Below are 63,029 nucleotides of genomic sequence, written 5' to 3' on the forward strand. Positions count from 1 at the left end.
TGCCTGGCTGTGTCCCTGCCTCCCAGAGCTGGAGACGTGTGCTGAGGGAACCATGTCCCCGTGAATGGCTGTCCCGTGTGAGCCGGGCTGAGTTCGTCTGCCTGCTGCTCCTGTTGTCAGGGTTGCTGATGTGTCCTGGGTGCCTGCGCTACCCCAGTCCCTGCCCCACGACCAGGGTGGGGGCAGTCAGTTCTGCCCTATAGCCATGGGCCATGGTTCTGGCAAGTGGGTCCTCCTGGGCTGGATTTGGCCCCTCCCCTCTGAAGGGGCAGGGCCTTGCTGTTTCTTGGCCCCCGTCTCACCGCACTCCCACTCCCGGGTTCCTGTGCCTTCTCCAGGAGCGGGAGTCCCTCAATGCCTGCATCGTGGATGCCATCAACCAGGCCTCGGACTGTTGGGGCATCCGGTGCCTGCGCTACGAGATCAAGGACATCCACGTGCCTCCCCGGGTGAAGGAGTCCATGCAGATGCAGGTCAGCCGATAGCCTGGCCACACCCTGTGCTCTCCGCGTGCAGGCGGGGCTGGGTGGGGGCCGATCTCGGGTTTCAGCCCCAGTCCCTGTGGGCTCCCCTCCTCCAGAGCTGGGTTAGCTGCACAGGCCAGGCCAGTACCTATGGTGAGCACAGAACGGGGATCTGCAGCTCAGAAGTCCCATCCCCCCACTCTCCAGCAGGCCGAGCAGGGCCCCGTCCCCAGGGATCTCAGCTGAGCTCATGGGGCGAGAAGGGGAGAAGTGCTGGCGTCTGCGGCTGAGGAGAATGAGCGCGGTCACTCTGCGCACGCAGCGGCTGAGTACCACGGTGCTCCTTTGGCTGCTGCCTTCAGGACCTGCCAGCGCCCCCTTCAGGCAAAGGGCTGGTGCCAGGCTGAGAGACTCTCCTGATGCTCAGGCTCGAAGGGGGCAGCACGAGGGCCTCCCACTGAGAGCGCCTGGTTTGCAGTCGCAGGGTGCGGACGGAGAGATTCGGCAGGAGCTCCGGCCGGCTGGGCTGGGGCGTCAGAGGGGAGCTGGGTAGCCAGGCCCAGAGCGAGCCGCGTAGGGCTGGTGGGCTCCAGGAGGAGGAGGAGGAAGTCAGGGCTTTCTTGTGGAGCTGGTGTAAGCCGCTTCCTGTGGGTGAGAGCTGCAGCTGCTTCTCAGGGACGGCCCCATGGAGAGGGCAGTGCCCTCACGGGGCTCGCTTGGTGCCCAGCAGGAATGTCTTAACCCCTTGTGAGCAGCATGGCCCTGCCTGGAGGAGATGAAAGGTGCCCCCTGCTCTTGCCCCTCCCTTTGTCCCCTAGAGGAGGGGCAATCTGTGGGGTGGCTGCAGCATCCGCCCCGGTGCTTTGGTTCCAGGTGGAGGCAGAGAGACGGAAACGGGCGACAGTGCTGGAGTCAGAGGGGACCAGGGAATCTGAGATCAACGTAGCAGAGGGGCGGAAGCAGGCCCAGATCCTGGCCTCCGAGGCCGAGAAGGCCGAACAGATCAACAAAGCTGCTGGTAACGCGTTGGGGCTCTGGGGCGGGGCTAGGCTCCAGGGCTGTCCGTGCTGCAGAGAGCTGGTCCCTGGGGCGGGAGGGGCTGGGGGGGGGGGGAAGGTCAGGCCCACTCACTCGAGTGACAGCAGTAGGCTTTCCTCCTGCCAGCCCTGCGCTGAGCGGGACCTGTGGGGTATTTAACTGAGACCTGGGTTTGGTGTGGACTAGTACTGTGGGGCTGCAGTCTGAGCTGCTGTGGGCTGGCTGTGGGGGGGAGGCACACTGGGGGGGAAGCTTGCCTTCCTGCTGCCTTCAGTCTCCCAGGCTTGGGGCAGAGCACGAAGCTCTCCTGGTACAGAGAAGTCTCAGCCACGTGACAGCGATCCCTGGAGCCCACTTCCCTTTCCCCGCTGCTTCTCTCTGCTCCTCCCCTGACTCCTGCTCTCCTACCTTTCCGTCCCAGGGGAGGCCAATGCCATGCTGGCCAAGGCCAAGGCCAAGGCAGAAGCTATTCGGCTCCTGGCTGACGCTTTGACGCAGCAGGTGAGTGCCGGTTGCTGGGGAGGCCGAGGCTGTGCCAGGCCCTTGCTCTCTGTTGGTGTTGAGGCTGGGTGTTGGGGGACTCTCCTCCGCGGCGGCCTTTCCTCCTGATCCCGCAGCCTAGCTGGCAAGAGGCTTTCCCAGCATGCATTGGGCTGAGTGCGTTACCCACGAGGGAGTTACATAGCTCACCCCAAGCCCCTGCCCGTGGAGCCCCCACTCTGGAGCCTCTGTCCGTGTCATGGTCGCAGACCAGTGGCCATGGGGAGGATGGTGCGTGGGGTCTGCAGGGGAGACCTGCTGCCGGAGGGGTCACCCCAGGGGTTGGCAGCAGTGCCCAGAGGCTCCCGGGCCGCGCGATGCTGGGCACAGCACTGCCACACCCCTGCCCCGCAGACGACTGCAGCTTCCGGCTCCCCTTCAGCATACTGGGGACCCTTCCTGCTCCCTTTCCCCTCCCTGAGGAGATCCCACCTTCTGAGCCCTCACCTCCCAGGAGACCTTCCAGCTCCTGCCGCTGCTGCGGTGTGCCCTTGCCCAGCTGGGGGGGAGAGGGGGTGCCCGGCAGGGAGCGGGGGAGTTGGTTACAGCCCGTTGGGATTCCCCCTGGGGATTAGCTGGCTTCCCGTTTTCAGACCCATCCCCAGAACTTCCTAACCCTAATCCAGAGCCCCACCGCTTCCCAGACATGGCCACTGAGCCTCCCCTCGCTCCGTGGGGTACAGGGGGCCAGCGTCTGGGGCGCAGTGTGCGCAGTGTGACCTCTCCACCCCTCTCCAGAACGGCAACGCAGCTGCCTCCCTCGCTGTGGCGGAGCAGTATGTGAGCGCCTTCTCCAAGCTGGCCAAGGACTCCAACACCATCCTGCTGCCCTCCAACACTGGGGACGTCACCAGCATGGTCACGCAGGTTGGTACAGGGCAGCGCTGCCTGACAGCCTGCTGGGCCCGTGGGTCGCAGCAGAGAACCCAGCGGCTGCAGAGCCCAAGGGGGGAAGGAGAGAAATTGCCCCAGGGGCAGGGGTGGGAATTTGTCCTTGTGAATTTACTGACACGAAGACTCCTGGGGGGAGAATTTGTCATGGGACCTGGCAGAGCTGTGGTCCCTGCCAAGGCAGCTTGTGGCCGCACACAGGGAAGGGAAGCCAGCTGCCTGCTCTGGGGCTGGCCAGGCCGGAGACGCTGCCTTGTCCTGTGCTGTAAGCACAGCAGGCAGGAGCCCCTTCCATGGAGACCTGGGCAAGGCGAGGTCTGAGCTCCCTGCCAGGTTCCACACGGTCTCCTTGGGGCGGGAGTTAGCGTCGCCCTTGTCTGTCACCGGGCCAGGCCAAGGGGAGTCAGCGCACCTTGGCACAGGGAGCCAGGGGGCACTGGGAAGGGGGGTGGCAGCCCTCCAGCGCTGCCTTTCCTAGTGTTGAGAAGTAGCCCAGCGAACCCTGGGGAGTGAGCAGGGGCTGGTGGTGACACTCGACATAGGCCGTTCTCGCCTGGCCTGGCCTGCGACGCCCGCGCTGTCCCTGCCTTGGCACCTGCTGTGGCAGAGCTCTGAGCAGGGCAGCCCCTACTGAGAGCCCTGTTCCGTCCCCCGGCTGCACCCTGCAGTGCCAGAGTCCTGTTTTATTCATAGCACCTGCTGGGTCTCCCTTCCTTCCCCTTTCCCCAGGCCCTGGGCATCTACGGCGCCCTGACCAAACCACAAGCTGCCAAGAGCCCGGAAGTGACCCCACCAGCCCTCGAGGTCCCCAAGTGCCCCCTCACAGAGCTGCCTGAGGCGGATCAGCTGAATTCCAGCTAGCAGAGGAGCCCGGAAGACCTGGATCACTGTGAACAAACTGCTGTGGCAGCACCTGCCATGGAGCGTGGCACCCCCGCTCCTGCCATGGGGGGAACCTTGCAGGACGCCTGCCGGGGGGGGTCACGCCCTGCAACTCTCCCCGATCAGACTCTCTCCGCCCTCTTTTTGGTTCTTATTTTTATTTGGATTTAATCATGTAATAAAGGAGGTGGCACCGGAGCCGCAGCTTGTGTCCTCGGCCTTGTGTGCAGGAGGGGGTGGCAGCTCCTCTGCACCTGGGAGGGTCGGTGACGTAGGACTGGGCAGATGGGATGAGACCCGGGGCCCATCCAGCCCCGTCTCCTGTCTCTGCCAGTGCCTGGCACCAGCTGCTGCTGTGGAAGGTGCGAGAGCCCCTCTCAGGGGCAGGTCTGGGATAACCTGTCTTCAGGGAGTCTCCTCCCAGTAGTTAGGATGGTTTGAGGCCAGAAATAGATTTTATATCCCACCCCCAAACACTCTTAATGCTTTCCTAACTCTGGCTGTTGGCACTCATAGAACTGTCCCAGCCCTCTTTGAATCTTAAGTTCTTGGCCTGAGTGACGTCATGCAGCAGTGAGTTCCACACGCTAATTACACGCTGGGTAGAAAATGTGTCCTTTCATGATTTCAGAGTTTGCTGCTGCAGTGACCTGGCTGGCTAGGCCAGGCTGTGAGGAGAGGCAGGGGCAAACCAAGACAAAAGGGATAATTTCAGATTGTTAGAACTTTATAAGGGAAACTCAAAAATTGTAGCAGAAGCATAAAATAGAATATTATCAAGAACTTGCTACTTACATGAATAAACTCCAAGTTACCAACACTTAACCTTGGCAAGCTTGTACACCCAGCTCTTCCTTACTCTGTGCCGTTATTACCAGCTACATTGTTATTACCCGGAACAAAAGAAATTACTCGGCAGGCTTTTTCTCTCCTTGGCTGTAAGTCCAGCTCCACTCTTGTTGTCCTGCCCTTTGCTTCTCTTCGGCTTGTAGCTCTCCTTAGACCCAGTGTTCCTGTGGCTGTACCTCTTTGCTCTCAGTTCATCCACACGTGGGTTTCTTCACCTAGGGCCTCGCTTGTCCATTAGGCACCTTTGAACTGTATTCTATCACAAGCTGCTCAAACAGTCATTCTCTATTCACACTATGTCCTGTGCGATTGTGTGCCTCGTTTACTATTTTCGGGATCTGTTTTCATCTAATGCAGCTTCTCAATCAATTCCCTTTTTCACTAGCTATATTTCCTTTCAGTATTTCCCTGGATACTCCACTACCTCTGTAGATTTGATTTCCCTCTACTTCCTTTCTCTCATTCTTTCTGTTCACATATCCAGGTCTATCTTTTCCTACTTCTCCTGACCTGAAACCTTTCCAATTTTCCTTCTTTCCTCCTCCTCGCTTCCCAGGCTCCTGCTTGTATTCTCCTGTTCTTTTATTTGAGCACTTCACCTCCTGCCCCAGCTCTGGTTCATCCACTAGCTAGGCATCTTGATCCTTCTCCAGCAGCTTTTTCCAGCTGCTTCCCCTTCCACCATCTGCGTCCTTCCCCGGCTCCAGCTGGTCCCTTTCCAGGACCGCATTCCCTGCAGTTACATCACAGCTGCAGGCCCTCATGGCCCCGCAGTAACTCAGAACTGCAGCAGGGGCTAGTGGGGTCAGGGTCACTCCGCTGTCTTTCATTTTCTTGGACTGACCCATGGGCTTGTGTTCAGGCTCCCGGCTGGATGGTGTGTGAGGGGTACGGAGGCGTTTGTAGGCTTGGCAGAATTTGATATTTTTGTATAATTTCAGTGGATAACATCTGTGTTTATTTTTATCACTTTACATTTTCACAGTTGTTGGAAATTATGGGGGGATGTCAGATAATAGGCAGATCAGACAATTATTTAGTGACAGATGTTGAGATTCCAAAAGTTTTATAGCCATTAAAACACAAATTATCAAATTTGTCACAGGTCAAAATATGCAATGTAAATAACTTTCAATCAACCTCTAATACATCCTCAAGCAGCATTTCTTGTTGCCTATCTGTACGTTTCGGTTATGATCAGTGGAAGTAGGGTATGTGAAGTCGACATTTACCGACAACAATCAAATTCTTACAAGCCTAGTTCTTAGAGATAGAACAAGTGGGATAGAACTGCCCCCACTCCCCCGTTCTGTAGAAAATCCAAGCCACCTGATTGTAGCCAGGGGACCAGCAGTGGTCAAACAGGAGGAAACGAGTGGTGGGGAGCAAATGCTGTTTAAATGCAAATCTCGCTGGTGACTCAGAAATCTGAAAAGAACTTCTTCACCAGCCTGTGTGATTGCTGAACGCAACCGAATCTGGATTCCCTTTGCTGTGAAAATGCCCCAGTCTCACATGCACCTGCTGCTTCTTCAGAGAACAAAGTTGGGTCTCAGATCTAACTTCTTTGCAGCCCGCTGTCCTGGCTGGAGCATCCCGCCTCTAGGGCGTGGGACCAGTCAGGCTCCTCTGAATTAGAGATCCTGTTTGCAGCCCCGTCCAGGCTAGTTGGACACTGGGCTCATGAGCTTGCAGGGCATCAGGTGAAACACATGCTCTCCCTGGCAAGCGTGAATTGCCGCATGGTTGCCTTTCCCTGTTGGGATGGGTCAACGAGTTCTGCGCAGGGGCTGAGGCCCTGCATGGCCGTGACTCTCTGGCGGCTTTCCGAAGCGTTGCCCTTTTCTCAGCAGCAGTTGTGTAATGTGCCGTGGCAGGCTGGTGTCTGCCCTCCGTCGCACTGGAGGCGGCCCACTGGAGTCCGTGAGGAGGAGTAAGGGCAGCAGGCTGGGGGTTCATTCCTTCGACGCGGAAGATGCTCCAATGCAGGCTGCTACGTGGAGTCTGCGCAGAGGGGGGCAGGCACAGAGCCCTCCTGGACAGGGAGACCTGGACTCTGGGGGGAATCTCCTCCTGCACTCTGTTTCTCCTGCCTTTCCACCTTCTCCCAAGCTACCCCCTTCATGGGTACCCAGCCCCCCCCGCAGTCCAATGGTGCCTAGCCCCCTGTCCTGCCGCGCGGTGTGCGGAGGATCTGCACTTTCTGCCAATGCAGTGTCTGCCCTGGGTGCAGGGGGGTGCTGGCTGCCCGGCTGAGGGGCTGCTCCTAAAGGTGGGGGATAAAGGCACATGGGGATGGGGTGGGAGGCCAGATGGGGACTAGGCAGGGCTGGGGATACCAGATTGGGGGGAGGCTGGGACCAGGGGTGGGGGGGCAGGAGGGTCTGGCAGGGGTGGGGAGGAGGCTGGCTGGGGGGGCCAGGGGGGAGAGGGAGGCTGGCTGGGGGGGGAGGCAGGTGGCCCGGCAGGGGGGAGGGGAAGCTGGCCCCGAGGGGGAGGGGCGCTGGGGGGGGGGCAGCACGGGCAGGGGGAGGGGCGCTGGGGGGGCGGGGCCAGCAGTGGGATCCCGGGGGCGGGGCCCAGGCCCGGCGGCTCCTCCCGCCGCTGGGGGGCGCTGGCGAGGCCCGGTCTCCGCCCCCCCGACGCCGCGTGCAGCCGGCTCGGCGCTTCCGGGTCCGCCCGCAGGTACCGGGACCCCGGCCCGCGCCTCTGGGGCTGCTCCGGGGGGGCGGGGGGCACCATGCCGGCTCTGACCTTCTCCCACCCTTGCGGGGGGGTTGAGCCAGGTCGGGTGGGGGAGCAGGGCCGGGGCGGTGGAGGGGGGGTACAAGGAGGATGGGGGGAGCAGTGATGGAGGGGTCAGCTGTGGGGGGGAACACGAGAGATGGGGGCGGGGAGCAGGGACCGGGGGGGTACAAGGAGGATGGGGGGAGCAGTGACGGAGGGGTGAGATGGAGCAAGGAGCAGTGATGGGGGGGAGCCGGGGGGGGGGGGGGGAGCAGGGCCGGGGCGGTGGAGGGGGGGTACAAGGAGGATGGGGGGAGGGGTGAGCTGTGGGGGGGAACACGAGAGATGGGGGCGGGGAGCAGGGACGGGGGGGTACAAGGAGGATGGGGGGAGCAGTGATGGGGGGGTGAGCCAGGCTGGGGGGGGAGCAGTGACGGAGGGGCGAGCTGGGGGGAACACGAGAGATGGGGCAAGGAGCAGTGATGGGGGGGAGCCGGGGGGGGGAGCAGGGCCGGGGCGGTGGAGGGGGGGTACAAGGAGAATGGGGGGAGCAGTGACGGAGGGGTGAGCTGCGGGGGGGAACACGAGAGATGGGGCAAGGAGCAGTGATGAGGGGGAGCAGGGCCGGGGCGGTGGAGGGGGGGGGTACAAGGAGAATGGGGGGGAGCAGGGCCGGGGCGGTGGAGGGGGGGTACAAGGAGAATGGGGGGGAGCAGGGCCGGGGCGGTGGAGGGGGGTACAAGGAGGATGGGGGGAGCAGTGACGGAGGGGTGAGCTGCGGGGGGAACACGAGAGATGGGGGCGGGGAGCAGGGCCGGGGGGAGGCAAGCCAGGCCGGGGGGCACAGGAAGAGGGCGGGGAGCAGGGCCGGGGGGCACGGGGAGCACCATGCCGGCTCTGACCTTCTCCCACCCTTGCAGGATGCAGAGGTGGCCGGTGCTGCTCTTCCTGGCCTGGGCCTGTTTCCTCTTCTTCTCCGGCATCGGTCTCTTCACCAGCGGCTTCCTGCTCATGAGGATCGAGCTCACCAACCGCAGCTCCTGCTCGGACCCGCTGGCCGCCCCGGCCTGGGCCGGGCAGGGGGTCGCGCCCGGCGCCTGCTGGATGCCCCAGCGTGTCCCCAAGGCCGTGCTGCTCATCATAGATGCCCTGACCTTCGAGTTCGCCCGCTTCGATCCAGCTAAGGCGCAGCCCCGGCCCTACGAGAACAAGCTGGGCTTCCTGCACCAGCTGGCCGGCTCCCAGCCCCGCCACGCCCGGCTCTACCGCTTCCGAGCCGACCCGCCCACCACCACCATGCAGCGCATCAAGGGCATCACCACTGGCTCCCTGCCCACCTTCATCGACGTGGGCAGCAACTTCGCCTCCTATGCCATCGAGGAGGACAATCTGCTCGGCCAGCTGGTGCAGAACGGTGCGTGGGCCCGGCTCACCCGGGGGTTTGCTGGCCACCTGTGGTGGGAGGGGAGGGGCCAGCTGGAGGAGGGAGCTGTGTCGGTCTGACCCACTGGTGGTAGTGTGTAAACCCGAGTCCCTGCCCACTCCGCAGAGCGCGTGAGGCTCGGACAGCTCCAGCGAGGGACCCTTGGTGCTGGAGCTGGAGCGCTTCGACGCTCCTGGTCCGAGCGCTGCATGGACTGGGAGCAGAGAGAGGTTGGGAGCTGCTCTCGGGGGGATGCAGGTTTGGAGCCAGGGCAGTCAGCCTGATTCCGAGACAGGTGGAGCTTTGCATCTGGACAAGGCTGTTGGGAGAGCATCCCAGCCAGCTGGAGTGTCGTGGGCGGCAGCTCCGTCTGTGGCTCCATCTCAGGACACATCAGGTGTGTTGTTAGAACCAGCCAGGCTGACAGCTTCTCCGAGAGGCAGCAAAGAACAGGATCCAGACCTTCTGTCCCTTCTCTTGCCTGCATGGGGAATGGACCTTTAGCAGGGCTAGAAGAAAACTGTCACTCAAAGTACAGAATGTACTGTTAAGTGCTAGAAAAAGTGCTACAGTCTTAAATGGAAAAGGTTTTTATTGAGGATTTCCACATACAATGTGGATCCTTCACAACCCCAATTAATTATATATAAGAGCATCATTTGTATCTTAAGGAGACCCCTCTTTCATTATCTTCAGTTAAGGTTCGTCTCTCAGCCATGTCAGCAGATCATGTACCTGTAGTGGGAAAATCAATTTTTACTAATGATACAATTAAGAAGTTTTTAAAAGGCCTTAATAATTTGTATCCTCCAATAAGAACTCCTTTGCCCTTCTGGGATCTGAATGTAGTGCTAGCACAAATGGTGAGATGTCCTTTTGAACTTCCGGGAAGCTGTTGTTTTTTATCTATCTGTAAAAACAGTGTTTTTGATAGCAGTCACTTCTGCCAGACACAGAAGTGATTGCGTGCGTTGATGGCCGAGACACCAGTCATTGTGTTTCTTAAGATGCGTGCGAAGGACCATTATCCTTAAGTGTTCACCAGAATAGTCTCCGGTTTTCACATGAATGAATCGATCATGTTACCAGTTCTGTCCCCCAAGCCCCATACTTGTGATGGAGAAGCTAATGCCAGACGTTAGCTGCGAGGAGAGTATTAGCGTTTTATTCAGACAGGACTAGAATTTCAGCAGTCTTCAAGGCTGTTTAGAGCTTATGGACCAAAAACCAAGGGAAAAGCTGTTTCTGTGCCGTCTCTCTGTAGCTGGCTCGGGTATTTGTGGAGCTTGTACACGGAGGGGATTATCCATTCCTCACGGCATCAGAACTCATCCGCTAGATCAAAGGGAGCGTGCCTGGCTGCCTGTAGACCTGTTCCTCTGGGGCAGATTTGCAGAGCAGCACCCTAGCGTTCTGCTCACACTTCCACTAAAGTTCTGTAGATTTGGAACATTTGGCAGGCAGTCCTGCACTCCTTGTAGGACTAGGCCCCACTCTCCTGGGGCAGGCTACTGCTTATGGGTCTAGCCCGGGAGTGGGAATGGGCAGAGGACACTGGAAGGAAGAAATGAAGGTTACACCCTTTTACCGAGGTTCTTCGAGATGGACTCTGCATGTTCACACTCCTGTCCTGCCCCACCGTTCCCCGCTCCCTTGGGCTTACGTGGGATGGAACGGAGGCAGGAGTTAAACTCTTGCCCTAGATGGTCCGGTGAGCGTCCCGTGTGCGTGACTAGGCCGAGTCCATCTCGAAGAACCTCGGTGACAGGGGCGTAACCGTCATTGTTCAGTTGTGTGAAACGGGAAGGCTGTCCCTGGTGCAGCCGCTACAGAGAAGACGGCTCTTACACCCGTATTGGGGAGACAGTGTGAGGATGCGGCGACGCCGCTGCTGCATGTGTGGGGAGGGGGAGGTCCGTGAGATGATCATGCTCTTGAAGGCATGGTGCTGCAGCTGGAGAATCACTGCTGTAGCATCTAACGCAAGAGCCTGGCCATCAGGACGTGTTGGGTCGGTTTGACGCACTGCCATATCTGGCCCACTCACTCTGTGACCAGTAAGGGAGGCAGTAAGGGCCACCGGGCTTGGTGGATTTCTGATGGGAATGGGGCTGAGATCTCCCTAACTCACTTCATACGGGCCTCTGAACAGCCAGCAGGGGATGCTAACTTTTGTTCACTGAGCCTGGGGGGTGGGGGAGTGGGGCTGGCGCTTGGTATCCCATTGCAGATCTGGCCAGACTCCTCAAGCAGCGTGGGTAAGGCTGGGACCCTGTGCTAACTCCCGTCCTGCTTTCCCAGGGAGGAGAGTGGTCTTCATGGGGGATGACACCTGGGATGGGCTCTTTCCCCAGAAGTTCTTCCGCTCGTATTTCTTCCCGTCATTTAACGTGAAGGATCTTCACACGGTGGACGATGGGATCCTGCAGCATCTCTACCCGACTGGTGAGCTACCATTGCCTGGGGGCTGGGACCCCGTCCTCTCTGCAGCTGCATTGCGCTGGGAGCCCAGCCGAGGTTGGGGGGTAGAACTGAAGGGTCTCTGCTGCCCAGCTGAGTGCCCTAGGGTGGAGCCCAGCCGAGGACTGTTCTGCGTCCCAGCCGGGTCAGGAACTCCGGGTCTGCACCTGATCACAGCTGCAGCCCACGTAGCCTGCAATGCTCTGCCTGGCTTCAGCAGCCCAGCTAGGCAGCTTTTCAGTCCCCAGACTCTCTAAATGCCCCTCCTCCAATCCAGAGGGAGTTAAGCATGCTGGGCCTTGCAGTCCACAGCCTAGAACGGCCTGGTCTGCCCTGGGAATGCCACACGGGAGTGCGGGGACAGCGCAGGCAGTGAACGTTGTACCGGGCATTTAACCTTGAAGGGACCTTATGAAGCTGGTGCCTGCCTGGCTGTCATTGAAACGCTCAGACAGGCACATGATGTTCAGGAATGGTCTGGGCACGCTGGGAGATGGGGCTTGCTCGAGACCTGGGTTTTGTGTGTGTTTAGCTGGACTTTGTCCAAGGCCCAGGACTGGGGGAAAGGTGCCTTTTACAGTCTATTTATAGACCTAAAGAAATGATTGTGGAGATGGGCTGTCATTGAGAAAACCAGAAATCTGCCCTGCAGGTAGGGGGAAGCCACCTTGTGGGAGAGTTTTTGTCCCTTAAATTAAAATGCATCTCTTCCTATCTGTAGATGAGAGACAGAACAGTCTGCAGTGAAGTATGTGTACAGGAGGAGACAGCCTAGGGGCTGCTCTTACTGCAGTAACCTCCCCAGTGTCTAGGCCCTTTGTGAACACAGAGGAGAATGGAATCCCTGCCCTGTAGAGCTAGCAATATAAAAGAAGCAGCAGGCAGAATGACACGCATTCAAGATAAAACATCAGTGTACCTATGGCTGAGGGCTGTAAGTTTGGCGAGCTGAGTTCTTCTTGGAAGTGCCTTCATCGTGGTGTGCCTCGGTTTCCCCAGCTGTACAATGGGGTGATAGTACCTACCTCAGTGGGGCTGTGAGGCTCATCTGCACCACACAAGGATTTTGAGGGTGGGGCTCTGCCAAGTGAGCAGTCCAGGTTTGTGTCTTCATACTGCATCCTTGCTTCTTCATCTTAATGAGGGTGTGGGGGGATGGAATATGACAGAGCTCTGTAAAATGACTGGTGTAGAGAAAGTGAATAGGGAAGTGTTATTTACCCCTTCACATAACACAAGAACTAGAAGGTCACCCAATGAAATTAACAGGTTTAGCAGGTTTAAAACAAATATAAGGAATTCCTTCTTCACACAGCATACAGTCAACCTGTGGAACTCATTGCCAGGGGATGTTGTGAAGGGCAAAAGTATAGCTAGGTTAAAAAAAGACCTCGATCAGTTCCTGGAGGATAGGTCCATTAATGGCTATTAGCCAAGATGGTCAGGGATGCGACCCCATGTCCTAGGTGTCCCTAAACCTCTGACTGCCAGTTGCTGGGAGTGGATGACAAGGAATGGATCACTCAAAATTGCCCTGTTCTGTTCATTCCCTCTGAAGCACCTGGCACCAGCCACTGTCAGCAGACAGGATCCAGGACTAACTGGCCCATTGGTCTGCCCCAGCAGGGCCGCTATGTTCTTATACCTGTGGGGGTTCCCAGCGTAGTGGAAAGGGGCGAGCCAGGCTGAAGGAAGGGTGGCCCCAGGCTGGAGTCGCTGGCTGTCTGGCTAGCAGAAGGGGACAGCTTGTGGTCTAATGTGCCCTCTCCCTTGTTCTGCAGTGGATGGTGGTGAGTGGGACCTGCTGATTGCTCATTTCCTGGGTGTGGATCATTGTGGGCACAAGCATGGACCAGACCATCCAGAAATGGCCAAGAAACTCACCCAGATGAACGAGATGCTCAGGTGACCAGTGACTTGGGATGGGGGGTTGCCAGCTCCCTCGCCTCAGCACCTGCTTTTCTAGGGGGTGTGAGGCCCCTGAACCCAGAGCTTCTCCTCGGTAGCCTCCCGGAGATCCACCACAGCAGCACGACGAGCCCCCGGACAGCCTTTGCAGGCGTGCTGGGCAGCAGGGGGCGCGTGTGGCTTTGAGAACACAGCAGGGAAATGAGCCTGCCCCGCCGTGGGGCCCTGAAGCTGTCCCCCACCAGGAGAGAGGGTCACCGTCGGCCACATGCTGTGACGCTGGCAGGGATTGAACCGGGTCGTGGAGAGCAGGGGCTGCCCCCAGACTTTGCCCAGAGAGGCTGTGCTGGAGCCTTGCAGAAAATATTCTAGCCCGTTGGGGCCCAGCTGAGCCTCTCTAGAATGGAGACAGTGACCCCTGGTGGTTGTGAGGCTGGGTACAGTCTGAGAAGCACTTCCGGAGCCTTGGATAGAGGACGCTAAGATGGCGCAAAGCTTGGGGTCGCGGGACAGCTGGAAGGGCTGGGGGCGAGTCACGAGCTCTGCCTGTGTGTGGTGTTAGAGCTGGAGCTGGAGCTGGCCGTGCTGTGCATACAGCCCCATGGCAGGCGAAAGGCTTTCTCAAAGCGTCCAGCCCCCTTCCAGGCATGTTGAATGAGCCAGAGGTTTGTGCCGGAGCCTGGGCCCCCCAGAGGATCAGCTTTAAGCCTGTTTCTGTGCGGAATGGCCTTCCAGGACCGAATTGTCGCTGCTGTTCACGTCGGATCTAGGCAGGAGTCTGCTCTCTCTGGGCTCTGATTAATATTTGCATTTCTAAGGAGCCCATCAGCATAGCATCTGGGCTGCCACCCTCTGTGGGGAAGCAGCCAGCTCCTAGCACAGGAACAGGCTCGTCGTGGTTTCGCAGTGGTGCCTGGTGCTGCTTTGTTGTGCTCAGAGCCTGCCCCGGGGCTGCATCCAGGCATGGGTCAATGCGGTGGGAGGTGACTGATGAGCCTTGTCTCATGGGCAGGTCGCTGGTGGATCACCTGGGGAACGACACCCTGCTGCTGGTGGCAGGGGACCATGGAATGACCGAGACTGGGGACCACGGAGGAGACAGCGAGAAGGAGGTGAACGCGGCGCTCTTCGTGTACAGTAAAACGCCTCTCTTTGGAGCTCACCTTCCCGAGGTAACGGTGAGGGATGCCAGCGGAGCCCTGGCTGGGGGCCTGAGTCCTGCTGGGCACGTACCTGGGATGGGGCCTGCAGGGGGAGTGAGCCCGGGGTCCCAGGAGCAGGGAGACGTCTGGCCAGCAGCAAGGAAATATGACCCAAACGCCTGTCTGCCCAGCCCAGGGCTTGAGTGGATTCCGGGGGCGGCTGCTCCTCTGTCTGTGCCCCCAGAGAGGGGCTCTCCCCTCCGGGAGAAAGTGAGGTGGGTGAGACTTTCTCTTCCCATCTGCCCGGGGGTTCAGGGGCCTGCCGAGATTGTCTTCCCCACGTGGATCCCTTCCTAGGTTCTTCGTCCCCTCTCTGCACCACCCAGCTGAGTGCAGAGAAGCCGAGCAGGGTCAAATTAACCACCAGCCATGCTAGGCCTGGGCCCTGCAGAAACAGCTAAGTCCTTCCCCGCAGCAGGGATCCTCCCACCTTGGCAGGGCGCTGGGGGATGTGGCCACTGAGGTTTCTAGCTTCTCCACCCCCCCTCGGAGCAGGGGGCCCAGGGGCTGCCCTCTGGCTCCCAAGCAGGACCACCGTCACTGCCTCCCAGCCCTGCGCTGGGGGTATGTGTGGCAGGCCCGGGGGGATGTGGATGCAGATGGGGCCTCAGAGGTGCAGGGTGGCAGGTGCCAAGTGCATCTGTGCCCTCCGGCCCCCAGGTTGGCCTAACCCTGCCCAGAAGATCAGTGCGTGCTCATCCCCTCTAGTCTATTGACCGGATGGGCTCCCTTTCCTTGTCCTCCTCCAGGAGCCGGAAACCATCCCGCAGGTGAACCTGGTGCCCACGCTGGCCCTGCTGCTGGGCGTGCCCATTCCCTACGGTAACATCGGGGAGGTGATGGCTGAGCTGTTCTCGGGGGACGGCGCCGCCACTTCGGCAGCACTCAGTCAGCTCTCGGCGTATCGCATCAATGCCAGACAGGTGGGGGCAACCGGCGCTTACCAGACCCATTCCACAGAGAGGCCCAGGATCACAGAGGCAGTGCCAGGACTGGTCCCCAGGAGGCCTAGCTCCCGGTCCTCTTGTCACCCTCTAGCCACACCTCTCGCTCTCCTCGAGAAGGTGGCCTTTTATAATCCTCCTCAGCCAGCTGGAGGGAATCCTGCCAGAGCTGATCTTCCTTGTTTGGGGTCAGACATTGTTTGCTAATGCAGGAGTGTTGCTGGGCCTGACTCAGCCACCCCATCCTCCTGGTCTCACTGCCAGCCCTACATGCCCCCCTCCTGCTCACAGTCACATACAACCGCCTGTTACCCTCGGGGAAGCATTGCTGTACTTTCAGCCTGTCCTACTGCAGTGTGATGGGGCGAGACAGTGTCAGCAGCCAGACTCTGGGATCTGCTGGCAGCATTACGTGGAACGACACAGATTAGGGAAGACTTCAGCGAGCCTAGATCCTAACAGAGCTGCCCGAGAAGATCACTGGTGTTAATTGTTAATGGGGCCGTCGATTAATCGCAGGTTTAATTGGACTGTTAAACAATAGAATACCAATTGACACACATTACATATTTTGGATGTTTTTCTACATTTTCAAATATACTGATTTCAATGACAACACAGAATACAAAGTGTACAGTGCTCACTTTATATTATTATTTTTGATTACAAATATTTGCACTGTAAAAAGAACTAGTGTTTTTCAGTTCACCTCATTACTAGTACTATAGTGCAGTCTCTTGAACATGAAAGTGCAACTTACAAATGTAGATTTTGTTTTGTTTTGTTACATAACTGCACTCAAAAACAAAACAATTTAAAACTTTAGAGCCTACAAGTCCACTCAGTCCTACTTCTTGTTCAGCCAATTACTAAGACAAACAAGTTTGTTTACATTTACGGGAGACAATGCTGCCTGCTTCTTGTTTACAATGTCACCAGAAAGTGAGAACAGGCATTTTCATGGCACGTTTGTAGCCGGCATTGCAAGTTATTTACATGCCAGATATGCTAAACATTTGTATGCCCCTTCATGCTTCGGCCACCATTCCAGAGGACATGCTTCCATGCTGATGCTCGTTTAAAAAAAAATGTGTTAATTAAATTTGTGACTGAACTCCTTAGGAGAGAATTGTATGTTCCCTGCTCTGTTTTACCCGCATTCTGCCATATATTTCATGTCATGGCAGTCTCGGATGACGACCCAGCCACATGTTCGATTTAAGACCACTTTCCCTGCAGATTTGACAAAACGCAAAGAAGGTACCAATGTGAGATTTCTAAAGATAGCTACAGCACTTGACCCAAGGTTTAAGAATCTGAAGTGCCTTAAAAAATCTGAGAGGGACGAGGTGTGGAGCATGCTTTCAGAAGTCTTAAAAGAGCAACACTCTGATGCGGAAACTACAGAACCTGAACCACCAGAAAAGAAAATCAACCTCCTGCTGGTGGCATCTGACTCAGATGATGAAAGTGAATGTGCATCGGTCCACACTGCTCTTGATTGTTATCAAGCAGAACCCGTCATCAGCATGGACGCATGTCCCCTGGAATAGGGGTTGAAGCATGAAGGGACATATGAATCTTTACTGCATCTGGTACGTAAATATATTGCGATGCCGGCTACAACAGTGCCATGCGAACGCCTGTTCTCACTTTCAGATGACATTGTGGACAAGAAGCGGGCAACGTTATTTCCCATAAATGTAAATAAACTTGTTTGTCTGAGTGATTAGCTGAAGAAGAAGTAGCACTGAGTGGACTTGTAGGCTCTAAAGTTTTACATTGTTTTGGTTTTGAATGCAGTTATTTTTTGTACATAATTCTACATTTGTAAGTTCAACTTTCATGATAAATTGTTTGACAGCCCTAATTGTTAATAAAGCTTGGAATAATGGGGGACTTCCAGAAGACTGGAAGAGCGCTCCTGTTGTGCCAGTATCCAAAAAAGGCAAAAGAGGTGACTCAGGGAACAAATAGCCAGTTAGCCTGACACCAATCCTGTGCCAGTAATGGAATAGCTGATACAGGATTCAACTGATAGATTTGCAGCAGTGATTTTCAACCTTTTTTCATTTGCAGACCTCTAAAAAATTACAAATGGAGGTGCGGACCCCTTTGGAAATCATAGACATAGTCTGTGGACCCCCAGGGGTCGGCGAACCCCTGGTTGAAAACCACTGATTTAAAGGATCAGAATATAGGAAACATTAGTCAGCATGGTTTTATGGAAAACCAGTCATGTCAAACAAACCTGATTTCATTGTTTGATGAGATTACAAGTTTGGTTGATAAAGGTAACTGCGTGGGTGTAATAGACTGAGACACTTGTAAGGGTTTTGACTTTAAACCCATATGATCTGATTTTTTTAAAAACGCTAGCATGATACAATATCAATAAAGCCCACGTTAAATGGAGTAAGAACCAGCTAACTGACATCTCAAAAACTAGTTGTCAGTGGGGAATTATCCTTGAAGGGCGGGTGTTTCTAGTGGGGTTTCGCAGGGATCAGTTCTAGGTCCAGTGTTTTTCAACGTCTTCGTCAATGATCAGGAAGTGAATATAAAATCCCTGCTGATTAAAACGTGTGGGTGACACAGATGGCCAGAGAGGAAAGTAATGAGGACAGGGCAAACTGGAGAACTGCATGTGCTCGGTCCATTCAAACAAAATGCCTTTTCATACAGCCGAATGCAACATTGTACATTGAAATGAAGAGTGAGAAGTGAGTTCATTACAGTGTGTCAGTACCTGCATGGGGGAGAATCCCAGGTACTAAATGGCTCTTAAATCTAGCAGGGCAAGGCAGAGCGAGAACTAGTGGCTGGAAGGCGAAGCCAGACAAATTCAGGTTCAAAATGAGGCACATTAGAGGCTGATTAGAGGCCTGCCTGGAAGATGCTTTAGTCAAACACAAGTCACTGGGCTCAGTGCTGGGGTAATGGTGAAATTCTCTGGCCTGGGTTACACGGGAGGTCAGATGAGATGATCCAATGGTCCCTTCTCTCCACAGTCTCCCTGAATCTCCGACTGTGGCTTATGCAGCCCGTGTGTGTGCTGGCCGCAGCCGGCGCTGGCCTGGGCAGAAGAGGGCAGGGCTGCTGCGGGTGGCTTTCCATTGGCAGGTGTTTGGGGACGCTCTGCACCAGCCCCTGTCTGAGGGAGGGGGGAGGCAGCAGTGAGCGTTTCCATTGTAACCCTGGCCCTTCTCTGCAGGTGGACCGTTTCCTGCACTCCTACTCGCTGGCTGCCCAGGACCTGCCGGCCGAGCGGCTCTGGCACCTGCGGGAGCTTTTCTCTGCCGCGATGGAGGAGCACGACCGGCTGCTGGCCCAAGTGCGGGAGGGGCTTCCTGCATCGCCCGAGCTGGAGGCCAGGCTGGGGCGACTGGTTGGCCGCTTCCAGCGTTACCTGCGGGAGGCCCGGGCCGTGTGCATGGAGTCCTGGGCCCGCTTCCACCCCCTGCGCATGGTGGCTGGCTGTGCGCTCATCGCCGCCTCCTGCCTGCTCTGCTGTGTCGCCTCGGAGCTGGCGGCAGCCCTGGACTTCTCCTACCAAAGCCGCCTCCTGTACCCGCTTCTCTGGGGCCTGGCGGTGGCGGCTGTGCTGGGGATGGGCCACCTGCTCACCAGGGAGGGTCTGGACCTCATTCTAGTGTTGTCGTGGTCGGCTGCCGCCTCCCAGCTGGCCTTCTTCTGGCACTCGTGGGGTCGCCGGTCCCGTCGAGCCCATTTGGCTGGTGTCCAGCCGCTGGTGGCCACCGCGGGCCTGTGGCAGAGATTGCGAGCATGGCAGGGGCTGGTCCTCCCCATGGGCATCCTCTTCATCCGGTGCTGCGCCATGTTCTCGGACAGCTTCGTGGTGGCCGAGGCCCGGGTGGCCCCATTCCTGCTCGCGTCCCTGGCCATCCTGCTGGTGGGGAAGCTGCACTGGCACGGCCGGCTGACCGCTCCGGAAGCCCCCAAGCAACCCCCGGGGTCTGCCTTTTACCAGAAGGAGAGCTGGCAGCTTCTGTGCCTCCTGGCTGTGCTCCTGGCCTGCCTGCGCCTCTCGGGCCTTTTCCACCAGTGCCGCGAGGAGATCCCGCACTGCCAGCCCTCGTCCTTCCTGGCCCCCCTCGCCAGCCTGCAGAGCACTCAGGCCAAAAACCTCTTCTACCTCCTGTGCGTGGCCTCGCTGGCCGGGCTGGTCTACGCCGTGCGGCGCTGGCTGCGGCACTACGGGAACCTGAACAGCACCAGCCCCCTGGTGCTCTTCGTGCGCTGGGCCTTCCCGTTGGCGGCCGTCTGGATCGCTTGCTACTGGGCCGTCACCTCGGGGGCGGAGGACACGCTGGGCAAGCTGCAGGAGCTGGTGCAGGTGGCGCTGGTGGGCTTCCCACGGGCCGTCTACGGCCTGGCATCCCTGGGGCTCCTGCTGGCGCTGTGGACGCCCGTGACGGTGTTCGTGAAGGACAGCCGGGAGTCAGTGGGGCCCATTGTGACCCCTTATCAGGGGGCCCCCAGCTCCCAAGCCGACCTCCAGCACGTCATCCCACAGATCTACAGGAGGATGCAGGAGTCTCTGAAGAGCCAGCTAGACAGGGGTCACCGGAGGGCCACGGTGGCAGCCTACGGGCTGGGGAGCGTGTACTCAGCCACCCTGGTCATAGTTCTCACGCTGCTGGGCTTCCTCCTGCTGATCCTGCACAGCGAGAGGATGAGCCTTGCCTTCCTGCTCCTCTTCCTGGAGGCCTTTGTGCTGCTGCGGATCCACGCCTGTGTCGTGAGCCTCGCCGGGGACGCCGGTGAGCTGGGGGCGGCCAGGGGGGGTTCTCTCTTGCTTGGGGGGTCCCAGACTCTCCTACACGCTGGTCCCAGGCCCCGCTGCCCATCTTGGAGCCTGGGATGCACCGAGCCCTGTCTCGTGGCTGCAAGAGTCGCCGCAGGCCCAGACAGCGCGGGGGCTGGGCTCCAAGGGACCCCGCTCTGTGGGGCTGGTTACTGGGTGCCTGTGTTGTCAGTGGCTCTGGCTGACCGCAGGGTGTGAGCAAGGGGAGAGGGAGAGAAGGCCTGAGGCTGGGGGATAGGGCCCCTTGTGGGGTGGTGGGGTCCCTGCTGTTAGGGGGGAGGGTTGCTCACGCTCCATACCTGGGCTAACTTCCCAGCGGGAGGGAGTTGAAGGGCCGCACAGTTCCCCGCACCCTTCTGGCGAGAAGACCCCCCCAGCCTGGTGCTTTGCCCAGGAGGGCACCTACCATCCTTAACCCGGGTGAAGAAGGCCCAGGTGCCCAGTGCCGGAGCCTGGTTCATCCCTCCCCTTCTCAGGGGCGAGGGCAGGGAAAGGAGCCAGGCAGCAGGGAAAGGGCTAACGCTGGCCTTGTCTGAGCTGTGGGTCAGACCATCTCCAGAGGCCTGCCCGTGATGCTGGTCTCTCTGTCCCTCTCAGAGCCCTTCGTGGTCCCCTGGTATGCGGTCACCGCCTGGGTTTTTGCTGCCACCCAGTTCTTCTATTCCACGGGCCACCAGCCCATCTTCCCAGCCATCCACTGGAACGCAGCCTTCGTGGGCTTCCAGGAGGGCCACAGCACCCACCTGCTGCCCGCTGTCCTGGTGGGGGCCAACACGTTCGCCTCCCACATCCTCTTTGCAGGTAAGTGAATTTCCTCTGGAGCCCGGCTGCTTTCACAGGCCGCCCGGCTCGCCACTGAGGGAGCAGCCAGCTCCCTGTGGTTCTCCAGCAGGTGGTCTGCAGACCCGCTAGTGAGCCACAGCCATACTGCTCTCATGTGACTGATGAGCAGAATGAAGCGGTCATCCGAGGGGTTAACAGTCACTGCTGGGCCCTGTGCAGGAGAGCAATCCCCAGCCCACCCCGTAGCTGTGTGTGTGTCCCCCACGGGCGCCGGGACGCCTGGTAACTTCTGTGCCTTTGTCCTTGAGGTAGTTGGCTGCCCTCTGCTCCTGCTCTGGCCCTTCGTCTGTGAGGCGCCCAACTCCCAGAGGAGGAAGCTGAAGAAGGAACTGCGGGAGGAGCTGCAGGAGCAGGAGGAGGAGCCCATGATGGAGATGAGGCTGCGGGAGTCTCCGGAGAGGTTCTCAGCGGCTCTGCTGCAGCTGGGGCTCAAATACCTCTTTGTGCTTGGCGTGCAGGTAGGGGCGGGGCCCAGCGTTGACATGTGACCGTGTGGACACCGAAGGGTTAATACCGAGGCCCGCAGTGTGGGGTGGGAATGGGACTGTTCCCTGAGCTCGGGGAGCACCGGCCCCTGACAAGGAGACCTCAGCCAGGGCAAAGAGTGACAGTGGGTGGAGGCGGAGTGGCAGTTCACTGCGGTGCCGCTGGCTCCTGGCGTGCGACCTGCCGGACAAACCCGCCTGCCCTTCTCAGCCACGCGCCTCGGCTCCTGCTGATCGAAGCGTGATTCTGTTCTGACGTCGTGGGGCTGCTGCCGCGCCTGGCCCGTGCCGGGGAATCCCTGGAAGACGGACGCGCCTCGCTTGGCAGCCAGCCTGGAAATCTGGCTGTGGACGTGCTCGGCTTCCAAGTAAAAAACAGGGTTTTTCTCCCTGCCGGCGCCACAGTCGCAGCGTGGGCTCTTTCCCTCTCCCGCGTGGCCTGTAGCGAAAGGTTCTGCGGGGCAGGGTTTGCCCTTGATACCACCTGTGCAGCCCGAGTGCCACTGATTGGAACGGAGTCAGTGCTGATGACACTGACGCACAGGAGGGAAGGGACTCCAGCTCCCGCTCCCAGGGCTGGGCTACTCTGCAGGGCTCACTGGAGGGAAAAGCAGTAAAGACATTTCTGTCCCTACAGGCAGCGGCTCAGACTCGGGTGCACATGGGGCAGATTCGCTGAGTGAGGGGGGCTGTACTGACAGGCGCTTTGAGGGGCTGTTACGTTAATAGACATCGGGACGCTGAGTCCAGGTTGCCCTCAGTCCTCTCCTACCCGGTGCTGAAAAGGTCTTGGGACTCCTGCCGATCTCCGCAAGTGGGAGCACTGCAATGACTGGGCCCAGTGGCATGAGTTCAGGGTGGATTGTCAGCCAGACCCCCTGGCTTAGCTTGGGCCCATCCAGTCTCACCCTTTCGGGGTAATGAGTCGGAGATGGGGCAAGTTCCCCGGGTCAGCCCGAGGATTTCCTTGTGGCTGCTGGGTTCCTTGGAGCTAATGAGCACAAATGGGGTTTCCCTCTAGTCCCCTCGCACCAACTCCCATGGTTTATTGGCCTTCTGCCAGGGGTAAGTGTTGGCTGCATCTTCACTGGAACGTGACGCTGGTCTCTGCTGCACCTCTGCCCCTTCGGGCTGTGAGTCCGGGGGTGCCCCCGTAACAGCTCTGCCAGGCGGGGGGGGATTCGGGAGCAGGGTGGTGGTAGCTGCTGCTGCTTCTAGCCGTACACCCAACTACATGGGGTTGGCTCTTCGAGACCGTCTCCATTCCAGCGCCTTGAAGCTGTGTCTCGCTAACTCCTTTTCTGTGATACCCCAAAGGATGTTTTGGGTCTTGCAGCCTTTCTCTTACCCTCCACTCCCAACTTTAACACCTTGTTTCCTGTATATTCTTCTGATCTGCTTTTCCCGTGTCCAAACCGTCTGCGCCTGGGCTCCCTCAGCTTTTCTGACCTTGGTCCCACCTTCCCACTTCCCCAAACGAGTTCGTTCCGAGCGCCGGCCATTCTTGTGGCCCCAAGCAGCCATCGTAACGTTCTCATTTCCACTGTCGTCAAGATCTGCTGCTGTCTCTGCCTCAGTGCCCAGCATGCGGGGCTGTACAGAAGTGAATTGTACGTAATTACCGTCTGGTAGCTCTTACTTGTCAGGCTGACCGCGTTCTCCTATCACAGATCACTCCGCTCCATTTACTCCACGTCCTTCCTGTTCTGCTTATAACTTCATTGTTTCCTGGACTGTCAAACTAGCTACTTGACCTTCATCATCTGCTAAAAGCAGGCACCAGGGTGCCACTCTGCATGTTGTGTGTAAGTGCCTTGAGCATCAGTGTGAACGAGAAGGGGCTTAGTGCCGAGCCGTGGTGTGCTCTGACTTGCTAGACACGGCTCAGGTTCTCCGCCTGGCCTTCTGGCAGTGGTAACAGCGCGCTTGCCTACGTCCCGGACGAGGATGACACAGTGTCGGTCTTCGTTCTCCACCCCCATGTGACTTCTCTCAAGCCTTCCCAAGATCCATGAACACTATGTGCAGGGTTTTCCTCTTTCCTCTGTGCCTTTGCGCAAGCGCTCTTAATGCAAAGATCGCACAAACCCAAACTCACTGTCACTGATGGTAGCTTCTTAAAAACATGTTTTCTAAGTGCCAGCCCTGCAAATTCCCCCTGGATTGGAGGGGTCCAGCTGGGCTCTCTCCATCTCTTGCATCATCCCCAGCCATAAAGGTTTTGCAGGCAGGTTCCAGTGGAGTTGCCCAGGGATAATGGAGCACCCAGTTTGGCCCTGCATACGCCTGGGACCTAGCTAACAGTTCTGTTGGTGTGTGAGCTGGAGCGACTCCAGCTCCCTGTTCTGTAGCTTGGCTGGCCCTGCAGAGCTGGTGGGAGCAGGTGTGACTGACCACACCCCCCACCCCACCCCCGGCGAAGGGGCTGTATGCTGGGAAGGGGCTGCCTGTACCTTGTCCCTTTGCCCTGTGAAGACAGGGGCACATCTGATGTCAGTTGAGTGCAGCCTGTGGTGTCCTGGCAAGTTGTAGATCTCCCGCTGTGAGACTCCTTCCCTGCTTGGTTATAGTTCTTCTCTTTGTGTGTGGCTTATAATCCTAGCCACTCCCCACAGCCCGGGGGCCTGGTGTCTGTCCCCAGGGGAGACTGGTCTGGCTCTCCCATCTCCCTCATTGAAATCCATGCGTTGGGGAGACACTACATGTCCCCAGTGGCTGCAGCCCCTTCGGAGGTATGTGCACAGAGTGTGTGCCCCATAAGGCGGGAGAGGAGGGAAGGGAGTCCCTTTTGGGGTGTTAATTAACTTGCTTTCCCATGATGCTCGCTGCACCTGGCCCAGTGACCTGCCTGGCTTAATACCCTTTGCCATGGACTGGGTGAGGCTTCTAAGGGTGATGTGTGACTCTGCCTTCTCCCTGTTCTTCCCCACAGCTCCTGGCCTGCGTCTGGGCAGCCATGATCCTCAGGAGGCATCTCATGGTCTGGAAGGTGTTTGCCCCAAAGTAAGTCCCAGGAGCTCCCCTCTGTCCTGGGGTCTGCCTCTTGTTCCTGGCAGCTTGACTCCTAGTCATAGATTCCAAGGCCAGAAGGGTCCACTGTGATCGTGTGGCCTAGAAGGGGGTGCTGCAGGTCAGGATTTGGGGGCATGGAAGAGCTGTGGAGTTGGCGACGCTCATACAGCGAGATAAAGGGCGATTAATCACTGGAGCAGATCGGCAGGGCAGTGGGGCTCCTCCCTCGCTTGGAGCCTGTAAGTCCAGGCTGACTGTTGTTCTGAAAGACACAAGCTGTTGGGCTGGAGTCAGGACCCAGTGGGATACCCTGGCCCGTGTGGGCAGGAGGCCCGAGATCTGGCTTTGGGATCTGTGACCCCTCAGCCCCTCACTGTCAGGAGAGTCAGATTCAAAATAGAAACCAGAGCGGTCTACGCCGGGGACATGGGGCAGGGGAGGTGACGGTTGCGGGGAGGACCCTGGTCCCTGGCAGGGACGTTGGCTGCAATGCATGCAGTCTGTCTGTCCTGCCTGCAGGTTCCTCTTTGAGGCTCTGGGCTTCATGGTGAGCAGCATCTGCCTCCTGCTGGGGATTTTCCTGGTGATGCGTGTGGACTGCGCGGTCAGCGCCTGGTTCGAGCAGCTCCAGCCCAGATAGCATCTGAGCAGCCGAGATGCAGGGAACCCGAGGCGGAGCATCGTCCCCTGAGGTGACGGCTGGGGCCCTGCTTCGCAAGGCCAGGCGGGACCTGGGAGCCGCCACCATGGACAGTAACTGGGGATTATCCCCGTCTCCCTGCTGGGCGCGACAGAGCGGGGCCGGCTGGTCTCTGGCCTCACTCACTGTGTCACTGAACTCTGGGCTCAACTTCATTGCCTCCCGCCAGGTGGGTTTGGAGCCCAAGCCAGGCACGTTCGGCCGCAGCGAAGGATCTGTTGGGGGAGGGGACGAAAGCACAAAGCCTCAAGTGCCCTCCTGTAGCTGGATCTTACTGGCATTTCCCTGACATCTCTCCTCGCTGGGCAGAACGCACCGCTGGCCACTGCAGGGCTGTGTGCTGCCTTGGTGTTTGCTACCTCGCCTGGGGCAGAGACGGGGCCTCGTCGACTGAGGAGCTCCTGGGGTGTGTGGGCACCAGAGGAGTGACCTCCCTGTTCTCTGCCCGTGCAGCAGCCTCCTCCCGGTCCCTGGCTCCCAAAGAGGGGAGTCTGGGCAGCGCACGTCCCTGGGATCGGGCAGCAGCAGCTTCTCAGAGATTGCTCCACCCGTGCTGAAGGAGGAATTGTCTGCTGCTGTGTGATGGGGACGCCCCCTGCCTCACTGATTCTGGTCTTCCTCAGGGTTGTGCATGTGAGTGCCGCACCCCGCTGAAGTGTGTGTGTGACTCTGTGAGAGTGTGTGTGTGTGAGAGAGAGAGAGCGACTGGCCAGAGAAGCCTGCAGGGCATGGTGCTTTCAGATGGTACCTGGGGCTGGGTTAGCAACAGTCTGTACAAAGTCTGTTTGAAACTGCTGGGGAGGGAGACAGCAAGGAGGGAGGGAGCTGTACCAAGGAATAAAATCCTCTCTGAGCCAGGGCTTCAGCCTTTTCTGGTATCCAAACAGAGGCCTCAGCTGTAGCAGTCAGGGCCCCCCCGTCTCCTGTTCTGGTGCATGCCCTTGAATCTGCTGTGGAGCTGTGGCTGCTCCCAACCGCAAGCTTGTGATGACGAGTGACCCAAGCAGTGTGGCTGGTTAGTGAGCACAGCTGAATGGCAGCCAGGTAGTGAAAGGGCCTAGTATCAAGGCTCCTTGTTAAAGGAGGAAGGGAGAGCCAAGAACTGCAGGCCGAGCCACTGGCGTGGGCTCATTGGTGGCTGGAGACCAGGGTTCGAAAGCTTTTGGGAGCAGATAACGCCCCGGCAGGATTGATAGCTTAGTGCCTGCAGAAATGCCGGGGCACCACCTGGAGTTGAGGTTGGGCCACATCTCACAAGCTCGGCAGGGTGGGGCCTGGCTGCGTGGCTGGAAGATCTGTAAGAAAACCCTAAGTGCTGCAGGTGGTGGTGATTCAGAGCACGGTGCTTTTTGCAGTACGGACCTGGGTGCTCCAGCCCGGGGTGTTGTGCTGCTCTGGGTGACCTCTCAAAGGAGCTGTCCCAACCTCATTCCTACTATTTATGATCATGAGATTGTATCCCTTCTTCGCAGGGGTTAACCATGGGGCCTGGCTAAATTCCAGTGACGGTCCCATTCTGCCTCCCTAAAGTCCCTCTGTAGTTAGGGTCTTCTTCCCTTCCTGCCCTAAGCCATTGTGGTATTACTTGGTGCTATTAAACCCTGCTGTCTCCCCGGGGTGGGTGAAGCGATCTGTGCTGGGTACGGCAGCTCTCGAGGGCAAAAGGAGTTAAGAGGTGTTTGCCGGGGTCATTGACTTGATTGCTTTTTGAGCCCCGTCTCTTTCTGGCTTTGAATCAGAGCTGTACGTGTCTGACTTCAATTCACTGTGCTATGGCTAGGGTAGTTCTGGGCCCTGCCTCTGGGTCCTTTTGTGGCCCCCAAAGTTATCCTGCCTGGCTGAACTGCTACTGTTAGCCCCAAAGCGCCCAGCTGGTCTGAAGGGGGCATGTCTTGTGGGTGGGTTTGGCTAGTCGCTGTAATTCTGTGGGCCCCGTGTTTGCCCTCCCTGGGATAGTAGCTGAGCGGGTTGGTTAGACGGGGTCACCTGCTATATAATGGTTCTCTGCTGTAGCTGCTAGTGCAGACCCTGTTGAGTCCTGCTGGCCAGGTCGCAGGGCTTGCCCATGGGCACGGGACCGGAATGGGTGCAGGTGGCATTCGAACTCCAGGCAACTCGCATTGCTGAAGCCAGGGAGTGACCCCCACCGTATCACCTGTGTTTACCTGAGGCCCAGCCGTGCAGCCTAGTCCGTAGCCGCTGGTCTGAACGGCCTTGCAGTACAACTCTCTGTGGTCTTTAAAGCTGTATTACTGTCCCACAACATCCCTGTCGCGACCCAGGAGTCTGGGCTTTGCTTTCCCCTTCTCCCAAATGTCAGCCGAGCTCCCTTTCTTCAGGAGCTTTCACTGCACTGCTCAGCACTTCGGTGCATGTCACTGGAGATCTCTGTGCGCTTAGCAGCTAACGGCCTCCAGCCTTCCCTCTCCGCCCAGTCAGCTCTGGATTAGCCCCGTTTTATAGATGAGGCCCCTGAGGCGCTTGTGGCTGTGGTGTGCCCATGGTCACGTAAGCAGGAAAACAGCCCAGGAGTCCTGGCTCCATGAAAAGCACAAAACTCTGCCCCCCCCCCCCCTTTAACTCATGCTGTGTCCCCTGCCAGCTCAGGGTGGGGCTGAAACTGATTTTGAATTTTTTATCTTTAAAATGTTTAAGTCCCATTGTTCTTGTAGCTACAGGGTGGCCTAGTGAATTTGGGCACAGGCGTGGGAGCTGGGACTCCTGATTTCTGATCCCAGATCTGCCACAGACTGAGAGACCTTGGGCAAATCACTCTGCTTCAGTCTCCCAATCAATGAAATAGAAATAATCTAATTCCATCGAGACCCTGCCCTGGGCTGTCAGGGTGCACGTCTTCACCGGAGTAAGGCTCATGGAATAGTTATATCACGGGAGTGCCAAGGAGCCCTGGGTAGGATTCGGGACCTGTTGTCCTGGTCGCTGTACCGAGGGAGACCAGGCTGCTGCCCCGAGGAACTGAGTCCAAGCAGACAGATGACCCAGCGGGGGCTATCGACACGCTTGCCATTTTGTATGTGTCTAGTTCTGTAGTCGTTTTTTCCAGCTGCCCCTGAACCTAGCCGCTTAGCTGCCATTCCGGTTAATGTACCAGAGACACCGGAGAGCCCCGGGGTTACACTGCGGGGCAATGAGTTAATATTTGTCCAGTGCTTGGAGACCTTGGAAGCGTGCCGTGCTGGTTGTTCTAGTGGATGGAAACGGGCGGTGCTTGTTAATTGAACACTCTGACCTGCAGCACTGAGGCTCCTGCTCGCTGGGCCCAGCCAGGGTGTGCGGGTTCTAGGGGAGTTAGGGGTGTATTCGGTCTCTGAATTCAAGGGGTGCTATTGAGGAAGAAAATCCTGCCATCTGTTTCCTCTCTCAGCCTGTCAGCACAGCATCTAGGCACTGTTACAATGTCAGCATCCCAGTGAGCCCTGGCCAGAGCCTGGCACACATTCTCCCCACTCCCTTCCATCCCAGCGGGGGTGCACTCCATTCAGAGGGGAGATTTGCATTGTTCCCGAAGCAGGGCCAGCCTGGAGCTCCCCTTGATGCCCCTCAACGGGGATTTCAGTAGGTTGGGACATGGGGCAGGAGGGTCATCCATCATCTGCTCCTCAAACTTGTCCCTCCGCACTGTCTACTGGGGCACTGTGCAGAGACACTATCCATGGGATGCAGGCCTAGCCTCTCATGGGCCCTGTAGATCAGGGCCAGTACCTAGAAATGGATCTGGCGATGCCTGTCTGTCTGTGCAGGTAAAACTCCATTCCGGCCGTGCACACCCCACCCAAGGGTTGAACAAGTGCAGTGTGTGCAGAGCTTTGGCATGGGAGAGCCATAGACACATTTGTGTGATTAGGTCTAATTTCTAAAGCCTGGGTGGGAAGAGGTGGGAGCTGGTCACAGACTGCGTTCTCAAGGCCTTGGTCCTGTCTGGTTTATTCCACAGCTTCACATATGTCAGCACCGGTCTACAATTAAGCCTGTTTCCTTTTGCTCCCATTCATCCTATTTTGGTTTATCCTCCCTTGAAATGTTTTAAACCATTTGCCTCCCTTAGGGGTGCCAACACCCTCTCAGTGGGTCGCTGGGCATTGCATCCCCATTGCCCCCTGGGGAGGTTGTGTGGTCCAGCAGACAGCACACAGGGCTGGGATTCAGGAGACCTGGCTCTGCCATTGACTGGCCATGTGGCTTTGGGCAAGTTGCTTCACCTTGCTGTGCCTCAGGGACCCCGTCTGGAAAATGGGGGAAACAGCCATTTATGTAAAGCACCTTGAGCGCTCGGGAGCAAAGTGCTCTAAAGATGCTGGGCACTACCGGGCATCTCTGTGGAGCTGATTGTCGCTTTTCTTTCCGCTGGAGCAACTCAGCCGACGAGGTGGAAGTGGCTCTGGAGTCTCTGCCAGTGAGTAGAGATTTATAACAGAGACAGGAGGGGGCAACTTGGCAGCAGTCGCTCATCTGAAAACATCACCTCTGAACCACTCCAGTCATGAGACAGAGCTGGCGAGTGCTCCGAACAGAGGAGTGGGAAGACTGTGTTCTCTTTTCACGTCTGCAACTGACCTGCTGTGATCTTGGGCAAATTGTTTCACTTCTTGTGTCGGTTTGCCTAAAATTGGGATAATACTGACCTACCTTAGCAGGGGTATTGCGAGGCTGAGTGGTCTGTAAAATGCAGTGAGATCCTCATTGAAGGAGCTAGAAACTAATTAACGGTTTTGTTTAATTATATAATTACTAGGTGGTGGGGAAGATTTGCTTTGTGAGTTTGGATGTTGCTTCTCCTAACTAAATCCAAGTAGGGTAACTCGTGAGTGGTCTCTGAGCCCAGCTCCAGTCCCATATCTAGGCTATTATCTGTTAACCTCCCTTTAGGGAAAATGGAAGGTGAAAGATTGAACTCGAGAATGTTAGCAGGTGGCCCCTGCCGTTGGTCTGGTTCTGTGCTGCGGCAAAACTGATCCTTGCAAATAAAGTGTGAGATCCAAAATGGAGGTGAGCCTGGGCCACTTTGTACTTGGGTGGGGCGGGGAAGGGAGGCAGCAAGCTGGCAGCGGACGGGGTGTAACCCATGCAGAAGATATAATAGGCATCACAGAAACCTGGTGGACTGAGAGCAATCAATGGGACACAATCATTCCGGGGTACAAAATATATCGGAAGGACAGAACAGGCCGTGCAGGGGGAGGAGTGGCACTATATGTTAAAGAAAGTGTAGATTCAAATGAAGTAAAAATCTTAAGCGAATCCACAGGTTCCATAGAGTCTCTATGGATAGAAATTTCATGCTCTAGTAAAAATATAACATTAGGGATCTATTATCGACCACCTGACCAGGATGGTGATAGTGATGATGAAATGCTAAGGGAAATTAGAGAGGCTATCAAAATTAAGAACTCAATAATAGTGGGGGATTTCAATTATCCCCATATTGACTGGGAACATTTCACTTCAGGACGAAATGCAGAGATAAAATTTCTCGATACTTTAAATGACTGCTTCATGGAGCAGCTGGTACGGGAACCCACAAGGGGAGAGGCGACTCTAGATTTAATCCTGAGTGGAGTGCAGGAGCTGGTCCAAGAGGTAACTATAGCGGGACCGCTTGGAAATAGTGACCATAATACAATAGCATTCAACATCCCTGTGGTGGGAAGAACACCTCAACTGCCCAACACTGTGGCCTTTAATTTCAAAAGGGGGAACTATACAAAAATGAGGGGGTTAGTTAGACAAAAGTTAAAAGGTACAGTGACTAAAGTGAAATCCCTGCAAGTTGCGTGGGCCCTTTTTAAAGACACCATAATAGAGGCTCAACTTCAATGTATACCCCAAATTAAGAAAAACAGTAAAAGAACTAAAAAAGAGCCACCGTGGCTTAACAACCATGTAAAAGAAGCAGCGAGAGATAAAAAGACTTCCTTTAAAAAGTGGAAGTCAAATCCTAGTGAGGCAAATAGAAAGGAGCACAAACACTGCCAACTTAAGTGCAAGAGTGTAATAAGAAAAGCCAAAGAGGAGTTTGAAGAACGGCTAGCCAAAAACTCCAAAGGTAATAACAAAATGTTTTTTAAGTACATCAGAAGCAGGAAGCCTGCTAAACAACCAGTGGGGCCCCTTGACGATGAAAATACAAAAGGAGCGCTTAAAGATGATAAAGTCATTGCGGAGAAACTAAATGGATTCTTTGCTTCAGTCTTCACGGCTGAGGATGTTAGGGAGATTCCCAAACCTGAGCTGGCTTTTGTAGGTGACAAATCTGAGGAACTGTCACAGATTGAAGTATCACTAGAGGAGGTTTTGGAATTAATTGATAAACTCAACATTAACAAGTCACCGGGACCAGATGGCATTCACCCAAGAGTTCTGAAAGAACTCAAATGTGAAGTTGCGGAACTATTAACTAAGGTTTGTAACCTGTCCTTTAAATCGGCTTCGGTACCCAATGACTGGATGTTAGCTAATGTAACGCCAATATTTAAAAAGGACTCTAGGGGTGATCCCGGCAATTACAGACCGGTAAGTCTAACGTCGGTACCGGGCAAATTAGTTGAAACAATAGTAAAGAACAAAATTGTCAGACACATAGAAAAACATAAACTCTTGAGCAATAGTCAACATGGTTTCTGTAAAGGGAAATTGTGTCTTACTAATCTATTAGAGTTCTTTGAAGGGGTCAACAAACATGTGGACAAGGGGGATCCGGTGGACATAGTGTACTTAGATTTCCAGAAAGCCTTTGACAAGGTCCCTCACCAAAGGCTCTTACGTAAATTAAGCTGTCATGGGATAAAAGGGAAGGTCCTTTCATGGATTGAGAACTGGTTAAAGGACAGGGAACAAAGGGTAGGAATTAATGGTAAATTCTCAGAATGGAGAGGGGTAACTAGTGGTGTTCCCCAAGGGTCAGTCCTAGGACCAATCCTATTCAATTTATTCATAAATGATCTGGAGAAAGGGGTAAACAGTGAGGTGGCAAAATTTGCAGATGATACTAAACTACTCAAGATAGTTAAGACCAAAGCAGATTGTGAAGAACTTCAAAAAGATCTCACAAAACTAAGTGATTGGGCAGCAAAATGGCAAATGAAATTTAATGTGGATAAATGTAAAGTAATGCACATTGGAAAAAATAACCCCAACTATACATACAACATGATGGGGGCTAATTTAGCTACAACGAGTCAGGAAAAAGATCTTGGCGTCATCGTGGATAGTTCTCTAAAGATGTCCACGCAGTGTGCAGAGGCGGTCAAAAAAGCAAACAGGATGTTAGGAATCATTAAAAAGGGGATAGAGAATAAGACTGAGAATATATTATTGCCCTTATATAAATCCATGGTACGCCCACATCTCGAATACTGTGTACAGATGTGGTCTCCTCACCTCAAAAAAGATATTCTAGCACTAGAAAAGGTTCAGAAAAGAGCAACTAAAATGATTAAGGGTTTAGAGAGGGTCCCATATGAGGAAAGATTAAAGAGGCTAGGACTCTTCAGTTTGGAAAAGAGAAGACTAAGGGGGGACATGATAGAGGTATATAAAATCATGAGTGATGTTGAGAAAGTGGATAAGGAAAAGTTATTTACTTATTCCCATAATACAAGAACTAGGGGTCACCAAATGAAATTAATAGGCAGCAGGTTTAAAACAAATAAAAGGAAGTTCTTCTTCACGCAGCGCACAGTCAACTTGTGGAACTCCTTACCTGAGGAGGTTGTGAAGGCTAGGACTATAACAATGTTTAAAAGGGGACTGGATAAATTCATGGTGGCTAAGTCCATAAATGGCTATTAGCCAGGATGGGTAAGAATGGTGTCCCTAGCCTCTGTTTGTCAGAGGATGGAGATGGATGGCAGGAGAGAGATCACTTGATCATTGCCTGTTAGGTTCACTCCCTCTGGGGCACCTGGCATTGGCCACTGTCGGTAGACAGATACTGGGCTAGATGGACCTTTGGTCTGACCCAGTACGGCCGTTCTTATGTTCTTAAGAGGTGAAGAAGGGCAAGCCGGGGGGTGTGGGGCTGTACTGCATTGGAGTGGGGGGCAGGGGGCAGGCCCGTGGGTACGGAGTGGGGCAGGGCCATCGCCGTGTGCCAGCCCTAGCACCCATGGGCCTCCTGCACCCCCCTCATGGCAGCTTCACCCGGGCCCGAGCCCCACGCCGGGGCAGCCGGGGCCCTCCCCGAGCCAGGGCAGGTGGCAGGAGCAGGTACCTAGCACCCAAGGGAGGTGTCTCTAGGTGCAGCTTCAGGAGCCCTGGCCTCCATCCCCCCACGTGTTTGCTGGGGGATGCACCTGTCTCGGCCCCAGCCAAGTGCAGAGCAGCGACCCCCCCCCCCCCCCCGCGCAAGGGGCGGTGGGAAGGGGGCTCTCGGCGCTGCTCCCCCCCCGGCCGCGGGGGCAGAGCCCAGGGCAGCCTTAGCGCTGCTCGAGCAGCAGCCAGGGGAGAGATTGGGCTCTCCTCGGCCACCGTACCCCAAGCCCGCGCTCTGACCACGCCCAGCGAAGGCGGACTCCGCCTCCGCCCGTTACAGCTTGCGCCTCGCGCTCCCCACGCCTGAGACGCAAGAGCCACGTCAAATCTTCCGCTTCGCCGCTGCCTTAGCAACCGGCACTTCCGGCTCCCTCCGCCAATCCCCGCTTCCGGCCCCGAACGCGGGGGCCAATCCGCGGCGAGGGGGCGTGGCCGAGGGGGAGATGGCGCAGAGGCTCCATCCCCGCGGCCGGGCGCGCTCCGGCGAGCGGAGCCGGCCCCGCGGCTCGAAGCGGGCCCGGCGCGAGGCCCCCGCGGGGGCCGGCTGCCTGCGCGCGTGGACGGAGGAGAACGATGGGCTGGCCGGGGGCTGGCGGGTAGGCGCGGCCGCGGGGCCTGGCCGGGGCGCGGGGCGGGGGCCGGGACTGGCCGGAGCGAGACCCCCCGGCCCGGCCGGCCGGCAGCGGGGCTCGCCCGGCGGGAGACCCTGACCGCGGCTTCCTTCCTTGCAGGCCAGCCGCTCCTCGGGCCCGGGCCGCGCGGCGCAGCAGGCGGCGCGGCGCTGCCGACTCGCCTTCGACTCGCTGCTCCGGAAGATCCAAGGTAGGAGGGGGCCCGCCCCGGCCCTGGCCCCGGTCTCCTGCCCGCGGGCTCCGCACCGGCCCCGGCGCTGGGGGCTGCGCAGCGGGGGGCGTCCCTGTCCCGCAGCCGGGCCGGCACCGGCCCTTCCCGAGAGACACCTGCCCTGGGGTCCGGTCCCCGCGCTCCCAGCCCGTCCCCGGGCCAGGGGAGCTGGAAGGCGGGGACGGGCTGGTGGCTCCTCAGTCGCTGGGGACGGGACGGGGGCGGCAGTCCGCTGCCCACTTGGCGCCAGGGAGAGGCCCGGGGGGGCGCAGCAGCTGCCTGAGGAGGCAGATTTCCTGCGGGGAGTGTGTGTTGGGAAAGGGGGGAGCCAGGGGGAGATTTGGTAGCTGCTGTCAACTACCTGAAGGGGGTTTCAAAGAGGATGGAGCTCGGCTGTTCTCAGTGGTACCAGATGACAGAACAAGGAGCAATGGTCTCAAGTTGCAGTGGGGGAGGTCTAGGTTGGATATTAGGAAACACTATTTCACTAGGAGGGTGGTGAAGCACTGGAATGGGTTCCCTAGGGAGGTGGTGGAGTCTCCTTCCTTGGAGGTTTTTAAGGCCCGGCTTGACAAAGCCCTGGCTGGGATGATTTAGTTGGGAATTGGTCCTGCTTTGAGCAGGGGGTTGGACTAGATACCTCCTGAGGTCCCTTCCAGCCCTGATAGTCTATGAAAGAGCAAGTGGTCCTGGCAGAGAGCAGAGCAGGTCACTCTTGGGAATAAGTCCCACTGCTGTCCCGGGGTCGATGTCCCCCGACAGCGCCACTAGAGAGAGGGTGTGGAAACCACGACCCACACCCGGGAGGCCAAGCGACCATTGATGCTCTGCTAGAATGGCTGAAAGGACTCTAATCTTTGTGCTGGAGGACCAAAACCTAACCAGTTGGAAGAAAACGGAGGCACAGGCAGACAGCCTGACGCTGCCAGATGCTGGTGGTAACCTACGCTCTTATACCTGCCTGATGCAGTTCCCGTCTATGTGATTCTAGGGCTGAGGCAGTGTATTGAGAACCAGAGCAGGAAGTATCAATTGTTGGCGCAGGGCAGCCTGATGAAATCTTCCATAGGGATTGCTGTTTGATACACCCTTCATGCCTCCAGCTAGCCTCTTGTTGCATTGGTCTCTAACTGCAGGGCTGCCAGCTGCTCTCCCCAGCCTCTCGCTGGAGCTTACTGTCCTCTACAACTCCCTGCTTTTTGCTGTTAGTGAGTCGGACGGCCTCGTCGAGGGAGAAGCAGAAAGAATCAACCATGGGCTCATTAGGGGTAAGGAAAATGTCCCATGTGTCTGAGAGGCAAGGTCACTAGCATGGCTGGAGCAAGGCCAGGGAGGGGTGATGGAGTAAGGAGGGTGATTTCTCTGCGCTCTCATGTGAATGGCATTGGCAGCTGTCGGAGGCTAGGGGTGAGTGAAGGTGGCAGCTGCAGTGTTCTGGAGACTTGGGGCTTCAAGGGGGAACAGAAAAGCTTACAAGAAACGAAGAGCCCGAGAGAGTAGCACAGGTCACAGTGAAAACAGAAGTGTTACTAATTGACTTACAGTGATTTGGGAGTGGGGGAACCTAAGAGAAATGGGCTGAAATTCGGGGAGGGAGACTCCGATAGCGTTCAGGTAGGTTCCCTCTTGGCAGACGTGACTGTTTAGCAGGAGTCGGCAAAGCTAATGTGGCGGCTTTGGCTCTGGGCCTGGGATACAACCGAATGTTGATAATGTGAGTGCCCATCATTCCCCAGTGCCTGTGTGGGAGAGCCCTTGTTCCTCTCTCTCCTTTTGGGGTTCTCTTCCTTTCCACCGTAGCAGGTAGAAAGCTCTTCTGTGCCTCTCCTAGAGCTAATGGAGCTTGCACTGCTCCAGGCCATGTCTAGTCCCTTCCCAAGGCAGGGCCTCTCTTTTCCTAAGGCTCTGTCACGCTGCTGGAACGGGATCAGTCGCTGAGCAGACTGACCCGTGGTCCTGTGGCTGTTTTCCTCTTCTAGTGCTGGAGGCTTGTGGGGTGTCTGGGCAGGATCTCAGCACAGAGGAGCTCTGGCAGAAAGTGCTGCAGGATGTGACCACGGCAGAGCTGTGCGCACCTCTGCATCGACTAGGTGCTCTGCAGGGAGCGGTATGGCTGGCAGCAAACTGCCTGGGGAGCGTCACTGGTCTCTTCCGGCTCCTGAGTGACACCAAGGTAACGCCACATGGCCTCTCCCCGGCGGATCAGGGCTGGGGCAGGGACCTAGCCGCTGGCTGGTGTACGGAAGATTTGCTGTACTACACTGTGCCATGGGTCCCTCTCGTCTCCTATCCCGAGTCACTTAGTGGCCAGTACCTGATGCTTTAGAGGAAAGCTTAAATCCCAGCCCCCGTATAGCACCTGAGCACTAATGTGATGCTGCCCATACTGGAGGGGAAGGATTCCATTCTGCCCCTTGCAGGTATCACTTTGCAGCCTGGAGCATGAATCTGGTTACCCAGGTCGTTCCTATGAGCTGGCCAGATGTGGATTCCACCCTGTCGGGGACAGTCTCAGACCTGCATGTTGAGATCAGAACCCGCGCACAACTAGTTCATGTGCTGGGGGCTGTTTTCGGACCAAGAGGATCTGAGTTTGATTTCCTGCTGTTACCGTGAGTTCTGAACTGCTGTAGCATACGCTAGAGCAGGGGTCGGCAACCTTTCAGAAGTGGTGTGCCGAGTCTTCATTTATTCACTCTACTTTAAGGTTTCGCGTGTCAGTCATACATTTTAATATTTTTAGAAGGTCTCTTTCTATAAATCTATAATGTATATCTAAACTATTGTTGTATGTAAAGTAAATAAGGTTTTTAAAATGTTTAAGAAGCTTCATTTAAAATTAAATTAAAATGCAGAGCCCCCCGGACCGGTGGCCAGGACCCGGGCAGTGTGAGTGCCACTGAAAATCAGCTCACGTGCCGCCTTCGGCATGTGTGCCATAGGTTGCCTACCCCTGCACTAGAGCAATATCTATGCAGGCCTAAATAAATGCCCATAGGTCTGTGAGAGGGGGCCGAGTTGGTATAAATATTTGTCATAAAACCATCCAGCATAAAGTGCTGTGTCAACAAAAGACCCGAGCCCATCAATGCACTCCCCATTCAGCATGAATAATTCTCTCACTGGTACTAGAACTTTCTCCTAATGCCCAAAGTGCAGTGAATGCTCTCAAACAGTGCCCTCCTGCTGTGGGCTCTTAACGCCCGACGCAGTGAGATCCCTGGCCGGGTCGCCAAGCAAACTGGAAGGGAAGTTCGTAAGCAGACCTGCAGCTTCGGTAGCGAGTGAGTTGCTGACTGTGATTGCGAGGTAACTGTCTCCTGCTGACTGGACAGGCGGCGAGGGCTTTTCTTCCAGCAGAGAGGCTGTGTCAATAGGGGTGAGCTGGGGAGTCTGGGTATCTCGCGCACACAGGGCTCGTGGAACAAAGGATCTCTCGTGTTCTGAATGGATTGCACGTGGATGCTGGGGTGCTAGGGGCAGCCCTGGAAAGCGCACTGAACTCATCCGGGGCAGGGAGGCAGGATACCAGACTAATGGTCTGATCTAGTGCAGCAGGAGGTGGGAAGAAGCTTGCTGCTGCCAGAGCGAGTGTGCGAATCGCTGCAGGAACGAGGCCAGAGGGAGGCTGCGGTGGGGCGTGGTCTGGGCACATGGAGCTCACAGTCAAAAGGCTCAAGAGGCACAATACAGCCCCCCAGACCTACTCTTTCTCTGGGTCCTGGGATTGGTGCCTCCAGTGCTGAGTAACCCGCTGATGTTCTCTCCCCGTGCCTTTCGCAGGGCCCGCTGCCTTCTGCCCACGGGGGTGAGAATGAGCTCCTTGCGCTTCTCAAGGCATGGAGTGTGCCTGTTGAGGGGGACACGTCGCCCCTCGTGGTGCAGAGCACCAAGGACTTGAAAGAGATACTGTGGACCTCAGCTGCCTTCCTGCAAGGTATGGTTAGAGGTGCCTTCTCCACCCCCAGGCGGGGTGCTGCTGCTCCTCCCCTTTCAGTGCCAGCCACCTTCCTGGCCCTAATGCCATCCGAGTCTGCCAGCACTGTGCTGTCACCAGCTGGAATTCCCTCAGCCATTCCCTTCCCTGGAGCAACCAGCCTTGCTCCTGAAGGAAACCTGTTTCCTGCTCTTCATGTTCTTATGTGAGTTAGAGTTGCAGAATACAGACGCTCCCCGACTTACGAGTCAGGGATGTTTACCCGACAATTACGCCAATAAGAACAACAAAAAACCACTTACGGAACTTTTTCCGTAAGTCGGGTTTGCATAACCCGGGGAGCGTCTATAAACGCCAATATCTTAGATGTGCATGTAAATTCCCTACTTCAGTTCCTGGCTCAGTCCTGCCCTGCAGCGTCACAGGGCCCCCAGTCTCTCCCTGTAACCCGTTCCCCGGTTCAGCCCTGCCCTGCAATGTCACGGGGCCCCCCGTCTTTCTCGGTGACTCACTCCTTCACTCAGCCATGCCCTGCAGCGTCACGGGGCTCCTCGTCTCCCCCAGTGGCCTGCTCCCTGGCCCAGCTCTGCCCTGCAGCGTCACAGGGCCTCCCCATATGCCTGCCCCTGTGCCCCATTCTTCATCTGTGCCGGGGATGAGAAAGGGCCCCCATCAGGCAGAAGGCTAGCAGGGGGCTCATGGTGAGTTCAAAATGGGTTACAGTGCACCTGGGAGCCAGCTTTGCAACTTCTTGGTTAAGTTTCACTGCAGTGTGATTGGAGCCATGGCCGGCCCTGGTCAGGCCTCTTGCTTGGTCCCTGTCCTGACCCTCCTTGGAGCTCCCCAGGAGGTGAGTATCGCACTGCTCACCCTGGGGCAGCCAATTGATGGCAATGCCTCTGTGTGTTAAACAGGTAGGGCGAACTACATGTCCCAGCATGCCATGCTCCACTCTAAGCAGCCAGCTTATTTAATGCTGGGGCCTGTCCTCTCCACTGGCTGCACTTCTGTATGCAGACAGAGGGCAAGCCTCCCCCCGCATAACCCTGGTGTAGAGGGGGATGCAGATGGCTTTCCCTTTGTGTATTCCAAGTCCTAGCAGAGCAGACATAACCGTACTGGGCCCAAGGGCGGAGTTCCAGAGTCGGGAGGGAGGTTTGAGATGGCTAGCAAGGGAGGTAGTCAGTGATGCTGTCTCACATGGCGCTGTATAAAACATGCCAGACTCCCGGCAGAGTCCGTTCCCTGTGGAGCTCCCGGCCAGAGGCCCAGAAGACCCAGCACTGCCCAGGGGTTAGCGTTATAGCTGGAAAATTGCCAGGTGGCTGTGCCCTCGGGAAGAGAGGGAGGGTGTGGGCCAAATGTTAATTGGGAGGCAGTTTCAGGCAGGTGGGGTAGTGCCCAGGCAGGAGGGATGCCTAGCGTGTGAGGGGTTGAATGCGTAAATAGATCACAATAAATGACTGTCCCAAGGCGGGTTCCCGGCCAGTGGCCCAGACGCAGGTGGAGCCTTTGAGTTAGTGACTGAGAAAGGGGCAGGTCTGGAGACCAGAATCGGAATGATCCCACCGAGCTGCAGGCTTCAGCTCTCGCCCCAGCACAGTCCCGGCTGACCCTGCCTGCCTGCTCCCCGACGGCATCTCGGCTAAGGCTCTGCAGGGGAATATGAATCCTCCTGGGATTGGTACGCCCCTGCCCAGCCTGGCTGGCTCTTGGCAATCCTCGTTGCAATGTCAGTGATGTTCCCGTAGCACGTGCATGGTGCTGCGCAGTGTGCTGCAGGGGTCAGGGGAGGTCGCAGTCCCATGGCAATGGCAGGGTATGGCGCAGACGGCTATAACATGGTGTGAGACATGCACTGAGTGGGGAGGGTCGTTGAAGCAGGAATACTGCGTGGGACCAGATGGGAGGGGGTGCAGGGAGTGCTGGTCACGGTGCCGTTCCAGGCCCGTGGGATAGCGTGAAAGGCAGAGCCTACAGGGGGCGAAGGAGGTGGAGCAGAGTGAACGTTTTGTGTGTGTGTGTTTCAGGTTTGCAGGGCTTGGAGGCTGGGAATCTCCCCACAGCTCTCTCCCTGCTCCAGGCAGCTGCATCCGGGTTCTGCTCCAAGAGGGTCCTGGCCCAGATCTACACCTGCATCGGCTGCTGCACTCAGCAAATGGTAACAAGCTGGGGCCTGTCTCCCTCTAGCAGGGGACAGGGAGGGTACAAGAGCCAGTGCCTCCATCGCCCCAAGGAGAGCCTGCGTGTGGGCTGGCAGAGGCATGGGAGGAGACTGGGTGAACGTCTGTTCTGTATACGCGTGCTGCACTGGACAGGGGGAGCAGGGTCTCTTGGGCCCCCAGCCTCCTTGGGAAGTTGCTGCCTTAGTTTCCCACAACAAGACTGGCTGCACTAGCCAGTGTCTGCTGCCTCCCGAATACCCCCTGCCCCATGGCAGGGGTGTGAGTGCCATGGTGGGGTCGAGCAAGCCCAGCTCGATGGGAGGGGAGCACTGGTGCCCTGCAAGGGCCCAGCACAGAGTGAGTCATCCCAGTGAAAGAGGGGGGGTTGGGAAGAGGGGCTGTGAGGGATGAGGAGCTGTGAGTGACCTGGTCGTTGGGCTGGAGTTACTGGAGAACTGTGGGCTAGAACTGCCGGGATGTATTGATCTAATTTTATAGTGGGCTGTTGGAAAAACAAGCAAGGAAGCAACATAATGGATCTTGATAAGCAACTTCCAAACAAACAATAGGGGAGGCGATTAGAGGACAGTGGCCTACTTCCAGGCCCCAGGGACACAGCTGTTCTGCCAGTGCTGGGCACAGAGAGATCAAGGGAACACGAAACAGATAAAAGGGGGGAGGTGTTAGTTGCGAGGCCTGAGACCTGAGAAGAATGCTTAGAGGTGCATTTACCCTGGTAACATATGATTGGTAGGAGCCCATGTGCAAACTGCCCCTTGGGGATTGTGCTGACCCCCCCCCCCCCACCCCCGGTACTGTCTGTATGGGGGATCTGCTCGGGGGCACTGACCCAGACACCAGTGGGGATAAATCTGCCTTGGTGCCCGGGAGAAGGACTGGGGCACTTCTCCAGCAGGGCTTTTCCGGCTCTCAAGTCCGAGTCCGTTCCCTGGTCTCTGATCCCACTGCCCCGGAGGGAAATCCAATAGCGGTTCCTGTGGAGGACGGATCCTGTACTGACACGGCAGGAAGCGGGACCTGGGGCTTGCTGGGCTGAGGAGCTGGTTTCCTTCGGATCCCCAGAGTGACTGACAGGAGACGGACTGACAAGCAGAACGGCTCAAAGTGACCGAGTCTTGGGTGCTTGCCTGGCCATCATCACTGCAGAATCGGGTCCCTGCCCCGTGGGTCTCTCACTTCGAAGGACAAACCTGTTCTGGTTCTTCCTGCCCTGGGAGAGTTGCCCGGGGCAGACTGCTTGTCACTGAGCGGGAAAGTGAGCCCAGGGCTGAGGCTGTGCAGTCCAAGGGGTTGGAAAGCAGAGGGCGGGGAGGGTCACAGTGGGGCAGGGAGGGAGGCCCACTCCCATAGGGCAGTGTGGAAGCTTACAAAGACCCTGATCCTGAAAAGTGCTGAGCAGCAGTGACATCTGTGGGTGCTGAGCCCAGGGGCAGCAGTGGGGCTGGAGGTGAGGGCAGAGTGGAGGAGATGGGATGTGACTTTGGAGAGTCTGGTGCTTACTGCCCCAAATCCATCCCGGAGAGCCATTGCTGTTCTTGGTGGGTGCAAGAACTGGGTCCTCACCGTGCCGTCTGGCCTGGCTGACGCCACCGGGACGTGTCCCGATCTGCAGAGGGGTGTGCGGCAAAGGGAGTGGCACGGGTGGGGGAGGCGTTGCCACAGCAGGGATGTGGTCTAGAAACTAGAGTGCCAGATGGTTGGGCTTGGGTTTCCAGCCCCAGGAGGTGACTGCAGCTGGGCAGTGGGAGGGGTTCAGGTTAGCCAGCATTGAGACTGACACGAGTTGGATCACAGAAACCCCCTTGGGAGCTGCCACCTGACGTATCAAGACTACCCCTGCTTCTGTTTTCCCTGCCAGCTCAGGACTCCAGCACCCTGTCTTGCTGAGCCAGACACTCCCATCTGCTCCAACACAGACCCAGGGTCTGAATCACTTGTCCCAAAGCTGCAAGTTTACTTGAAAACAGCTCACAGAAATGTGCTTGTCTTTAGCACTCAGATGCCCAACTCCCAATGGGGTCTAAACCCAAATAAATCCGTTTTACCCTGCATAAAGCTTATGCAGAGCAAACTCATAAATTGTTCGCCCTCTCTAACACTGATAGAGATATGCACAGTTATTTGCTCCCCCAGGTATTAATACATACTCTGAGTAAATTACTAAATAAAAAGTGATTTTATTAAATACAGACAGTAGGATTTAAGTGGTTCCAAGTAGTAACAGACAGAACAAAGTAAGTCACCAAGTAAAATAAAATAAAATGCGCAAATCTATGTCTAATCAAACTAAATACAGATAAGTTCCTCACCAGTTCCAGAATGCTCCCTTTTACAGGCTAATCTCCTTTTAGCCTGGGTCCAGCAATCACTCACACCCCCTGTAGTTACTGTCCTTTGTTCCAGTTTCCTTCAAGTATCCTGGGGGGGTGGAGAGGCTCCTTCCTTAGCCAGCTGAAGACAAAATGGAGGGGTCTCCCACGGGTTTAAATAGACTCTCTCTTGTGGGTGGACACCCCCCTCCTATGCAAAGTCCAGCTCCAAGATGGAGTTCCAGAGTCACCTGGGCAAGTCACATGTCCCTGCATGACTCAGTCTTTACAGGCCGAAGCCATTGTCCGCATGTCTCCAGGAAGACTTCTTATGTGGATTGGAGCATTCCAAGATGCATTGTTCCCCAAGTGTTTCCTGATCAGGTACTTAACCTGGCGAATTCCTTTCTAAAGAAGCTGACCAAATGCCTCACAAAGCTTACTTAGAAACCAAGCCAGCATACAGCCCATATTCTTAACCTCAAGTAGAAAATGATATATATATATGTACAAATAGGATGAATAGATATAGTAGACCATAACCTTTACGGAGATATATTACATGGCACAGGCAGCACAAAACATATTCCAGTTCTGTCAGACATACATTTATAAGCACCCCCCCATAAAGCCTTATGGGGTACACTGTCACAGAGACCCTCCCCCACCGCTCCATGCCCAGCTTGGTGGCTGCTCTGATTCCACGCCCCCAGTCTTTGGGGGCAGGGCGACCTCCTCAGGCAGCGTCAGGTTCCCTGGAACATTGTTTTCCGGGTGATATTCCAGCCATGTCAGCAGTGACTGATTATGCTGCGTGTGATTCTCTCCCGCCCCCAGGGCAAGCCTCAGACTGCTCTTCAGCACTTGAAGCGGGCGCTGCAGGTGGATTTCCAGTGCCTCTCTGCCCTGTCCCAGGCGGCGCTGGTGTACCGCCAGCTGGGGGAGACGGACGCAGAGTTGGAGGCCCTGGCTCTGCTGTACAAGGTTTGTCTCTTCCCAAGGTGAAGCATCACAAGCCAGGTGGCTGCATTGATGTCTCTGGTCCAGCTATGCCTGTGCAGAGCCTCCTGCCCCACCCCACCCCCCACCTCCAACATGACCTCTACCCCTGTGGGGGGGCAGGGTCAGTCTGGCCACTCAGAGCCCAGTGGTGGCTGCTGCTGGCACCACCTCAGGCATGCTGGGCCTCCAGCACCCAGGCTAGAAATGGAAGAGTCCCGCTGCCTGATGCACCCTGCTCAGCAGGTGGACGCTGGCCAGTGCTGGGTAATCAAGGGTTGGGCTGTTGGACCAGCCGCAGGAGCAAGGTACATCTCACCAAGTGTATGAACTAGGAAGCGGATTGAAGGAGGTGACAGTTCAGTGCCCAGTGAGCACTGCTTTCAGTGACAGGCGTGTGGTGGTGAGGGGCACGTGTAGCGCGGGGGGCTCACTGGGCACGTAGTAGACAGTTAATTTTCCTGCTCCTGGTTTGTAATGAAGTGCCAATGTGGGACTGAAGACAGATTTCCCGAGCTCCTGACAACACGGACAGGGCTGACCAGGCCCACCGCCCTTCCGAGGGGAGAAACTGTCCCATGCTGCTCTGGGAGCACTGATCTTTAATTCTCTCTGCTCTGAGTGGCTATTAGAGATCCCCCAACACAGGACTTTGCCTGTCCTCTCCACACTGAGGCGCTTGCCTCTGTTCTCCACCCCAGAGGTGACTGCGTTTCAGCGGGTGGGAGGTTGAGAGGCCCTGTAGGGGATGGTGCCGGAGCAGTGAGCGATATAGACTGGCTGGACCAGAATATCTGTAGGTGAACTGACTCCTCCCCCTCCCTCCCCCCCGCAGGCTCTGGAGACCCCCGCTCAGGAGGCTGTCTCCATCGATCCTTGCTTTCTAATCCGAACGGAGCTCCTTGTTCACACCCCGGCCCTGGCATCCCTGTTCAGCCGCAGCCACCCGTCGGAAGTGAAGTACCTGCTGGCGCAGCGATGCCTCCAGGCTGGCAGGTAAAGCACTTCCCACCCCCTGCTCACCTGCGACCCTCCCTTCTCTGAGCGCCCAGGTAAACCCCTGTTCAGCATCGCCCTTGTGTCTGGGTGGTGACGGAGCAGCAGTTACGCCCCTGCAGGCTCCGCCCTCCTCGCGGGGACCAGTACCACTGGCTAGAGTCAAGCGGGAGGCTGCTTGCACAGCTCTGCTGGCACTTGTCAGTCCTGGGCCTGCTGGCTGCTGCTGTCCTCGGGGTCTTCCCTGTCCCCCAAGGGCCAGGCTGCTCCCTGGCTGCTTGAGGTACCTCCTCACGTCGCTCTCTGTCGCAGGGTGGGTGAGGCAGTGGAGCATTACCTGGATCTTCTGGCTCTGCTGCAGGAGGGGCCGCAGCACCAGGTAAGCCTCTTGGGAAGGAATCCACATGGTGTGTTGGGGTGACTGGGTTCCCGTCTTCGGACTCCCTGGGATTCGGCAGGGCAGCTCCCTGCATCCCTCCAGCTAGCGTCTCCTCTACCTGCCCGGAGTCTCTGCAGGGACAGAGCCCTCACCTCTCCCTGGAGGGCACCCTGAGCCGCAGAGCATGAGGGGGCAGAGTCAAGGCTAACGGCCTGGCCTGGGGTTCGAGAGGCGCTGTGGAATGGATGCGGGGGGGAGCTCACCCACACAGTACATGGGCCCCGCCCCCACGTTTTCAAACTGGACTCTGAATTTGGGTGTCGTGAGACAGCAAGAGGCTGCGTGCCCGCCCTGCAGCTGTGAGCACTCGGCACCTCTTCCGGTCAGGCCGAGGCGCGCACTGCGAGAGAGCTCCCGGGAGGGCTGACCTAGAGCTGTGTGAACGGGAGAGCTGCCCCTTCTGTGCTGTGTCCCCACGTCTCCGCTGGCTTCGGGAGCCCCTGCCCGGGGCCCATTGGAGCCTGTGACACTTGCTCCTCACTCGGCCTGTGGAGTGGCCGCTGCTGAGCCCCGCGAGGTGCTCCCAAGTGCCGGTTGGTGCATGCTGCCCCCAGTCCCCTAGGTGGCGCTGCGGGTGCTGAGGGTGACACGGTTGCTCTCGCTGCCCAGGTGCCCCTGCACGGCAGGTCAGCTCTGCCCAGGATCCCGGAGGTGTTCCTGGAAGCTGCGTCCGCCCTCGAGCAGCTCGGGAGGTACCAGGACGCCATAGCTGTGTGTGAGGAGATCATCAGTCGAACGGATGACCTGATCCCGGAGACGCTGCGGATCGAATTGGACTCTGGTGCTGGAGGGGAGGCGCCAGGGAGTGCAGGCTCCCCTTCACCTGGCATCCCACCCCAGCAGAGAGAGAGCCTGCGCTGCATCGTGTGGAGGGCAGCTGCGTATCTGCACCAGGGCCGGGCTTGGGCCAGGCTGGGGGAGAGCAAGGAAGCCATAACACGGTTTACCAGGTGACTCCATCTGCCGTGGAGGGGAGCTGTGGGGCCATTTGCAGAGTGGGGGGTGCGAGGCCCCCCGTGCAGTGGCTCTGGGGCAGCATAGAGCTCAGCGGTGTTGGCTGTGGCACTCTCATGCTGGGCTGGGCTGACCCATGGCTTTGATGTGACCTCCCCACCGGGAAACGGCACAGAAATGACTTTGACCTTCCCCCTGCAGGTGCCTTAATGTCCTCCTGAGAGTCCAGCTCGTGAGCGCAGGTACGGTACAGCTCAGCCCGCCCGCTGCGGTTCCTGCATGGGAGGGACCAGCCTGGGAGCTGGCTAGGGCCTGGCCGGGGCTCTGAACCTGGAAAGCGCCATGGTAACGCTCAGTAGCAATAGGGGATTAAACAAGGCTCCATGCCCAGCAGGAAAGGACCTGTCTCCTTGCCCTGAGCCATGATCCGCTCTGGAGCATCGGCAGAGACTGGCGGGTGGGGTGGGGTGGGGGAAGCTCAGCTCTGCTCTTTGCCTGCGTTCTCACACCACCCGCTAATGACAGTCAACAGCTGTGGCTTGAGGAGACATGAGGAGAGTCCGGTTCCAGGGAACTGATTTGGGTTAGGTCTTTAAGTGGCTTTTCCTGGAGAATTAGCCCGGTTATGAGATAATTGTGGCTGGTCCTTATCCGCCTCCATCCCTGTAAGATCTGTGCGGGGAAGGGATCTTCAGTCAGGCTGATTGAAACACTTAATGACGTTCATTCCAAAGGCTAACGAGCAGCTTTTGCTGTTCATTCAGCTCTCCTCCCTCTTCAGCGAAGGGCAGGGGAGCGCCCAGCCCACCTGTCAGGGGTCTTCAAGGAGAACTCCAGGCAAACGTCAGACTTGTCATTCCCGATAGAGCCTAGGTGCAAACCAGCAGGTAGCTTCTCCCCTGGCAGCGTCTCTTCACACGCCAGGAGGAATCCCAAGAGCCCAAGCCACGTTTTTCCCTCTGCTGGCCACCGTTAAGCCACAGCTGATCCTGCCCAGGAAGCAGCTTTGGACCCTTCCCTGCCTTTGCCCTGCGGCATCTCCTGGGCCCCTTCCCTTCAGGGAGGTCCCCTGCACAGGCTCTTAGACAGGCCGCCCTGTGACCCCAGCCTCCACACCGGAAGCCTTTTTGCTGCACTGTGTTCAGCTGGGAGCCAGTGCTGCCCTCCCAGCAGAGCTCTCAAAGGGGTGGGGGAGTTGGAAATATCCCCAGGCCAGCGCTGCCAGCCTGGGGATATGGGGAGCGCTGCCCAGCGGACTCCACAGCCACGTGTGGGGTGTTCTTTCTATGCCAGCCAGCATCCAGAGCGGCGAGGAGATGGCAGAGGCCCTGCCAGAGGCAAAGGTGCTCCAGAAGATCAGGTTGCTGGCTCTCCTCGGACGAGGCTCCCAGTTCCAGGAGCTGGGTCGGGACAAAGAAGCTTTGATGAATTTCCAGCACAGTCTGCAAGTTTGCCCAGGTACCAGAGGCTCGTATTGCTGGCGGCGGGGTGTAGCCTGTGGCCTGCTCTGACTTCCTGGCGCTATGGGCCTAGGAAGTTAAGCCAATAAGCCCTGGAGCCTGCTAGGTTATGGTGACGCTCTCCCACAATCCCCTGGGTTCCCTCCCAGCTGCAGTGCCATTCAGCAAGGCCGCCTCTAACCCAGTCGGACCAGGCCTGGCTGAATACACCAGAGTGCCTTTGGTTTCCATGGCAAACTCTGTCCTGGTGAAAGGTGCTGGCCTCTCAGCCCTGGGGGGGGGATTTTGCGCCAGTGACCCATCTGGGAAAGGCTCCCTGTTCCATAGCTATGCCGCTCCTGGCTCTCAGCCTCCTGGATGGTTCAGAAACCCCCACAGAACTCCCCCTAATCTGCACAGTCCCCGGTGTTGGCTGAGGTCCCTCTGTGTCTTGCAGGTGACCCTGCTGCCACCTCTCACCTGCTGCGAGCTCTGTGGAAGCTGAACCGAAGGCAGGAGGCTGCTGCTCTCTGGCAGAAGTTGCCCGCGGACGCTGCCCCGGCAGACGGACAGCAGGAAGCACCGGGGAGGTGTGTAAGGTGCTTGGTGGCTGCGGCTATTGCTAGGCCTAGGAGCTAGCTCCAGAGCTGCCGGGTTGTGTGGCACTAAGGGCTTGCCCGGCTCTGGACCTCAGCGCCTGTCTGGGCTACTCCTGCACATGAGTCCTCCAACCCTTACAGGGCGCAGAGCTGAGCCCGCTGCACGGCATCTGGGGTGGTCATTTCCCAGCGAGACCCCTGCAGCCCATCCACCTGCTGTGTTCAGCTCTGACTTCTAGCAACGCCCACACGGGCGGCTCCGGACCATCGATCCCAGGGTGTGCCACTGGCCTCGATTGTTACTGCCCAGCGAACCCCTCCCCTGAGAGCCCAGAGCAGCAGCTTGTTAGCCTGGGACTGACACCTGGGAACTGCTGGCTCGAAGGGAGCTTGAGGGCCAGGTCAGGGTGGATTTCCTGCAGCAGAGCATGGAGTGAGCCACAAGTCTTCCTGATCCCCATGGGACCCACCTCCACTCTGGGCTAGCATGGGACCTGCTGCTTTCATGGCTTTTTGCCCTGTTGGGCTTGAAGTCAGCAGGCGGATTTCAGGAGGGCATGTCTATGGGCAGAGAGGAGGGAGCTGGCATGGAGCCCATAGGTGGGAAAGAGGGTCAATCCCCAGGTGGGAGGGTCCAGCAGGGCATGGGATTCCTTGTGGAACAGGGAGTGGGGCCTGACAGCCAAAACCGCAGTGCTGTCCCTGCTGGGACCCTGAGCCCAGCTTCCTTTCAAGCCGGATCCCAGTGATTTCAGATCCAGTTCTGCTGCCCGCTATTCGAAAAGGAGCTTGGTAAATTGTAGCGGGATGAGAGAAAAGCCCCGAGGATGGTTAAAGGGTTGACTCAGGGAGCTCAGGCCGCTTAGCTTCACAAGGGGAAGGCTCTGGGGTGACTGGATCAGTCTATAAGTACCTACTCGGGGAGCAAATCTGTAATACTGGGCTCTTCAGTCTTGCAGCAAGAGGTCTAACACGGTCCGATGGCTGGTCGTTGAAGCTAGACACGATCAGACTGAAAAGCTGTCCCTTATTTCTAACAGTGGGGGACATTCCCCCTGGAGCAATTTACCAAGGGGTGGGGGATTCCCCATCACTGACACTTTTTAAATCAAGATGGGATGTTTCATTAAAAGCTCGGCTCTAGGAATTATCTGGAGGAAGCTCTCTGGCCTGTGCTCTACAGGAGGTCAGACTAGATCATAGTGGTTTCTTCTGGCCTTGGAATCTGTGAATCGTGCGAATAACACCCCCTATTTCCCTCTTCCACTCTCGGGAATTCCCACAGCCTGTACAGCCGTGTCTTCACTGGGAAAAGGGCTGTTTTCACCGGGTGTTAAGATGCTACTGTCGACAGCCCAAGTTGTAATTCTAACCTGTTGCTGGGGGTGAACCCTACGCTGCCCGGTGTGGTTCATCTCCACCCACTAGCACAAGCTAAAACGACGGCTGCCTTGTCTGCCCTAGGACGTTAACACGTTAAAAACACCTTTATTCTAGTGTGGCCGTGGCCTGTGTTGCCAGCCCTGGGTGGAGAGGATGGAGTATGTGGTGAGGCCAGAATTACCCCTTGCCCCAGGGCTGCTGTCTGAGCTGAAGCAGCTCCTGCCCTGGGACTAAGAAGCTTGGACAGAGTGGTGTGGGATGAACCTGCTGCTAAGAATTCTCTCCTGCCCGTGCCCGTCTCCGGAGGCAGCTCAGACTGGAATGCTGCCGTGGGTCGGTTACAGCGTCTGTCTGTGATCCCAGCTGTTGTCACTCCCCGGCCAGCTGTCCTTTCTTACGGTACCCAAATAGGCCTTGCTCCCTAACCGGTCCCCTGGTCTCTTTCAGGCCCTACCCGTTGTACCTGGTGTCGTGTCTAAAGCAGGTGAACCTCCCACACGATGAGTCTCTTGCTAGGAGTCTGCAGGACTATCTGAGGACCAGTGGCCAGGATCCTTAGAGCCATCCCCATCTCCCTCCCCACAGTCACGCAACTGCTAAAATCTCTTTCCCTGCAGAGGGCAGCAGGACGGCATTCTGCTCTGATGGCTTTCCCAGGACTCTGACTTGCCCTTGGGCAGAAGAACTCTTCCTAGCCAAGGCACCGAAGCACAATGAAGCTATTTTTTTGGTAATAAAAAGGACGCGGGAGTCGGCCACGCCCCAGTGTGTTCGGCTTACGCACACTCTTCTAAACCTCTCCTGGACTGTCTACGTTAAGAGTGAAGCATTGTGTGCTGCAGGGCGCTTGCCCGAGCGCTGTCGGGAATGGCGTGAGCCTCCTGCCTCCATGTCCCCTCGCCGTGGAGAGTGGGGCTACCTGCGTGCTGGATCCATTGGGCCATGCCTACCGTAGGAGCACAGGTGTGTGTTTTAACACGTTAGCACCTAGTGTCGACAGGGCAAGCTGTAGTTCTAACCCCTGGTCCCTGCTGACCTGGCGCCGGAGCCAGCACTAAATGTGGGTGTTCCTGGCTCCTGGCACCGAGCTCCCCCACCTTTCTGTCTGAGCCGCAGCAGTTTCCCCCAACTACGCTGCACCCAGGGGCTGCAGGGGGGAGCAGTTCTCAGGGTGAAGGCAGCTTAGAAATGTCTCAGTGGAGAGAGGCAGGGGCAGGGCAGGGTACGCGTGTTCTCTTCAGTGAATGTCACAACAGACCAGGGAGGCCACGGCTGTGCTGGCTGGATTGTCAGGCCAGGGCAGGAGGGGGTCTGCTCAGGTATGGCTCTGCATCGGCACATGCCGGGCCTGGGCTGTGGGGAGAAGAGGGATCAGACCTAGCTGCCCTGGGGAGCTCTAAGCGGGGGTGGGGAAGGGTCTGGCATGGAGGAGAGGATCAGCTCCATGTGTAATCACAAGGCAGATGCGCTGGGAACTGCAGGGCTCTCTGTGCTTGGTGGGCTGATCTCCAGTGTTGGGCAGGAGCTCTCCCTGGGGCCGGCCATACAGGGTTTGTGTGGGGAGCTGTGGAGGGGATCTCTGCTCGGTGGGTTCGGAAGGCACAGGGCTGGGGGAGGGTGCCCCTAGCTGCAGGGTCTGAGTCTCCTGAGTCAGGGGGCTCTGGGAGGGGGTGTGCAGCCTGTCCAATCAAGAGGGAAGTGCATAGGCTCCTAGCCAATCGAAGTCAGGCGCTGCAGCTTCATGACCACCTGTGGTGTGAGGGGGGCAGGGGTGTGACCATGGAGTGGGGGCTTGTCTGTCTGGCCAGTCTGCCGCAAGCATGGGCCTCGGGCACGGTTGTGAGAAGCAATGGCAGTGGGCCGCTGATTGAGCCTCTAAGGAAGGGGGCGACACCCCCAGGGAGAGAGCTAGGGGGCAGGGCCTGCCCTGGGGGGGACCCTTCATAGAGTGAGGGAGTTGAGACACCCCCTCCCCCCAAGCAGGGGACCCTCCTAGATTGAGGTGCCTCTGGGTCATATTCCCCCTCATGTGCGTAGGGTGAGACTGACTGGGGAGATTCACCACCACCCCCCAACACACACACGGGTCTCTGGGGCTAGTCCCCAATAACGTCGCTGTGCCCCTGTTTTTTCAACTTCGTCTTTTCTAATGTATAAGTGAGTAATATTTCTCGCGTTTTTAAGGAAAAAGACACAATCTCCAGTAGTTGTAGGTGTTCTCCTGTAAACGTTTTGCTTCTCTACCAAAGAAAAATATAGAGAGGGACAGGGAAGTAATGAATCAGTTCATTAATCTGAAGAGAACAAACCTATAGAAGGCTAAAACTGACACCCTGAATAACTGATAGAACCAGCAACTGTCTAATCAATGAGAACTGCCATTGAGTTCAATCAGTTCACCCCTGAAATGGAACTGAAAGGCGGTGGGAGGAAATGGTTTTTCCCAAAGCGTAATTAGCCTGCGGAACTCTCTGCCACAGGCAGTCAGCAAGGTTCCAAACTTGGTAAGCTTCAAGGAGCGATGGTGCCGAGCAGGCAGGCGCTCAGTTCCCAAGGCCTCATCCGGTGCTTCAAGGAAAGCTGGGGCTTGACCTTAGGAGAGGGCAGCTCAGGGTCGACTCTGCAGGGATCAGAGCCTGCGGGGGGCTGCAAACCTGCAGCTTGGCTCGCTGAGCCCCTCCCAGCTTGGCTGGCCCCCCGGTCCCATTCCTCTCCCCAGGGGCTGGGTGGCTCCAGTGCTTGCTACGGTAGGGAGGTGAACAATGGAGGATGCTGGGGGTTCTCCCTGCATAGATGGGGGGCTCTGGGGGGAGGGCACGGTGTCCCTGTCTGCGTAGGGTTTTTATAGGTTCCAAGGCCAAAAGGGACCCCTGTGGCCACCTGGTCTGACCCTGTATAACACAAGCCCCTTGGACTGCCATGAATTAGTTAATTGCTGTTTGAACTAGAGCAGATCTTTTAGGGAAACATCCCAGCTTGATTTGAAAATGGTCAGTGATGGAGAATCTGCCACACCCCTGGGTAAACTGCTCCCGGGGTTAATTACCGTCACTGTTAAAATTTTACACTTTATTCCCAGTCTGAATCTGTCTAAGCAGCACATGTGCACAGGCCGGGCACTCCCGCCTTAGGTGTCCTGTCTCTGGCCTGCTCTGCTCTCCCTAGGGCCACGCTCCCTCTCCCCCTCGGGGGCTGGGATCTGCCTGGGGAGCCTTCCTGCTGCAGCAGAGCCCTCGGGGCTCGGGCAGTGCTGAACAGCGGCGAGCCAGCATGGCCACGGGGTGCTGACTGCAGCTGATGCGATGGGGGCTGAGTCTCTAGGGCACGGTGTGTGCTGGGCCAGGGCTGCACAGCATCTGCTTCTCCACTGGGCACATGCTGCCACCATGGGAAGGGAAAGAGGCTGATCCAGTGCCCCCCCTCCCATGCTGATCGGTTACTGGGGGGCTCCAGGACCATCCCTGGCCCCAGCCGGCTGCACGAATAAACGATATTCTCCTGCTGGAGAGCAGCAGGGGCTGAATTTGACTGGTGCCAACAGAGACCCGAGCAGGGCCTGGCCAACTTCCGGAACAGTGGCGGGTAGATGAAATAGCTCGGCACCCAGGCTGCTCTTAGGACGGCTCATTCCCCTGGTTGCCCGCCTGCATTTTTGGCATAGAGGCTGGTGGTTTTGTTGCACAGGGGAAGGGTTTAACCTGGCACTTGGCTGGTGCAATAGTAGATCAGCATTAATTTCCTTTGTGCTCTTATAGGGGGGTTAACACGACATGAGCTTTTAAAGCCCGTGTCATTGATGGCGACGTTGCCCAGGGTGGGGCCCGTGGCATGTGTGTTGGACACGCCACTGCTCTGATGTCGTGGGACGCCTATGCGTGTCAGGGCTGGGAGCTGAAGGGAGATACCACTAGGCTGTAGCACCCAGCTGCTCCAGTCAGAGTCAGGACCTCCTCATGCTGGGCACTGCCCAAAGACGGAGGCGGGCATGGCCCCGAAGAGGAGACAGTGGGAGGTGAGAACGTGGGCTGTGCCGATGTTAGATGAGATTATGCGTGGGGCTGTGCTGGGTGTAGCTGGTAACAGCCGGATCCGGGGAGGTTCCAGTTAGCTGTACACGGGCGTGAGGCAGGGCCAGCGCCGCTGGGGGTGGATGTTGAGAGTCCACACCAGCTGTATGGTAGCATCAAACCCTGCTCTGAGCTGGCATGTGCCCACGTGGACTTTGCTGCCCTCTCGTGACCACATGGCGGAATGTCAGCGCAGCGTCCACGGCCCAGGGCACAGACTGCAGCAGGCGGCCGGCGACCTGGGTGCTTGTTTATATCCAATTAGCTGAGAGCCTCTGCCCTATGATCCGGGTTCCAGCTGGTCCTGTGCCCGCACAAGAGCCAAGCCAACAGCTCCTGTGCCTTTGGGTGGGACAGCCCTCCGGCTCCAGGATGATGTGGCTCTGCCCTGGGAAGGGAGCGACAGCAGCCCCTGATCGTTGTTGATTTCTGCCTGTGCCCAGAGCTGTGCTATGTGCCTCCCAAAATACGGGCTAGGAGCTGACACCCTAAAGGGGCCCGAAGCGGCGGGGCGGGGGAGTGATGCCAGCGGGATGGCGAGAGCCAGGGGGTGCTGTCTGGCTTTGTGACTGAACGGATGGCTCAGCTGGGGAATTCCCTGTTGGCATGGCAGCAGATACGAGCATTAAGGGTGCTCTTGCCATTGGGGGCGGGGGGATGGGACCAGCAGATCAGCCCAACCCTCTCCATGCTACTCCTGGCCAGCAATGTCCCTGGACAATGTCACTTTTCGCCCTGCCGCTGGCAGGCTTCGGTCACTAGTGATGTCAGTAACGCCCCCGCAGCTCCCTGTGCCCTGGCTCGGGGAGTTGCCATCACAAAGGCAGAGTGACTGTGTTTCCCAGGGGTGGGGTTGGCAGAATCAGCATTTGTTAGCTTCAGGAAAAGCACAGTGTACACTGCACGTTGGCTGGCACAGCTCCCCCGACCCGGGTGTGATCCGGCCCAACAGCGCTGTGCTGGCAAAGGACGCTAGTGCCAGTGCCGTTGTACTGGCCGTACTGCACTCTTGTCGGGTTTAAGTTACATCCGCACTTGGGTGCTCCGCTGGACTAGTAACCCAGCATAGCCACACTGGCACAGCGCTCCAGCTTTGGTGGAGATCTGGTCTAAGAGTGAACATGGCAGAACATGCCGTTCAGAACCGACAGCTCATTGGATCAGTCTCCCCATCATTGGCATTGATCCATTTCCTCTCCTCCCAAAAGGAAGGGCCCTCCTCCTGCCAGAATCACTGTAATGCAATGCTAAACTGTATTATCCTGTTCAGCCACTGGGGCAGGCTGCTGGAACAATTTTCATAGAGGGGATGCTGAGAGCCATAAACTGTAAACCCTGTATATAATGGAAACCATTTCAAGCCAGGGGGTGCTGCAGCACCCCCCGCCTCCCTTGTTCCAGCACCTAGGCACTAGGACATGCTGTGTGCAACATACCCTACTTAAGCTCACAACACCTGTTACCCCAGAATTTGATCAAGCTAATTGCAGTCATATTGTGTGCATTCAGCCACCATGAATTAATAAAATGGAACGCCACTTAGTTAAGAGTTAATTTGGACGAGCAGGGCTTCTGGAGGCAAGGTCAAATGCTAGCTGCAGGCTTGCAGTTTCTGCTAATCAGAATCAGAGGCGGGGAGAAAAGAATCAAGAAACTATGAGATTGAAAGAAAATAAATGGATGGAGACCTTGAGTTTGGGTGCCCTTAATATAAAAGCTTCTTATAGCTAAGATTGTTAGGAATGTTTTGTTGATAAGTAGTTGATTGAAGTGAGGAGAAGTGATGGCCCAGTAGGGGGTCACTATGAGCTATATGTTTTGTAAAAATTAGTTACAAAAAGACTAGATAATAGAGTGGCGGGGAAGTGACGGGCCATTGCTGACCTGCTGCTAATTACTTGATACCATCTCAGATTTTAGGTAATTATTTGGGATTGCTTATGTCTGTGTGTGCTTAAATCTAATAAATAGTAGTTTTAGATAAGAGCACGCTTACTTGTATTAATATTTCATCAGCCGAAAGCACTGTGTTCCCATTGATTTATTCCTGATACCGCCTGGAGTGAAACAGTTAAGTTACCACTGCTTGGGTTCTGAAAACCTTGGGTAACACACCCATTGCTAGCACTGCATTAAAGTGCGCACATCTCTGGTATATCTCTCAGGGGAGGAAGTGCTGTAGACAGTCCATGTCTGGTACAAGAGCCTGACCTGCCAGTAGCAACCCTGCAAACTATCATGTACAAGGTGTACATGACATGGTGTCAGACGTAAATTAGGGCCAGATGAGAACAGAAAGAGAAAGAACAAAGGTTGCAGGATCTCATCAACATACCACACAGAGAACTTCACCTCTGATAGGCCTTCAGAATGGACGGTCTGGAAGCAGTGTTTTGCAAGATTTTGCATTGCTACAAAACTCCCTAAAGAAACTGGAGATATTCAGGTATCTTCTTTAACTTATGGTATGGGGATGCAGGCAGACCATATCTTTATCTTTACTGAAGACAGTCACAAAGATGACTATGAAAGAGTTTTGGCTATGTTTGATGCATGCTTAATACTTCAGAGAAATGTGGTTTACGAAAGAGCATGTTTTCACCTGGGAATTCAAGAACCAAGAGAAAATGTTGAATGTTTTATAAGAGTTCTGCGTCCATTGGCTGAAAACTATGATTTTTGGACCTGCAAAACATGAAAATATGAGAGACAGGCTGGGTTATTGGGTTAACAGACAAGAACCTCTCGCAGCAGCTGTGATTAAAGACAGTTAAATCTACCCACGCCTATACAGATAGCAAAGCCGTCTGAACTAGTCAAACAGCAGAACAAAAGGCAGGAGGCAACATGAAAAACTTGAAACTAGTTTAGAAGCTGTAAACATATCCAGCATGAGGACTAGAAGTCATTACCATAAAATCCCTGAGGCTGTGAAGACATTCCAAGCAAACTACAAAGCCTTTCAGAATAAATATACAAGATATGGAAAAATACATAGCCCAGTAGATGTATGTTTAGCCAGAGGCATATGGTGTAATAAATGCACAAAATATGGACATTTTGCATCTGTTTGCACCAAGGCAGTGAGGGAGGTGACTAATATTACAGACAATCAAGAGCCATTTTTTCTGGGATCTATCACATATGATAACACAGAGCCTGCCTGGAGAGTGAAGTTAAATATTCAGGGCAAGACTAATGACTTTAAAATTGACTCAGGAGAAGATGTAAGTCCCTTCTGAGATGATAGTTACAATCACCTTCAACCCCTCCCAGGGCTGGAATCACCTGACCCAGCTCTGACTAGCCTTGGAGGTATTCTGAACTGCATAAGAACTTAAGAACGGCCGTCCTGGGTCAGACCAAGAGTCCATCTAGCCCAGTATCCTGTCTTCCGACAGTGGCCAATGCCAGGTGCCCCAGAGGGAATGAACAGGGAATCATCAAGTGATCCATTCCCTGTTGCCCATTCCTAGCTTCTGGCAAACAGAGGTTAGGGATACCATCCCTACCCATCCTGGCTAATAGCCATTGATGGACCTGTCCTCCATGAATTTATCTAGTTCTTTTTTGAACCCTGTTATAGTCTTGGCCTTCACAACATCCTCTGGCAAAGAGTTCCACAGGTTGACTGCGTTGTGTGAAGAAATACTTCCTTTTGTTTGTTTTAAACCTGCTGCCTATTAATTTCATTTGGTGACCCTAGTTCTTGTATTATGAGAAGGAGTAAATAACACTTCCTTATTTACTTTCTCCACATCAGTCATGATTTTATAGCCCTCTATCATATCCCCCCTTAGTCGTCTCTTTTTCAAGCTGAAAAGTCCCAGTCTTATTAATCGCTCCTCATATGGAAGCTGTTCCATACCCCTAATCATTTTTGTTGCTCTTTTCTGAACCTTTTCCAATTCCAATATAGCTTTTTTGAGATGGGGCGACCACATCTGCACACAGTATTCAAGCTGTGGGCGTACCATGGATTTATACAGAGGCAATATGATATTTTCCTTCTTATTATCTATCCCTTTCTTAATGATTCCCAACATTGTTTGCTTTTTTGACTGCCGCTGCACATTGGATTTTTTCAGAGAACTACCCACAATGACTCCAAGATCTCTTTCTTGAGTGGTAACAGCTAATTTAGACCCCATCATTTTATATGTAGAGTTGGGATTATGTTTTCCAATGTGCATTCCTTTGCATTTATCAACAGTGAATTTCATCTGCCATTTTGTTGCCCAGTCACCCAGTTTTGAAAGATCCTTTTTTAGCTCTTCACAGTCTGCCTGGGACTTAACTATCTTGAGTAGTTTTGTTTCAGAGTAGCAGCTGTGTTAGTCTTTATCCGCAAAAAGACAGGAGTACTGAGCCATTACACACATTGAATCTATTTCCCCATGTTAAGTATCCTCACACCTTCTTGTCAAACTGTCTGAAATGGGCCATCTTGATTATCACCACAAAAGTTTTTTTTCTCCTGCTGATAATCGCTCATCTTAATTAATTAGCCTCTTAGAGTTGGTTGGCAACTCCCACCTTTTCATGTTCTCTGTATGTGTGTATATATCTCCTTACTATATGTTCCATTCTATGCATCCGATGAAGTGGGCTGTAGCCCACGAAAGCTTATGCTCAAATACATTTGTTAGTCTCGAAGGTGCCACAAGTACTCCTGGTTTTTTTGAGTAGTTTTGTATCATCTGCAAATTTTGCCACCTCACTGTTTACCCCTTTTTCCAGATCATTTATGAGTATGTTGAATAGGACTGGGCCCAGTACAGACCCCTGGGGGACACCACTATTTACCTCTCTCCATTCTGAAAACTGACCATTTATTCCTACCCTTTGTTTCCTATCTTTTAACCAGTTACCAATCCATGAGAGAACCTTCCCTCTTTCCCATGACAGCTTACTTTGCGTAAGAGACTTTGGTGAGGGACCTTGTCAAAGGCTTTCTGAAAATCTAAGTACACTATATCCACTGGATCCCCCTTGTCCACATGCTTGTTGACCCCCTCAGAGAATTCTAGTAGATTGGTGAAGCATGATTTCCCTTTACAAAAAACATGTTGACTCTTTCCCAACAAGTTATGTTCATCTATGTGTCTGACAATTTTGTTCTTTACTATAGTTTCAATCAGTTTGCCAGGTACTGAAGTCAGGCTTGCTGGCCTGTAATTGCCAGGATCACCTCTGGAGCCCTTTTTAAAAATTGGCATTACGTTAGCTATCCTTGTCATTTGGTACAGAAGCTGATTTAAATGATAGGTTACAGATGACAGTTAGTAGTTCTGCAATTTCACATTTGGGTTCCTTCAGAACTCTTGGGGGAATACCATCTGGTCCTGGTGACTTCTTACTGTTTAGTTTATCAGTTTGTTCCAAAACTTCCTCTAATGATACCTCAATCTGGGACAGTTCCTCAGATTTGTCACCTAAAAAGAATGGCTCAGGTTTGGGAATCTCCCTCACATCCTCAACCGTGAAGACCGATGCAAAGAATTCATTTAGTTTCTCCGCAATGGCCTTGTTGTCCTTGAGTGCTCTGTCGCAGAGTGTGGGGGACTCAGGGCCCTGTACCCCCGGCTTCCTGCGATTCACCATGACTCTCAGCCAGCCAGTAAAGCAGAAGGTTTATTTAGACGACAGGAACACAGTCCAAGACAGGTCTTGCAGGCACAGACAACAGGATCCCCCTCAGTTAGGTCCATCTTGGGGTCCCCGGGCACCCCAGCCCCCTTGGGAGGTCAGAGCCCCGTCTGCCTCCCAGCCATATCACCAGCCAGCTCCTGAAAACCCTCTCTTCAGCAACCCCTCCCACAGCCCTTTGTTCAGTTTCCCAGGCAAAGGTGTCACCTGGCCTCTCACCCCTTCCTGGGTTCTCATGTTACATGCTCAGGTATTCTCGTCGGTCAGTCTCCCATCCCCCAATGCAGACCATCCTAGCCACACTACCCTGTCAGCATTCAAAGACCACAGTAAGAACAGTCCCAGTTCGTCACATGCTCCTTTAGGATCTTGATCATCCAGTGGCTCTACTGGTTGTTTAGCAGACTTCCTGCTTCTGATGTACTTAAAAAAATTTTGCTATTACTTTTTGAGTCTTTGGCTAGCTGTTCTTCAAATTCTTTTTTGGCCTTCCTAATTATATTTTTACACTTCATTTGCCAGAGTTTATGCTCCTTTCTATTTTCCTCACTAGGATTTAACTTTCACTTTTTAAAGGATATCTCTTTGCCTCTCACTGCTTCTTTTACTTTGTTGTTTAGCCACGGTGGCTTTTTTTTGGTTCTCTTACTAGGTTTTTTAATTTGGGGTTTACATTTAAGTTGAGCCTCTATTATGGTGTCTTTAAAAAGTTTCCATGCAACTTGCAGGGATTTCTCTTTTGGCGCTGTACCTTTTAATTTCTGTTTGACTACTTCATTTTTGTGTAGTTCCCCTTTCTGAAATGAAATGCTACCGTGTTGGGCTGCTGTGATGTTTTTCCCACCACAGGGATGTTAAATTTAATTATATGATGGTCACTATTACCAAGCGGTCCAGCTCTACTCACCTCTTGGACTAGATCCTGTGCTCCACTTAGGACTAAATCAAGAATTGCCTCTCCTCTTGTGGGTTCCAGGACTAGCTGCTACAAGCAGCAGTCATTTAAGGTGTCAAGAAACTTTATCTCTGCAGCCCGTCCTGAGGTGACATGTACCCAGTCAATATGGGGATAGCTGAAATCCCCCATTATTATTGAGGTTTTTATTTGTATAGCCGGTCTTATCTCCCTGAGCATTTCACAATCACTATCACCATCCTGGTCAGGTGGTCAGTAATCTACCCCTACTGCTATATTCTTATTATTAGAGCATGGAATTATTATCCATAGGGATTCTATGGTACAGTTTGGTTCATTTAAGATTTTTACTTCATTTGATTCTACGTTTTCTTTCACATATAGTATCACTCCCCCACCAGCACGACCTGTTCTGTCCTTACGATATATTTTATACCCTGGTATTACTGTCTCCCATTAATTACCCTCATTCCACCAAGTTTCTGTGATGCCTATTATATCAATAGCCTCATTTAATACAAGGCACTCTAGTTCACCTATCTTATTATTTAGACTTCTAGCATTGGTATATAACAGGGGTAGGCAACCTATGGCACACGTGCCGAAGGCGGCACACGAGCTGATTTTCAGTGGCACTCACACTGCCCGGGTACTGGCCACTGGTCCGGGGGGCTCTGCATTTTAATTTAATTTTAAATGAAGCTTCTTGAACATTTTAAAACCCTTATTTACTTTACATACAACAATAGTTTAGTTATATATTATAGACTTATAGCAAGAGACCTTCTAAAAATGTTAAAATATATTGCTGGCACACAAAACCTTAAATTAGAGTGAATAAATGAAGACTCGGCACACCACTTCTGAAAGGTTGCCGACCCCTGGTATATAAGCACTTTAAAAACTTGTCACTTTTTAGCTGTCTGCCATTACATGATGTAAGTGAGTGAGACTTTTTTCCATTTGACTTTCCTTTCATTTTTTTTTCATTTCATTTCATTCAGTACTCGGTAAATTGGTAGAAACTATAGTAAAGAACAGAATTATCAGACCCATACATGAACACGATTTGTTGGGGAAGAATCAACACAGCTTTTATAGTGGGAGATCATGCCTCACCAATCTATTAGAATTTTTTGTGGGGAGTCAGCAAGCGTGTGGATAAGGACGATTCAGTCAATATAGTGTACATGGAATTTTAGAAAGCCTTTGACAAGGCCCCTCACCAAAGGCTCTTAAGGAAACTATGTAGTCATGGGATAAGAGGGAAGGTTTTCTCATGGATCAGTAGCTGATTAAAAGACAGGAAACATAGAATAGGACTAAATAATCAGTTTTCACAAAGGAGAGAGGTAAACAGCGGGATCCCCCAGGAAAGGATCTATAATGTGACCTGTGCTGTTCAATGTATTAATTAATGATCTGGAAAAAGGAGTCAGGGCCGGCTCTGGCTTTTTTGCCGCCCCAGGCAAAAAAGCCTCCGCCGCGCCCCCCCCCCCCCCCCCCGCGCGGGGGGGGGGGGGGGCGGCGAGCCCCGGCGGGGGCTCCGCTCTCCCGCCGCGGGGAGGGCGGCCGGAGCCCCGGGGCGAGGGTGGCGAGCCCCGGCGGGGGCTCCGCTCTCCCCCCGGCGGCCGGGGGGAGGGCGCCGGAGGAGAGGGCGGCCGGAGCCCTGGGAGGAGGGTGGCGAGCCCCGGCGGGGGCTCGGCTCTCCCCCCCCCCCCCGGCGGCCAGAGCGCCGGGGGCAGGGCGGCGAGAGGGCGGCGAGCCCCGGCTGGGGCTCGGCTCTCCCCCCGGCGGCCAGAGCGCAGGGCGGCGAGCCCCGGCGGGGGCTCGGCTCTCCCCCCCCCCGCGGCCAGAGCGCCGGGGGCAGGGCAGCGAGAGGGCGGCGAGCCCCGGCTGGGGCTCGGCTCTCCCCCCGGCGGCCAGAGCGCAGGGCGGGCTCGCCGCTCTCCCCCCGGCACCCGGGGCGAGGGCGCGGGGGGGAGGGCGGCCAGAGCGCCGGGGGGAGGGTGGCGAGCCCGGCTGTGGCCCCACTCTCCCCGGCGGCCCGAGCGCCGCGCCGCCCCCCTCCAGGTGCCGCCCCAAGCACCAGCTTGGTTGCCTGGTGCCTGGAGCCGGCCCTGAAAGGAGTGAACAGTGAAATGGTAAAGTTTGCAGACGATACAAAATTATTCAAGATCGTCAAGTCCAAAGCAGACTGCGAAGAACTACAAAGGGATATTGCTAAACTGGGTGATGGGGCAACACAATGGCAGATGAAATTCAGTGTTTATAAATGCAAAAATCATGCACGTTGGAGAACATAATCCCAACTATACATATACAATTTTTGGGGTCTAAATTAGCTGTTACCACTCAAGAAAGAGATCTTGGAGTCATCATGGATAATTCTCTGAAAACATCTGCTCAATGAGCAGAAGCAGTCAAAAAGGCTAACAGAATCTTAGGCACTATTAGGAAAGGGATAGAAAGACAGAAAATATCATAATGCTACTCTCTAAATCAGGGGTGGGCAAACTTTTTGGCCTGAGGACCACATCGGGGTTCCGAAACTATATGGCGGGCCCGGTAGGGAAGGCTGTGCCTCCTCAAACAGCCTGGCCCCTGCCCCCTCCCCGCCCCCTGCCTGCCTCCCTCAGAACCCCTGCTCCATCCAACCCCCCCCCTGCTCCTAACCGCCCCTCTGGGACCCCACCTCCTATGCAACCCACCCTGCTCCCTGACTGCTTCGACCCCTATCCACACCCCTGCCCCCTGACAGTCCCCCTGGGACTCCCACGCCTAGCTAACCGCCCCCTGTCCTCTGACTGCCCCCTGGGACTCCCCGCCCCCTTTCCATGCCGCTC

At 55.7% G+C, this 63,029-nt stretch overlaps 3 protein-coding genes across 3 annotated transcripts in view; all 3 read left to right on the forward strand.

Annotated features, from left to right (window-relative positions):
• STOML2 (stomatin like 2) overlaps nucleotides 1-4,013 on the forward strand; it is a 7,617-nt gene extending 3,604 nt beyond the window's left edge. The window contains exons 6-10 of the mRNA XM_065406177.1: nucleotides 339-473; nucleotides 1,338-1,482; nucleotides 1,924-2,003; nucleotides 2,781-2,909; nucleotides 3,663-4,013. Coding sequence (XP_065262249.1) covers nucleotides 339-473; nucleotides 1,338-1,482; nucleotides 1,924-2,003; nucleotides 2,781-2,909; nucleotides 3,663-3,794 — 621 coding nt within the window. The 3' untranslated portion in view covers nucleotides 3,795-4,013. The remainder of the gene's footprint in view (nucleotides 1-338; nucleotides 474-1,337; nucleotides 1,483-1,923; nucleotides 2,004-2,780; nucleotides 2,910-3,662) is intronic.
• A 4,266-nt stretch (nucleotides 4,014-8,279) lies between these two features.
• Nucleotides 8,280-25,136, forward strand: PIGO (phosphatidylinositol glycan anchor biosynthesis class O). Its single transcript, XM_065406829.1, has 10 exons — nucleotides 8,280-8,805; nucleotides 11,116-11,259; nucleotides 13,056-13,179; nucleotides 14,195-14,354; nucleotides 15,134-15,307; nucleotides 18,543-20,112; nucleotides 20,754-20,957; nucleotides 21,252-21,457; nucleotides 24,417-24,487; nucleotides 25,016-25,136. The coding sequence occupies exons 1-10, from the start codon at nucleotides 8,280-8,282 to the stop codon at nucleotides 25,134-25,136; spliced, it is 3,300 nt and encodes a 1,099-aa protein (XP_065262901.1).
• A 10,267-nt stretch (nucleotides 25,137-35,403) lies between these two features.
• On the forward strand, nucleotides 35,404-50,537 carry FANCG (FA complementation group G). Its single transcript, XM_065406740.1, has 12 exons — nucleotides 35,404-35,578; nucleotides 36,290-36,483; nucleotides 38,094-38,247; nucleotides 40,278-40,408; nucleotides 43,580-43,726; nucleotides 44,577-44,737; nucleotides 45,050-45,116; nucleotides 45,786-46,126; nucleotides 46,332-46,372; nucleotides 47,424-47,588; nucleotides 48,027-48,159; nucleotides 49,999-50,537. Exons 1-12 carry the CDS (start codon nucleotides 35,404-35,406, stop codon nucleotides 50,108-50,110), a joined length of 1,821 nt encoding a protein of 606 aa, XP_065262812.1. The 3' UTR covers nucleotides 50,111-50,537.
• Nucleotides 50,538-63,029: the final 12,492 nt, after the last annotated feature.

This window comes from Emys orbicularis, chromosome 6, assembly GCF_028017835.1.
Source record: "Emys orbicularis isolate rEmyOrb1 chromosome 6, rEmyOrb1.hap1, whole genome shotgun sequence".
Lineage (NCBI taxonomy): Eukaryota > Metazoa > Chordata > Testudines > Emydidae > Emys > Emys orbicularis.

Bases quoted from the DNA above. Each gene is read 5' to 3' on its own strand.
- PIGO (XM_065406829.1), top strand. From the start codon at position 8,280: ATGCCGGCTCTGACCTTCTCCCACCCTTGCAGGATGCAGAGGTGGCCG. The intron at 15,308-18,542 runs GTGGGGGCAACC...CCTTCTCTGCAG, and splicing joins ATCGCATCAATGCCAGACAG to GTGGACCGTTTCCTGCACTC. The intron at 20,958-21,251 runs GTAAGTGAATTT...TCCTTGAGGTAG, and splicing joins CTCCCACATCCTCTTTGCAG to TTGGCTGCCCTCTGCTCCTG.
- FANCG (XM_065406740.1), top strand. From the start codon at position 35,404: ATGCCTCCAGCTAGCCTCTTGTTGCATTGGTCTCTAACTGCAGGGCTG. The intron at 36,484-38,093 runs GTAACGCCACAT...TGCCTTTCGCAG, and splicing joins GGCTCCTGAGTGACACCAAG to GGCCCGCTGCCTTCTGCCCA. The intron at 45,117-45,785 runs GTAAGCCTCTTG...CTCGCTGCCCAG, and splicing joins AGGAGGGGCCGCAGCACCAG to GTGCCCCTGCACGGCAGGTC.